Here is a 72,089-nt window from a genome sequence, read left to right on the forward strand (position 1 = left end):
GCCAGTAGCAAAGGCCCTGGTGTAATGTGGATGGCATCAACAAGCAGCAGAGGCCATGGTCGGGTTAAGATGGCCTCACAGGAAGCACCGTCCCTGGTGTTATGTGGACGGTAGAAGCCGACAACATTTGCCCTGGTGAAATGTGGATGGTATTGGCCAGCACCAAAGTCCCTGGAGTAATGTGGATGGCCTCAGCCAACAGTACAGGCCCTGTTCTGTTGAAGAGGGCCTCACAGGAAGCACTGTCCGTGATGTAAAGTGTATGGCCTCAGCTAACAACAGTGGTCCTGGTGAAATGTGGATGGTATTGGCTAGCACAACAGGCCCTGGTGTAATGTGAATGTCTTCAGCCAGTAGCACAGGCCTTTGTGTATTTTGGATCGCATAAGCCAGCAACACAAACCGTGGTGAAATGTGGATAGTATTGGTCAGCACCACACACCCTGGTCTAATGTGAATAGCCTTAGCCAACACCACTGGCCCTGGTGAAATGTGCATGATATTGGTCAGCACCACAGGCCCAGGTGTAATGTGGATGGCATCAACGAGCAGCAGAGGGCCTGGTTGGGTGAAGATGGCCTCAAGGGAAGCACTGTCCCTGGTCTAATGTGTATGGCCTGAGCTAAGCACAGTGGCCCTGGTGGAATGTGGATGGTATTGGCCAGCACCAGAGGCCCTGGTGTGGTGATGATGGAATAACAGGAAGCACTGTCCCTGGTATAATGTGGATGTCCTCATCCAACAGTACAGGCCCTGGTGTGGTGAAGATGGCCTCACAGGAAGCACTGTCCCTGATGTAAAGTGTATGGCCTCAGCCAACAACAGTGGCCCTTGTGAAATGTGGATGGTATTGGCAAGCACCACAGGCCCTGGTATGGTGCTGCCTTTGTGTATTTTGGATCGCATCAGACAGCAACACAAACCGTGGTGAAATGTGGATGGTATTGGTCAGCACCACACACCCTGGTGTAATGTGAATAGCCTTAGCCAACACCACTGGCCCTGGTGAAATGTGGATGGTATTGGACAGCACCACACACCCTGCTGTAATGTGGATGGCCTCATCCAGCACCACAGGCCCTGGTGTGGTGATGATGGCCTCACAGGAAGCACTGGTAGTGGTGTAATGTGGATGGCATCAGCCAGTATCACAGGCCCCTGTGTTTTGTGGATGTCATCAGGATGTCCTGGTGAAATGTGGATGGTTTTGGAAAACACCACAGGCCCGGGTGTAATGTGGATGTCCTCTGCCAGTAACACAGGCAGTGGTGTGGTGAAGATGGCCTCACATGAAACACTGTCCGTGGTGTAATGTGTATGGCCTCAGCCAACAACAGTGGCCCTGGTGAAATATGGATGGTATTGTTCAGCACCACACACCCTGGTGTAATGTTGATGGCATCAACGAGCAGCAGAGGCCCTGGTCGGGTGAAGATGACCTCACAGGAAACACTGTCCGTGGTGTAATGTGGATGGTAGAAGCCAACAACAGTTGCCCTGGTGATATGTGGATGGCATTGGCCAGCACCAAAGGCCCTGGTGTTATGTGTATGGCCTCAGCCAACAACAGTGGCCCTGGTGAAATATGGATCGTATTGGTCAGCACCACACACCCTGGTTTAATGTGAATGGCCTTAGCCAGTAGCACAGGCCCTTGTGAATTGTGGAACACATCAGCCAGCAACGCAGGCCCTAGTTTGGTGAAGATGGCCTCACAGGGAGCACTGGCCCTGGTGTAATGTGGATGGCATCAGCCAGTAGCACAGGCCTTTGTATATTGTGAATGGGATCAGCCACCAACACAGGCCCTGGTGAAATGTAGTTGGCCTCAGCCATGACCACAGGCCCTGGTGAAATGTAAATGTCCTCAGCCAGTAGCACAGGCCCTGTTGTAATGTGGATGGCCTCATCTAACAACTCTGTCGCTGGTGAAATATGGATGGGGTTGGTCAGCACCACACACCCTGGTGAAATGTGCATGATATCGGTCAGCACCACAGGCCCAGGTGTAATCTGGATGGCATCAACGAGCAGCAGAGGCCCTGGTGTGGTGAAGATGGCCTCACAGGAAGCACTGTCCCTTGTGTAATGTGTATCCCTTGTGTAATGTGTATGGCCTCAGCCAACAACAGTGGCCCTGGTGAAATGTGGATTATATTGGCCAGCACCACAGGCCCTGGTGTAATGTGAATATCCTCAGCCAGTAGTAAAGGCCCTTGTGTTTTGTGGAACGCATCAGCCCTGCAACACAATCCCTGGTGAAATGTGGATGGCCTCATCCAACAGTACAGGCCCTGGTGTGGTGAAGATGGCCTCACAGGAAGTGCAGGCCTTGGTGTAATGTGAATGGCCTCAGACAGCAGCCAGGCCCTGGTGAAATGTAGATGGCCTCAGCCGGCAACATGCGCTCTGGTGAAAGGTAGTCTGCCTCAGCCAGTGGCACAGGCGCTGTTGTGGTGAAGCCAGTAGTAAAGGCCCTTGTGTTTTCTGGAATGCATCAGCCGGCAACACAATCCCTGGTGAAATGTGGATGGTATCATCGAGTAGCACAGGCCCTGGTGTAATGTGGATGGTCTCATCCAACAGTACAATCCCTGGTGTGGTGAAGATCGCCTCACAGGAAGCAGTGTCCCTGGTGTAAAGTGTATGGCCTAAGCCAACAACAGTGGCCCTGGTGAAATATGGATGGTATTGGCCAGCACCACAAGCCCTGGTGTAATGTGAATGTCCTCAGCCAGAAGCACAGGCTCTTGTGTATTGTGGATCGCATCAGCCAGCAAAACAAGCCCTGGTGAAATGTGGTTGGTATCAACGAGTAACACAGGCCCTGGTGTAATGTGGATGGCCTCAGCAAGCACCACAGGCCCTGGTTTGGTGATGATGGCATCACAGGAAGCACTGGCAGTGGTGTAATGTGGATGGCCTGAGACAACAACACTGGCCCTGTTGAAATGTGGATGGTATTGGCCAGCACCAAAGGCCCTGGTGTAATGTGGATGGCATCAACGAGTAGCACAGGCCCTGGAGTAATGTTGATGGCATCATCCAGCACCACAGGCCCTGTTGTGCTGATGATGGCCTTACAGGAAGCACTGTCCCTGATGTAAAGTGTATGGCCTCAGCGTAATGTGTAATGTGGATGGTATTGGCTAGCACCACAGGCCCTTGTGTAACGTGAATGGCCTCATCCAACAACACTGGCTCTGGTGTAATGTGGATGGTATTGGCCAGCACCACAGGCCCGTTGATGCCATCCACATTAAACCAGGGCCTGTGGTGCAGGCCCAAACCATCCACATTTCACCAGGGCTTGTGTTGCTGGCTGATCTCATCCCCATTACACCAGGGCCAGTCGTGTTGGCTGAGGACATTCACATTACGCCAGGGCCTGTGGTGTTGGCCAATACCATCCACATTTAAAGAGGGCCAGTGTTGTTGGCTGAGGACATACACATTACACCAGGGACAGTGCTTCCTGTGAGGCCATCTTCACCACAACAGGGCCTGTGCTACTGGCTGAGGCAGACTACCTTTCACCAGAGCGCATGTTGCCGGCTGAGGCCAGGGCTAGTGCTCCCTCTGAGGCCAACTTCACGACAGCAGGGCCTGCGCTGCTGTCTTAGCTCATCTACATTTCACCAGAGCCTGGCTGCTGTCTGAGGCCATCCACATTACACCATGGCCTGTGCTTCCTCTGAGGACATCTTCACCACACCAAGGCCTGTACTGTTGGATGAGGCCATCCACATTACACCAGGTACAGTTCTACCTGTGTGGCAATTATCACCAAACCAGGGCCTGTGGTGCTGGATGAGGCCATCCACATTTCACCAGGGATTGTGTTGCTGGCTGATGCGTTCCACAAAACACAAGGGCCTTTATGTCTGTTGCTACCTCCACAGGACAAGACTCAGCAGTCCATCTGCATCTTAAGGATAAAGGACACTCTTTCGAGGATGCCAATGTTCACATTTTGGACAGAGAGGACAGATGGTTTGAAAGAGGAGTGAAAGAAGCCATCTATGTCCACTGTGAGCGACCATCTTTGAACAGAGGCGGGGGTTTACGACACCAACTCTCTGCCATCTATAATCCAGTTTTGAGATCCCTTCCCAGACGCCTTAACGCCCACTCACATCCTGGGCCATCTGACCTCAGGAATTCGCATGATAAGGTGGCACCAAGTTTCACAATGAACACACCCGAAACTCTGGCTGATTGGGACCCACGCCCAGTTTCCCACCTTGGCTCAGCCGATTAGAGGATCATCAGGGGGTCCTTTTGTTCCTCTGTGGGGCGTCACTCCCACTAGGTTTATATCTGGGACTCTCCACCATTTGACCTTAGAACTGAAGAAGCTTCTCGGATGAGAGGTGAAACGTCTTCAAGCAACTTAAAGAAGTCCAGACGCTTTTCTTTGCAAGCTCCTTTGACAAGGGCCTTTACTACTGGCTGAGGATATTCACATTAAACCAGGGCCTGTGGTGATGGCCAATATAATTCACATTTCACCAGGGCCACTGTTTTTGGCTGAGGCCATCCACATTTCAGGAAGCATAAGGGAAAGTTCTTCCTGTGAGGCCATCTTCACCACACCAGGGCCTCTTCTGCTCGTTGATGCCAACCACATTACACCTGGGCCTGTGGTGCTGACCAATACCATCCATATTTCACCAGCGACAGAGTTGTTAGATGAGGCCATCCACATTACACCAGGGCCTGTGCTACTGGCTGAGGACATTCACATTACACCAGGGCCTGTGGTGCTGGCCAATACCATCCACATTACACCAGAGCCAGTGTTGTTGGATGAGGCCATTCACGTTACACAAGGGTCTGTGGTGCTAGCCAATACCATCCACATTACACATTACGCTGAGGCCATACACTTTACATCAGGGACAGTGCTTCCTGTAAGGCCATCATCAGCACAACAGGGCCTGTGGTGCTGGATGATGCCATCAACATTACACCAGGGCCTGTGCTAATCGTTGATACCATCCACATTACACCAGGGCCTTTGGTGCTGGCCAATACCATCCACATTTAAACAGGGCCAGTGTTGTTGGCTCAGGCCATCCACATTACACCACTTCCAGTGCTTCCTGTGATGCCATCATCACCAAACCAGGGCCTGTGGTGCTTGCTGAGGCCATCCACATTACACCAGGGCCTGTGCTACTCGTTGATACCAACCACATTTCACCAGGGCTTGTTTTCCTGGCTGATGCGATCCACAACACACAAGAGCCTGTGCTAATGGCTGAGGACATTCACATTACACCAGGGCCTGTGGTGCTGGCCAATACCATCCATATTTCACCAGGGCCACTGTTGTTGGCTTAGGCCATACACTTTACACCAGGGACACTGCTTCCTGTGAGGCGATCTTCACCACACAACAGGGACTATACTGTTGGATGAGGCCATCCACATTACACCAGGGCCTTTGCTACTCGATGATACCATCCACATTTCACCAGAGATTGTGTTGCCGGCTGATGCGTTCCAGAAAACACAAGGGCCTTTACTACTGGCTGAGGATATTCACATTACACCAGGGCCTGTGGTGCTAGCCAATATAATCCACATTTCACCAGGGCCACTGTTGTTGGCTGAGGCCATACACATTACACAAGGGACAGTGCTTCCTGTGAGGCCATCTTCGCCACACCAGGGCCTCTGCTGCTCGTTGATGCCATCCAGATTACACCTGGGCCTGTGGTGCTGACCGATATCATGCACATTTCACCAGGGTGTGTGGTGCTGACCAACCCCATCCATATTTCACCAGCGACAGAGTTGTTAGATGAGGCCATCCACATTACAACAGGGCCTGTGCTACTGGCTGAGGACATTTACATTTCACCAGGGCCTGTGGTGATGGCCAATATAATTCACATTTCACCAGGGCCACTGTTTTTGGCTGAGGCCATCCACATTTCAGGAAGCATAAGGGACAGTTCTTCCTGTGAGGCCATCTTCACCACACCAGGGCCTCTTCTGCTCGTTGATGCCATCCACATTACACCTGGGCCTGTGGTGCTGACCAATACCATCCATATTTCACCAGCGACAGAGTTGTTAGATGAGGCCATCCACATTACACCAGGGCCTGTGCTACTGGCTGAGGACATTCACATTACACCAGGGCCTGTGGTGCTGGCCAATACCATCCACATTACACCAGGGCCTGTGGTGTTGGATGAGGCCATTCACGTTACACAAGGGTCTGTGGTGCTAGCCAATACCATCCACATTACACATTACGCTGAGGCCATACACTTTACATCAGGGACAGTGCTTCCTGTAAGGCCATCATCAGCACAACAGGGCCTGTGGTGCTGGATGATGCCATCAACATTACACCAGGGCCTGTGCTAATCGTTGATAACATCCACATTACACCAGGGCCTTTGGTGCTGGCCAATACCATCCACATTTAAACAGGGCCAGTGTTGTTGGCTCAGGCCATCCACATTACACCACTTCCAGTGCTTCCTGTGATGCCATCATCACCAAACCAGGGCCTGTGGTGCTTGCTGAGGCCATCCACATTACACCAGGGCCTGTGCTACTCGTTGATACCAACCACATTTCACCAGGGCTTGTTTTCCTGGCTGATGCGATCCACAATACACAAGAGCCTGTGCTAATGGCTGAGGACATTCACATTACACCAGGGCCTGTGGTGCTGGCCAATACCATCCATATTTCACCAGGGCCACTGTTGTTGGCTTAGGCCATACACTTTACACCAGGGACACTGCTTCCTGTGAGGCGATCTTCACCACACAACAGGGACTATACTGTTGGATGAGGCCATCCACATTACACCAGGGCCTTTGCTACTCGATGATACCATCCACATTTCACCACAGATTGTGTTGCCGGCTGATGCGTTCCAGAAAATACAAGGGCCTTTACTACTGGCTTCACCACAACAGGGCCTGTGCCACTGGCTGAGGCAGACTACCTCTCACCAAAGCGCATGTTGCCGGCTGAGGCCATCTACATTTCACCAGGGCCTGGCTGCTGTCTGAGGCCATTCACATTACACCAAGGCCTGCACTTCCTGTGAGGCCATCTTCACCACACCAGGGCCTGTACTGTTGGATGAGGCCATCCACATTTCACCAGGGATTGTGTTGCAGGGCTGATGCGTTCCACAAAACACAAGGGCCTTTACTACTGGCTGAGGATATTCACATTACACCAGGGCCTGTGGTGCTGGCCAATATAATCCACATTTCACCAGGGCCACTGTTGTTGGCTGAGGCCATACACATTACACAAGGGACAGTGCTTCCTGTGAGGCCATCTTCACCACACCAGGGCCTCTGCTGCTCGTTGATGCCATCCAGATTACACCTGGGCCTGTGGTGCTGACCGATATCATGCACATTTCACCAGGGTGTGTGGTGCTGACCAACCCCATCCATATTTCACCAGCGACAGAGTTGTTAGATGAGGCCATCCACATTACACCAGGGCCTGTGCTACTGGCTGAGGACATTTACATTTCACCAGGGCCTGTGGTCATGGCTGAGGCCAACTACATTTCATCAGGGCCTGTGGTCATGGCTGAGGACATTAACATTACACCAGGGCCTGTGGTGCTAGCCAATACCATCCACATTACACTAGTGTCACGGTTTGCCGGGGCAAGCCGTGTGGAATATGAAATAGGACCCAAAATGCGGCAGCTCTGGTGCAGGTGAGTGTTTATTTGACAACCGAAAATACAAACAGCAATGGTGTGGGTACCATGAAACAGGAAAACCTAAACTGGGTAGAACTAATAACACAAACCAGAAACGAGGATGCAGGGAGGTCCAGGGAAATACATACGGGAAGACGCAGGGAGACCGAGGGGAAACAACACAGACGAACCAGCGATTACTAAGACAGAAAATACAACTTAAATACACTCAGAACACAGGGAGATTACACACAGGTGGGAGACACAGCTGGGAGTGATTAACATGACGAGACCAGGGAGGCAAACTGAAAACACTCACATAAGACGCAGACCTTCACAATAAAACAGGAATACACGGGGGGGAACAGGGTAAACACCAATTAGAGGAGAACAGAACCAAAATCCCGAAGAGAAAACACAAAACGCTGGGTAAAAAGGACCCAGGATCATGACAACTAGGGCCAATGTTGTTGGCTGAGGCCATCGAAATTACACCAGGGACAGTGCTTCCTGTGAGGCCATCATCACCACACCAGGGCCTGTGGTGCTGGCTGATACCATCCACATTACACAAGGGCCTGTGCTGCTAGCCTTCCATATTACCCAAGGGCCTGTGTTGCTGGCTGATGCCATTCACAATACTCAAGGGCCTGTTCTACTGGCTGATGCCCTCTACATTACAGCAGGGCCTGTGGTGCTGGCAAATACCATCGACATTTTACCAAGGCCAGTGTTGTTTGCTGAGGCCATCCACATTACACCAGGGACAGTGCTTCCGGTGAGGCCATCTTCACCACACGAGGGCCTGTGCTGGTGGCCTAAGCCATTCAAATTACACCAGGGCCTCTGGTGCTGGCCAACACCATCAACATTTCACCAGGGCCACTGTTGTTGGCTTAGGCCATCAACATTACACCAGAGACTGTGATGCCGGCTTCTACCATCCACATTACACCAGGGCCTGTGCTTCCTGTGAGGCCATCTTTACCCCACCAGGGCCTTTGATGCTCGTTGATGCCATCCACATTAGGGCCTGTGATGCTGGCCGATATCATGCACATTACACCAGGGCCAGTGGTGTAAGCTAAGGCCATCCACATTACACCAGGGTGTGTGTTGCTAACCATACCATCCATATTTCACAAGGGCCAGTGTTGTTAGATTATGCCATCCACATTACACCAGGTCCTGTGCTGCTGGCTGAGGCCATCCACATTGCACCGGGGCCATGGGGTTGGATGAGGACATTAACATTACACCAGGGACTGTGTTGCTGGCTGAGGCCATTCACATTGCAGTAGGGCCTGTGCTGCTGGCTGAGGCCACCTATATTTCACGAGGGCTTGTGTTGACGACTGATGCCATCCACAATACACCAGGGCCAGTAATTTCTGTGAGGCCATCTTCACCACACCAGGCCCTGTATTGCTGGCTTAGACCATCCACATTGCACCAGGGCTAGTGCTCCCTCTGAGGCCAACTTCACGACAGCAGGGCCTGCGCTGCTGTCTGAGGTCATCTACATTTCACCAGAGCCTGTGTTGCTGGCTGATGTGATCCATATTACACAAGGGCCTGTGCTACTCGTTGATGCCATCCACATGAAACCAGGGCCTGTGGTGCTGGCCGAAACCATCCACATTTCACCAGGGCTTGTGTTGCTGGCTGATGCGATCCACAATACACAAGGGCCTGTGCTACTGGCTGATGTCATCCCCATTACGCCAGGGCCAGTGGTGTTGGCCAATACCATCCACATTTAAAGAGGGCCAGTGGTGTTGGCTGCGGAAATACACATTACACCAGGGACAGCGCTTCCTGTGAGGCCATCTTCACCTCAACAGGGCCTGTGCTACTGGCTGAGGCAGACTACATTTCACCAGGGCCTGGCTGCTGTCTGAGGCCATCCACATTACACCATGGCCTGTGCTTCCTGTGAGGCCATCTTCACCACACCAGGGCCTGTACTGTTGGATGAGGCCATCCACATTACACCAGGTACAGTTCTTCCTGTGTGGCAATCATCACCAAACCAGGGCCTGTGGTGCTGGATTAGGCCATCCACATTTCACCAGGGATTGTGTTGCTGGCTGATGCGTTCCACAAAACACAAGGGCCTTTACTACTGGCTGAGGATATTCACATTACACCAGGGCCTGTGGTGCTGGCCAATACCATCCACATTTCACCAGGGCCACTGTTGTTGGCTGAGGCCATACACATTACACAAGGGACAGTGCTTCCTGTGAGGCCATCGTCACCACACCAGGGCCTCTGCTGCTCGTTGATGCCATCCACATTACACCTGGGCCTGTGGTGCTGACCGATATCATGCACATTTCACCAGAGTGTGTGGTGCTGACCAATACCATCCATATTTCACCTGCGACAGAGTTGTTAGATGAGGCCATCCACATTACAACAGGGCCTGTGCTACTGGCTGAGGACATTTACATTTCCCCATGGCCTGTGGTCATGGCTGAGGCCAATTACATTTCATCAGGGCCTGTGGTCATGGCTGAGGACATTCACATTACACAAGGGCCTGTGGTGCTAGCCAATACCATCCACATTACACCAGGGACAATGGTGTTGGCTGAGGACATTCACATTACACCAGGGCCTGCGGTGCTGGCCAATACCATCCACATTTCACCAGGGCCAGTGTTGTTGGATGAGGCCATTCACATTACACCAGGGCCTGTGGTGCTGGCCAATGCCATCCACTTTACACCAGGGCCAGTGGTGTTGGCTGAGGACATTAACATTACACCAGGGCCTGTGGTGCTGGCTAATACCATCCACATTTCACCAGGGCCAGTGTTGTTGGATGAGGCCATCCAAATTACACCAGGGACAGTGCTTCCTGTTAGGCTATCATCACCACACCAGGGCCTTTGGTGCTGGCTGATACCATCCATATTACACAAGGGCTAGTGCTGCTAGCCTTCCACATTACCCAAGGGCCTGTATTGCTGTCCGAAACCATTCACATTTCACAAGGGCCAGTGGTGTTGCTGGCTGATGCCATTCACAATACTCAAGGGCCTCTGCTGCTGGCTGATGCCATCTACATTAAACCAGGGCCAGTGGTGCTGGCCAATACCACCAACATTTCACCAGGGCCAGTGTTGTTTGCTGAGGCCATCCACATTACACCAGGGACAGTGCTTCCTGTGAGGCCATCTTCACCACACCAGGGACTGTGCTGTTGGCTGAAACCATCCACATTACATCAGGGCCATTGGTCCTTGCCGATGTCATCCACATTTCACCAGGGCCAGTGGTGTTGGCTAAGGCCATCCACATTACACCAAGGTCTGTGGTGCTGGCCATTACCATCCACATTTCACCTGGGCCAGTGTTGGTAGATGAGGCCATCCACATTACAACAGGGCCTGTGCTACTGGCTGAGGCCATCCACATTATACCACGGCATGTGCTCCTTGTGAGGCTATCGTCAACACACCAGGGCCTGTATTGCTGGCTTAGGCCATCCACATTGCACCAGGGCTAGTGCTCCCTCTGAGGCCAACTTCACGACAGCAGGGCCTGCGCTGCTGTCTGAGGTCATCTACATTTCACAAGAGCCAGTGGTGTTGGCTGATGTGATCCACATTGGAAGGGAGACTCGGCTTCGCACCCTTCATTCACCCGTAGCTAGCCAGGCCCCTGTAACTGGTGCAGCCGAAGATAGCGTAGGCCCCGCTAGCTGTTCCCCGGCAGACCCCAAGCAGCTGGGGAAAGAGGGCGGCTGGGTGACGGTGAGGAGGAAGCATAGTCCTAAACAGAAGCCCCAGGTACACCACCAACCCGTTCATGTGTCTAACTGTTTTTCCCCACTCGGCGACACGCCCGCCGGGGGTCAAACTCTGGTAATTGGTGATTCTGTTCTCAGACATGTGAAGCTAGAGACACCGGCAACCATAGTCAATTGTCTTCCAGGGGCCAGAACAGGCGACGTTGAAGGAAATGCAAAACTGCTGGCTAAGGATAAACGTAAATTCAGTAAAATCATAATTCACGTCGGCAGTAATGACACCCGGTTACGCCAATCGGAGGTCACTAAAAGCAATATTGAATCGGTGTGCAACTTTGCCAAAACAATGTCAGATTATGTAGTTTTCTCTGGTCCCCTCCCCAATCAGACCAGGAGTGACATGTTTAGCCGCATGTTCTCCTTAAATTGCTGGCTGTCTGAGTGGTGTCCCAGAAATGATGTGGAATTCATAGATAATTGGCAAACCTTCTGGAGGAAACCTGGTCTTTTTAGGAGAGACGGCATCCATCCCACTTTGGATGGAGCAGCTCTCATTTCTAGAAATATGGACAAATTTATTAAACCTCCCAAAATATGACTATCCAGAGTTGGGACCAGGAAGCAGAGTTGTAGTCTTACACGCATCTCTGCAGCTTCTCTCCTCCTGCTAACCCCCCCCCCCATCTCCTTACACAGAGTTTCTGTCTGATTTCTCAGACTTTTTATCTGATTTAGTGCTCAGCTCAGATAAAATAATTATTGTGGGTGATTTTAGCATCCATGTAGATGCTAAAAATGACAGCCTCAACATGGCATTTAATCTGTTATTAGACTCAATTGGCTTTTCATAAAAAGGAAAAGAACCCACCCACCACCACTTTAATAATCACACTCTACATCTTGTTTTAACATATGGCATATAAACTGAACATTTAACAGTGTTTCCTGAAAACCCTCTCCTGTCTGATCATTTCCTGATAACATTTACATTTAAAATAATTGATTACACAGCAGTGGAAGGTAGACTTTATCAAAGTAGATGTCTTTCTGAAAGTGCTGTAACTAAGTTTAAGAATATAATCCAACCACTGTTATCATCTTCAATGCCCTGTACCAACATAGAGCAGAGCAGCTATCTGAATACTACTCCAACAGAGGTCGATTATCTTGTTAATAATTTCACCTCCTCACTACATACAACTCTGGATACTGTAGCTCCTGTGAAAACTAAGGTCTCAAATCAGAAGTACCTGACTCCGTGGTATAATTCTCAAACACATAGCCTAAAGCAGATGACTCGTAAGCTGGAGAGGAAATGGCGTGTCACAAATTTAGAGGATCATCATTTAGCCTCGAGAAATAGTGTGTTGCTTTATAAGAAAGTCCTCCGGAAAGCCAGAACATCTTACTATTTGTCACTGATTGAAGAAAATAAGAATAACCCCCGGTTTCTCTTCAGCACTGTAGCCAGGCTGACAAAAAGTCAGAGCTCTTTTGAGCCAACCATCCCTTTAACGTTAACTAGTAATGACTTCATGAACTTCTTCAGAAATAAAATTTTTATCATTAGAGAAAAAATTACCAATAATCATCCCACAGATGTAATATTATCTACAGCTACTCTTAGTACCATTGATGTTATATTAGACTCTTTTTCTCCAATTGATCTTTCTGAGTTAACTTCAATAATTACTTCCTTCAAACCATCAACGTGTCTTTTAGACCCCATTCCTACAAAACTGCTCAAAGAAGTCCTGCCATTAATTAATTCTTCAATCTTAAATATGATCAACCTATCTCTAATAATCGGCTATGTACCACAGGCCTTCAAGCTGGCTGTAGTTAAACCTTTACTCAAAAAGCATCTCTACACCCAGCAGTCTTAGCTAATTATAGGCCAATCTCCAACGTTCCTTTCATATCAAACATCCTTGAAAGAGTAGCTGTCAAACAGCTAACAGATCATCTGCAGAGGAATGGCTTATTTGAAGAGTTTCAGTCAGGTTTCAGAGCTCATCATAGCACAGAAACAGCTTTAGTGAAGGTTACAAATGATCTTCTTATGGCCTCTGACAGTGGACTCATCTCTGTGCTTGTCCTGCTAGACCTTAGTGCAGCATTCGATACTGTCGACCATAATATCCTATTAGAGCGATTAGAACATGCTGTAGGTATTACAGGTACTGCACTGCAGTGGTTTGTATCATATCTATCTAATAGACTCCAATTTGTACATGTAAATGGAGAGTCCTCTTCACACACTGAGGTTAATTATGGAGTTCCACAGGTTCAGTGCTAGGACCAATTCTGTTTACACTATACATGCATCCCCTAGGCAGCATCATTAAAAGACATAGCATACAATTTCACTGCCATGCAGATGACACCCAGCTCTATCTGTCCATGAAGCCAGATAACACACACCAATTAGTTAAACTGCAGGAATGTCTTAAAGACATAAAGACCTGGATGGCCGCTAACTTTCTGCTTCTTAATTCAGATAAAACTGAGGTTATTGTACTCGGCCCTGAAAAGCCTAGAAATATGGTATCTAACCAGATTCTTACTCTGGATGGCATTACCTTGGCCTCCAGTAACGCTGTGAGGAACCTTGGAGTAATTTTTGACCAGGATATGTCCTTCAACGCACGTATTAAACAAATATGTAAGACTGCGTTCTTCCATTTGCGCAACATCTCTAAAGTTAGAAATATCCTGTCTCAGAGTGACGCTGAAAAACTAGTTCATGCTTTTATTACTTCCAGGCTTGACTACTGCAATTCATTATTATCAGGATGTCCAAAAAACTCGCTGAAAAGCCTTCAGCTAATCCAAAATGCTGCAGCAACAGTCCTGACAGGGACTAGAAAGAGAGAGCATATTTCTCCTGTTTTGGCTTCCCTTCAAACCAGAATTGAATTCAAAATCCTGCTCCTCACATACAAGGTCTTGAATAATCAGGCCCCATCTTATCTTAATGACCTTGTAGTACCATATCACCCCATTAGAGCACTTAGAGCACTGATCCTGAATCCTGCCGTAGTTATGCTGCGATAGACGTAGGCTGCCGGGGATTCCCATGATGCATTGAGTTTTTCCTTTCCAGTCACCTTTCTCACTCACTATGTATTAATACAGCGGTCCCCAACCCCCGGGCCTCGGTACCGGTCCGTGAGTCGTTTGGTACCGGGCCACGAGAGTTGAGAGTTGAGGCTCAGGTGTGAAATGTATGGTTTTCAGGATTTTTATCTTTTTTTTAGCGTTATTTTGTTATCGTTTTTATCGTTAACTCGGTTTTCCTGGGTCTTTTCACGTGTGTTATGAATAAATCTTCTTTTTTACGGTACCGGTACTAGGCCGGTCCGTAAAAATATTGTCGGGCATGAACCGGTCCATGGCGCTTAGGGACCGCTGTGTTAATAGACCTCTCTGCATTGAATCATATCTGTTATTAACCTCTGGCTCTCTTCCACAGCATGTCTTTTATCCTGTCTTCCTTCTCTCACCCCAACCGGTCGCAGCAGATGGCCCCGCCCCTCCCTGAGCCTGATTCTGCTGGAGGTTTCTTCCTGTTAAAAGGGAGTTTTTCCTTCCCACTGCCACCAAAGTGCTTGCTCATAGGGGGTCATATGATTGTTGGGTTTTTCTCTGTATCTATGAAGCCCCTTGAGGCGACTTTTGTTGTGATTTGGCGCTATATAAATAAAATTGAATTGAATTGAATTACGGACTAAACCTGGGACATTTGTGGCCCCAGTGCATGTGCCCTATCTGCCTTGTTGGTGTCCTTGATTTTTAAAAGTAAAATGTCTTATTATGCTATAAATAAAGCCAGAGAGTGAAATCTGTGCTGATCCTAATACAAATACCTGAAGACAAAGTGCCTTGGTTGTTTTCGATTGTTCTTTTCATCAGACATAATAACTACTCAGATCTCCTGGACTTCTTTCTTTCTTTCTTTCTTTCTTTCTTTCTTTCTTTCTTTCTTTCTTTCTTTCTTTCTTTCTTTCTTTCTTTCTTTCTTTCTTTCTTTCTTTCTTTTCATTCCTGAAGACATGCACATCTTCAGGAACAAAGCTACAACCCAGATGACATTGTCAAAAGTGTCTTTAACTGAGCTTTGAGAAAAGGTGGACTGCTGAATGAAAGTAAGATTTAAATTTGGTTTGGAAATCAAACTCCTCGACCAATACTTAATATTCCTTTTCCATATTTTCTAACACACACACACACACACACCAACAGATATTGTGTATATATAAATGGTGAATGCTCATATCGAACATGGGCCAAGTTTCAAATAATGAGGTCAGTATATGTACAAGTAATCCCTGCTCCAAGCACAGAAGTACCACCCACCTGCTATTCAAAACTTCTGAGGAGCAGCCAATAAGACAAAGGCTGGCTCAAAGAGAGGACAGCTAAACTGGCATATTTCAAATGGAAGATAAATTGAAGGACTGCACCAAGACTCAGTATAGGATAAATAAGCATATTTTCAGCAATGAATCACACAAATTTGCTGTAGTGCACAAATTAAAGTATGGAGCTGGAAATAAACATAATTAGCTCTCTTTAAGGGACTAAAACATCTCTAGATTGTATTTTGAATAGATCATGAGTGGTCCATTTTTTTTGTCATTTGCTATAATAAAATCCCCCTCATAATGTAGTGAAGAGTTGCCAAGGCCATCTATCTGCAGCCGTGGTTTTTAAGATGCGGTACTTTTTAAAATACACACAGTGGGACACTGCCATAGACTGGTGACCTGTACAGGGTGTACCTTGCTCAGTCTGTGACAGCTGCTCCAGCCCTTCATGACCCTGAATCAGATACACCATTAAAAAGGGGGTGGATGGATTGACAGGGGATCAGAGGTATGGTGGACTGTAACTAAATAATTAAATAGAAAAAAATTAACTGTAAAAATAAATCTGTTAGGGAGCCTGGGTTCGTTGACCCAAAATTTTGAGTTTTACATTATTATGGAACTTTGATTTTGCCATTATATATCATTTCTAGTCTTTTGGTTTCTTAGAGTTCTGTCTTCTGGTTTCTGTCTCTGTGTTACATAGTTGTTCTGTCTCCCCCTGTCTGCTGTATCCCCTCGTCAAGTCCGCGTTGTCTGTGTTATGTTTCCTGTTTTACTTTGAAAGTCCATGTCTCATGTTAATGTATCTGGATTTGCTTCCCTTGTCTCGCTACCCTTATTTGTCCCAGCTGTGTTTCTCTGTTGTCTCCCATTCCCTGATGGCTCTCTCTGGGTATGTAAGCCCTGAGTTTTCTTTGGTCTTTGTTGCGATCTCCCTCATCCTATGCTGTGTGTTCTGTTTGGCTGCCTGTGTAAGTTTCTTTTGGTATTCTTGCTTTTGTTATATTTGTGTTTAGCGTTAAAGCTGTTTTGAGTTCACACTTTTACCTCCAAGTGTCTGCACATTGGGTCCACAGTTCCTGCCTGCACACAGCACATGACAAAATCATTGTGTAAAAACAAAACAAAATGCTGTCTTCTTTATTGACCATTTACCGTCAAACACATTTCAACTATAAGCTTTCATCAGTGCAAACCAAAGCCACATCCCCAGATATAGAACCATGGGAGGTTTAAACACTAATTAGTGTGAATGCTTGAAAAGTTAAATCAGAAGAGCAGGCTGTCTTTATACTGTCACCACGTCCATATAATAAACTCCACAGGCATGAAAAATGAGAATTCAGTAGACATGACATATGTGAGTGAAGTTGGCCCCCCCACCTTCTTCAAATCCAACAAAAGTGGTATCAAACGTTTGTGCTGGTTTGTGCTGCAAAAATTGTCGTTTGTGCTGCTATCATTTTAAAGATATTAATCAAAATTTCTAGAGGTCATCTGAGGTCAACCAGCCCCCCCACATTAATTAAATCAAACAAAATGGGTGTCAATCAACTGTGCTACGTTTGTGCTGGTTTGTGCAGCTTCTGTTTTAAAGATATTAATGAAAATGTAAAGGTCAACCAGCCCCCCCCCCCCCCCCCCCCAACACACACACACACACACACACACACACATTAATGGAATCGAACAAAATTGATGTCAAACATTTGTGCTACGTTTGTGCTGGTTTGTTCTGCAAAAATTTACGTTTGTGCTGCTATCATTTTAAAGATATTCAAGAAAATTTGTAGAGGTCATCAGAGGTCAACCAGCCCCCCCACATTAATGGAATCAAACAAAACTGGTGTCAATCAACTGTGCTGTGTTTGTGCTGGTTTGTGCTGCTAAAATTGTCGTTTGTGCTGCCTCTGTTTTAAAGATATTAATGAAAAATGCAAACGTCAAAAGGTCAACCAGCCCCCCCACATCACCCAAATCAAACAAAAGTTGATGTCACAGGTTTGTGCTGCAAAAAATTTTATTTGTGGTGCTATTATTTTAAAGATATTAATAAAATTCCATCCATCCATCCATTTGCTTATCCTTTTAAGGGTCGCAGGGGGTGCTGGAATCTATCCCAGCTGTCATAGGGCAAGAGGCAGGGTACATCCTGGACAGGTTGCCAGTCTGTCACAGGGCCAACACACAGGGACAGACAACCATTCGCACTCACATTCACACTTATGGGCAATTCGGATTAACCAATTAACCTATCACCACAAGCTGCATGTCTTTGGAGAGAGCCCGGAGAGAACCCACGCAAACATGGCGAGAGAACCTGCAAACTCCACACAGAAAGACCCTGGCGTGATGGTGGAATTGAACTCAGGACCTTCTTGCTGTGCGGCAACAGTGCTAACCACCGTGCTGCCGTAATAATAACATTTAAATAACATTTATGAAGAAATTAAAAGGGGCATGCCAGTAGGTGCGTATCAGTTTATAATTGCATAAGGTGTTTTGAGCCATTAAGCATGTGAGTGAAGTTGCCCAACCCCCCCCCCCCCCCACCTTCTTCAAATCCAACAAAAGTGGTATCAAACGTTTGTGCTGGTTTGTGTTGCTAAAATTGTCGTTTGTGCTGCCTCTGTTTTAAAGATATTAATGAAAATGTAAAGGTCAAAAGGTCAACCAGCCCCCCCACATTAATGGAATCGAACAAAATTGATGTCAAACGTTTGTGCTGGTTTGTGCTGCAAAAATTTACGTTTGTGCTGCCTCTGTTTTAAAGATATTAATGAAAATGTAAAGGTCAAAAGGTCAACCAGCCCCCCCACATTAATGGAATCAAACAAAACTGGTGTCAATCAACTGTGCTACGTTTGTTCTGCAAAAATTTACATTTGTGCTGCTATCATTTTAAAGAAATCCATACAAATTTCTAGAGGTCATCAGAGGTCAACCAGCCCCCCCACATTAATGGAATCAAACAAAACTGGTGTCAATCAACTGTGCTACGTTTGTGCTGGTTTGTGCTGCCTCTGTTTTAAAGATATTAATGAAAATGTAAAGGTCAAAAGGTCAACCAGCCCCCCCACATTAATGGAATCGAACAAAACTGGTGTCAATCAACTGTGCTACGTTTGTGCTGGTTTGTGCTGCCTCTGTTTTAAAGATATTAATGAAAATGTAAAGGTCAAAAGGTCAACCAGCCCCCCCACATTAATGGAATCGAACAAAACTGGTGTCAATCAACTGTGCTACGTTTGTGCTGGTTTGTGCTGCAAACATTTACGTTTGTGCCGCTATCATTTTAAAGATATTCAAGAAAATTTGTAGAGGTCATCAGAGGTCAACCAGCCCCCCCACATTAATGGAATCAAACAAAACTGGTGTCAATCAACTGTGCTACGTTTGTGCTGGTTTGTGCTGCAAAAATTTACGTTTGTGCTGCCTCTGTTTTAAAGATATTAATGAAAATGTAAAGGTCAAAAGGTCAACCAGCCCCCCCACATTAATGGAATCGAACAAAATTGATGTCAAACATTTGTGCTACGTTTGTGCTGGTTTGTGCTGCAAAAATTTACGTTTGTGCCGCTATCATTTTAAAGGTATTCAAGAAAATTTGTAGAGGTCATCAGAGGTCAACCAGCCCCCCCACATTAATGGAATCAAACAAAACTGGTGTCAATCAACTGTGCTACGTTTGTGCTGGTTTGTGCTGCAAAAATTTACGTTTGTGCTGCCTCTGTTTTAAAGATATTAATGAAAATGTAAAGGTCAAAAGGTCAACCAGCCCCCCCACATTAATGGAATCGAACAAAACTGGTGTCAATCAACTGTGCTACGTTTGTGCTGGTTTGTGCTGCCTCTGTTTTAAAGATATTAATGAAAATGTAAAGGTCAAAAGGTCAACCAGCCCCCCCACATTAATGGAATCAAACAAAACTGGTGTCAATCAACTGTGCTACGTTTGTGCTGGTTTGTGCTGCAAACATTTACGTTTGTGCTGCTATCATTTTAAAGATATTCAAGAAAATTTGTAGAGGTCATCAGAGGTCAACCAGCCCCCCCACATTAATGGAATCAAACAAAATTGATGTCAAACATTTGTGCTACGTTTGTGCTGGTTTGTGCTGCAAAAATTTACGTTTGTGCTGCCTCTGTTTTAAAGATATTAATGAAAATGTAAAGGTCAAAAGGTCAACCAGCCCCCCCACATTAATGGAATCGAACAAAACTGGTGTCAATCAACTGTGCTACGTTTGTGCTGGTTTGTGCTGCCTCTGTTTTAAAGATATTAATGAAAATGTAAAGGTCAAAAGGTCAACCAGCCCCCCCACATTAATGGAATCAAACAAAACTGGTGTCAATCAACTGTGCTACGTTTGTGCTGGTTTGTGCTGCAAACATTTACGTTTGTGCCGCTATCATTTTAAAGATATTCAAGAAAATTTGTAGAGGTCATCAGAGGTCAACCAGCCCCCCCACATTAATGGAATCAAACAAAACTGGTGTCAATCAACTGTGCTACGTTTGTGCTGGTTTGTGCTGCAAAAATTTACGTTTGTGCTGCCTCTGTTTTAAAGATATTAATGAAAATGTAAAGGTCAAAAGGTCAACCAGCCCCCCCACATTAATGGAATCGAACAAAACTGGTGTCAATCAACTGTGCTACGTTTGTGCTGGTTTGTGCTGCCTCTGTTTTAAAGATATTAATGAAAATGTAAAGGTCAAAAGGTCAACCAGCCCCCCCACATTAATGGAATCAAACAAAACTGGTGTCAATCAACTGTGCTACGTTTGTGCTGGTTTGTGCTGCAAACATTTACGTTTGTGCCGCTATCATTTTAAAGATATTCAAGAAAATTTGTAGAGGTCATCAGAGGTCAACCAGCCCCCCCACATTAATGGAATCAAACAAAACTGGTGTCAATCAACTGTGCTACGTTTGTGCTGGTTTGTGCTGCAAAAATTTACGTTTGTGCTGCCTCTGTTTTAAAGATATTAATGAAAATGTAAAGGTCAAAAGGTCAACCAGCCCCCCCACATTAATGGAATCGAACAAAACTGGTGTCAATCAACTGTGCTACGTTTGTGCTGGTTTGTGCTGCCTCTGTTTTAAAGATATTAATGAAAATGTAAAGGTCAAAAGGTCAACCAGCCCCCCCACATTAATGGAATCGAACAAAATTGATGTCAAACATTTGTGCTACGTTTGTGCTGGTTTGTGCTGCAAAAATTTACGTTTGTGCCGCTATCATTTTAAAGATATTCAAGAAAATTTGTAGAGGTCATCAGAGGTCAACCAGCCCCCCCACATTAATGGAATCGAACAAAATTGATGTCAAACATTTGTGCTACGTTTGTGCTGGTTTGTGCTGCAAAAATTTACGTTTGTGCTGCCTCTGTTTTAAAGATATTAATGAAAATGTAAAGGTCAAAAGGTCAACCAGCCCCCCCACATTAATGGAATCGAACAAAACTGGTGTCAATCAACTGTGCTACGTTTGTGCTGGTTTGTGCTGCCTCTGTTTTAAAGATATTAATGAAAATGTAAAGGTCAAAAGGTCAACCAGCCCCCCCACATTAATGGAATCGAACAAAATTGATGTCAAACATTTGTGCTACGTTTGTGCTGGTTTGTGCTGCAAAAATTTACGTTTGTGCCGCTATCATTTTAAAGATATTCAAGAAAATTTGTAGAGGTCATCAGAGGTCAACCAGCCCCCCCACATTAATGGAATCGAACAAAATTGATGTCAAACATTTGTGCTACGTTTGTGCTGGTTTGTGCTGCAAAAATTGTCGTTTGTGCTGCATCTGTTTTAAAGATATTAATTAAAATGTAAAGGTCAAAAGGTCAACCAGCCCCCCCACAGTAATGGAATCCAATAAAAGCCTTCAGTTTTCAGGTCCCTCTTCTGTGGAACCAGCTTCCAGTTTGGATTCAGGAGACAGACACTATCTCTACTTTCAAGATTAGGCTTAAAACTTTCCTTTTTGCTAAAGCATATAGTTAGGGCTGGACCAGGTGACCCTGAATCCTCCCTTAGTTATGCTGCAATAGACATAGGCTGCCGGGGGATTCCCATGATGCATTGAGTTTTTCCTTTCCAGTCACCTTTCTCACTCACTATGTATTAACAGACCTCTCTGCATTGAATTATATCTGTTATTAACCTCTGGCTCTCTTCCACAGCATGTCTTTTATCCTGTCTTCCTTCTCTCACCCCAACCGGTCGCAGCAGATGGCCGCCCCTCCCTGAGCCTGGTTCTGCCGGAGGTTTCTTCCTGTTAAAAGGGAGTTTTTCCTTCCCACTGTTGCCAAAGTGCTTGCTCATAGGGGGTCATATGATTGTTGGGTTTTTCTCTGTATCTATGAAGTGCCTTGAGGCGACTTATGTTGTGATTTGGCGCTATATAAATAAAATTGAATTGAATTGAATGTTTCATTAGAGTGGATGTGGCACACTTAATCAAAATGATTTGCCAGTGGGACTGTTTGAGAAAAAAGCCTCATCGGGTGAGGCATTTCTACGTGTGATCAATGGCACAACTTGTCAAGTCCCAATCCTTGGAAGAAGCAAAGGTCCTAATACGCAGCATTGCTATTGTGGCATTAAGTGAGACAGAAGGCTGTGACAGTTTTGGAAACCCCATTATGTCAGAAGTGTCCAAATCAAATCGGAAAAGAAAAAATTGCAGATGAGACTATGTCTGTTTCTGATGACAAGGAAGAAGAAGACATTAGATTGGATCCATGCACAGAAATAAACACCGACTTAAGGCAGTGGCTGGCAGATATTTGTGAGGGGAGCAGGTGCCATGCTGAAGATCATGGTGATCGAGACAATATGCACTATCTACCTGAGCTCGTCCCACACCCAATTAGATTGGGAGGATACCTACCACTCTGGACTGGAGAAATGGTTCCGCTATTTCAGAGCGAAAAACTCACTGCAACTTCAGCTAGTGTTGAAGCAGAGTTCAAGAACATTAAACATGGTCTGTTCAAGCATGAAAATCTCCCTATAAGGATAGATAAATTCATTGCACGTCATCTTGGTTTTATGGAAGGGAACATGCGGATCTGTTCTGCAAAACAAATACGAAAAGAAGCAGAGGTTGCCAGACAGGATGCTACAGTGAAGCGTCAGTATCCACACAAAGCCTTTGTGGAGCAGGAAGTGGATGATAACCCCTCTCAGGAGCCCAAAATTGACACAGACATAGACATACAGGAAGGGCACGAAGTACTGCAGTGCGTTTCACGTTGATATCAGGCGCCTCCTAAAAAGGGAAAAGAAAAGTTCATTTAACGCAAAGTTTTCAGGTGTCATTCTTTGGGGAGAATACATGTTTATGAAACTGCATGACATCAGACTCTACCAAATTTTGGAGACTTTTCTTTTAAGATACAACCTTTCTGTCTCTTGTGACAGAGAGTCTGTTTCTTAATCATTTGACAAAAACCCTACACAGTATTTTAAAATAGTGTTCTCCAGATCAGAGCTGTAATCTATATAGAACATGGGGTTCAAAGCAAGGAAAACTTGTGTTTATCAGTGAAACCTTTAATTTGTGTTAATTTTATCATTATCAGTACATGAAATCTTCACCTTAAGGGACTTAATGAATGGTTTCTTCTAAAAATTAGAAATGATTGAGTCATTTCACATCATATGAAAATATTAATTTTTAATACAAATTTGGCCCTACAAAAATGGAAACTCAGTAACAAAGATAATGGAGATTCTCTAAACACGAGCGAATATCACAGTAAAATTATTGATTGTGATTTACACATTGGATGTATCCTCAGTGATTTGGTACAATTATACAACATTTCATAAGAACTGAACAACTGATGAAACTAATTATAGGCCAATCTCCAACCTTCCTTTCATATCAAAAATCCTTGAAAGAGTAGTTGTCAAACAGCTAACAGATCATCTGCAGAGGAATGGTTTATTTGAAGAGTTTCAGTCAGGTTTCAGAGCTCATCACGGCACAGAAACAGCTTTAGTGAAGGTTACAAACAGTAACGCTGTGAGGAACCTTGGAGTCATTTTTGACCAGGACATGTCCTTCAATGCACATATTAAACAAATATGTAAGACTGCGTTCTTCCATTTGCGCAATATCTCTAAAATTAGAAATATCCTGTCTCAGAGTGACGCTAAAAAACTAGTTCATGCTTTTATTACTTCCAGGCTTGACTACTGTAATTCATTATTATCAGGATGTCCAAAAAACTCCCTGAAAAGCCTTCAGCTAATCCAAAATGCTGCAGCAAGAGTACTGACAGGGACTAGAAAGAGAGAGCAGATTTCTCCTGTTTTGGCTTCCCTTCATTGGCTTCCTGTTAAATCCAGAATTGAATTCAAAATCCTGCTCCTCACATACAAGGTCTTAAATAATCAGGCCCCATCTTATCTTAATGACCTTGTAGTACCATATCACCCTATTAGAGCACTTCGCTCTCGCTCTGTAGGCCTACTTGTTGTTCCTAGAGTATTTAAAAGTAGAATGGGAGGGAGAGCCTTCAGTTTTCAGGCCCCTCTTCTGTGGAACCAGCTTCCAGTTTGGATTCAGGAGACAGACACTATCTCTACTTTCAAGATTAGGCTTCAAACTTTCCTTTTTGCTAAATATAGTTAGGGCTGGACCAGGTGACCCTGAATCCTCCCTTAGTTATGCTGCAATAGACATAGGCTGCCGGGGGATTCCCATGATGCATTGAGTTTTTCCTTTCCAGTCACCTTTCTCGCTCACTATGTATTAACAGACCTCTCTGCATTGAATCATATCTGTTGTTAACCTCTGTCTCTCTTCCACAGCATGTCTTTTATCCTGTCTTCCTTCTCTCACCCCAACCGGTCGCAGCAGATGGCCGCCCCTCCCTGAGCCTGGTTCTGCCGGAGGTTTCTTCCTGTTAAAAGGGAGTTTTTCCTTCCCACTGTTGCCAAAGTGCTTGCTCATAGGGGGTCATATGATTGTTGGGTTTTTCTCTGTATCTATGAAGCGCCTTGAGGCGACTTATGTTGTGATTTGGTGCTATATAAATAAAGTTGAATTGAATTGAATTGAAAAAGTTGAATTGAATTGAATTGAATGAAACAACTTACTTATGTGACCACATATGAAGTGTTATAACTTACCACAAAAGGTGAACTGTGCCACTGACCCTTGGTAGATGTGCACATGATAAAAAAAAAAAAGCATTATAAATACTAACACAGCTATTAATAATTAAACTGGTGGGGTACATTTAAGATGTTAATGTCACAAAATAAAATAGACTGGTAGAAAGAAGTACAAGGAAATGGTAATGGGGGGAGCCATGAAAATATATCTTTTCAACATGATTCAGTGTGACAAAGCCAGGGCATGATTAAAAAACAAAACAAAAAAAAACCCCAGGTTGGCACGGTCCTGGGTCAGTGACCCAGTGTTTTGAGTTTCTTGTGCCTCTGAGTTTTTTGTATTATGTTCTTAGTTCTCTTTGTTGTCCCAGCGTATTCTTTAGTGTAGTGTCTTAGTTTGGTTTTCTTGTATTCTGTTTAGTTCTGAGTATTTGGTAGCTGCCCTCTGTGTTTCTTAGTTGCTCTGTCTCCCCTAGTCTAGTTTGCATTTGTGCTAATTCCTGTTTTACTTTGAAGGTCTGTGTCTCATGTGAGTGTATCCTACTTTGCTCCCTTGTCTCGTCAGTTCTGATTTCTCCCAGCTGTGCTCTCCTTCTGTGTCTCATTCCCCTCGTCACTTCCCATTGTATTTAAACCCTGTGTTTCTCTGAGTCAGTGCTGCGTCGTCCCTTAAGCTGTGTGTTTCTTCGTGTGCCTCTCTGCAAGGTGTGAGTTTATATTTTCCCAGTTTAATTTTGTATGCTCGTTTTCTGTGACTAGCAATTAAAGCTGTGATTTTGAGTTCATCCCCTGAGTCTGAGTCCTGCATTTTGGGTATCTATAGACTTTATCAAAGTAGATGTCTTTCTGAAAGCGCTGTAACTAAGTTTAAGAATATAATCCACCCACTGTTATCATCTTCAATGCCCTGTACCAACATAGAGCAGAGCAGCTATCTGATTGCTACCCCCAATTTCACCTCCTCACTACATACGACTCTGGATACTGTAGCTCCTGTGAAAACTAAGGTCTCTAATCAGAAGTACCTGACTCCGTGGTATAATTCTCAAACACATAGCCTAAAGCAGATGACTCGTAAGCTGGAGAGGAAATGGCGTGTCACAAATTTAGAGGATCATCATTTAGCCTGGAGAAATAGTGTGCTGCTTTATAAGAAAGTCCTCCGCAAAGCCAGAACATCTTACTATTCGTCACTGATTGAAGAAAATAAGAATAACCCCCGGTTTCTCTTCAGCACTGTAGCCAGGCTGACAAAAAGTCAGAGCTCTTTTGAGCCAACCATCCCTTTAACGTTAACTAGTAATGACTTCATGGACGTCTTCACAAATAAAATTTTTATCATTAGAGAAAAAATTACCAATAATCATCCCACAGATGTAATATTATCTACAGCTACTCTTAGTACCATTGATGTTATATTAGACTCTTTTTCTCCAATTGATCTTTCTGAGTTAACTTCAATAATTACTTCCTCCAAGCCATCGTGTCTTTTAGACCCCATTCCTACAAAACTGCTCAAAGAAGTCCTGCCATTAATTAATTCTTCAATCTTAAATATGATCAACCTATCTCTAATAATCGGCTATGTACCACAGGCCATCAAGATGGCTGTAGTTAAACCTTTACTCAAAAAGCCATCTCTAGACCCTGCAGTCTTAGCTAATTATAGGCCAATCTCCAACCTTCCTTTCATATCAAAAACCTTGAAAGAGTAGTTGTCAAACAGCTAACAGATCATCTGCAGAGGAATGGCTTATTTGAAGAGTTTCAGTCAGGTTTCAGAGTTCATCACGGCACAGAAACAGCTTTAGTGAAGGTTACAAATGATCTTCTTATGGCCTCTGACAGTGAACTCATCTCTGTGCTTGTCCTGCTAGACCTTAGTGCAGCATTCGATACTGTTGACCATAATATCCTATTAGAGCGATTAGAACATGCTGTAGGTATTACAGGTACTGCACTGCAGTGGTTTGTATCATATCTAATAGACTCCATCCTCTTCACACACTGAGATTAATTATGGAGTTCCACAGGGTTCAGTGCTGGGACCAATTCTGTTTACATTATACATGCTTCCCTTAGGCAGCATCATTAGAAGACATAGCATACATTTTCACTGCTATGCAGATGACACCCAGCTCTATCTGTCCATGAAGCCAGATAACACACACCAATTACTTAAACTGCAGGAATGTCTTAAAGACATAAAGACCTGGATGGCCGCTAACTTTCTGCTTCTTAATTCAGATAAAACTGAGGTTATTGTACTCGGCCCTGAAAAGCTTAGAAATATGGTATCTAACCAGATTCTTACTCTGAATGGCATTACCTTGGCCTCCAGTAACGCTGTGAGGAACCTTGGAGTCATTTTTGACCAGGATATCTCCTTCAACGCACATATTAAACAAATATGTAAGACTGCGTTCTTCCATTTGCGCAACATCTCTAAAATTAGAAATATCCTGTCTCAGAGTGACGCTAAAAAACTAGTTCACGCTTTTATTACTTCCAGGCTGGACTACTGTAATTCATTATTATCAGGATGTCCAAAAAACTCACTGAAAAGCCTTCAGCTAATCCAAAATGCTGCAGCAAGAGTACTGACAGGGACTAGAAAGAGAGAGCAGATTTCTCCTGTTTTGGCTTCCCTTCATTGGCTTCCTGTTAAATCCAGAATTGAATTCAAAATCCTGCTCCTCACATACAAGGTCTTAAATAATCAGGCCCCATCTTATCTTAATGACCTTGTAGTACCATATCACCCCATTAGAGCACTTCGCTCTCGCTCTGCAGGCCTACTTGTTGTTTCTAGAGTATTTAAAAGTAGAATGGGAGGGAGAGCCTTCAGTTTTCAGGCCCCTCTTCTGTGGAACCAGCTTCCAGTTTGGATTCAGGAGACAGACACTATCTCTACTTTCAAGATTAGGCTTAAACATTTCCTTTTTGCTAAAGCATATAGTTAGGGCTGGACCAGGTGACCCTGAATCCTCCCTTAGTTATGCTGCAATAGACATAGGCTGCCGGAGGATTCCCATGATGCATTGAGTTTTTCCTTTCCAGTCACCTTTCTCACTCACTATGTATTAACAGACCTCTCTGCATTGAATTATATCTGTTGTTAACCTCTGGCTCTCTTCCACAGCATGTCTTTTATCCTGTCTTCCTTCTCTCACCCCAACCGGTCGCAGCAGATGGCCCCGCCCCTCCCTGAGCCTGGTTCTGCCGGAGGTTTCTTCCTGTTAAAAGGGAGTTTTTCCTTCCCACTGTTGCCAAAATGCTTGCTCATAGGAGGTCATATGATTGTTGGGTTTTTCTCTGTATCTATGAAGCGCCTTGACGCGACTTATGTTGTGATTTGGCGCTATATAAATAAAATTGAATTGAATTGGGTCCAACTCCTGCCTGCCGCACAGCGATTCATGACACGGGTCTTTTAACCTAAAAATGTTTTAATGGCCATGAAGAAAGGACTCTTCAATAGATCTTTCAACTCACCTGTGTTTACTGTCTCCACCTGAAATTAATTGCAGTCTGAATTTTTTTTTTCTTCTGTCCTTTTGTCTTCGGTCTTCAGCCTTGGAAGGAAAAAATAAAAATATTGAAAACCTTATTAGCACACTAAATATACAAAACCTTGCTATATTTCAATTGTTTTAGATTGAAGTTGCCACTGCTAGCTAAGTCAGTTTTGAATCATGCTAATGAGAAGAAGAAAAAAAAACCTGCCGAACAATGAGGCTGCTGTTGTAAAAACGCCAACTTTCTTGCGTTGGCAAGTGGTCGTTAAAATATCATTAAGACCCTTTCTTTTTATGTAATTCTTAGTAAAACTGTTTTAATCGGTTAAAACTGACGACATAATCTATGTTTGAAAAAGAGCGCGAACAACAGCGAACCACTATTCATCACCTGGGTCTGTGCTTTTTAACACAACAGCGCATTCGAAATCGAAGTTCTTGCCTGCAACATATTAATATACTTGCTTTTTTACGGAAAAAATAAACATAACGAAGGTTCCGTTTTACTTACAAGTTTCTCCAAATGTGCTCTCCAGTTGCTCGAGAAGGGCAGCCATATTGAACAGAATTTTCTGTCAACGTCGTTCAGGTTAGAGAGAAAACCTCATGACGTAGTCGACATACACATGCGGAGCTCGGAAAAAAAACATTTACTCAAAAATCATAATTAAGAAAGCAGTATTTACTCTTAACTTCTAAGCCATGTACAATTATAACTGTTTGAATCGTTAACAGAACAAAAGTTTTAAGTTGTTTCAACTTTGAGGAATTTCAATTGTTATATCCACAAACTTTATAAGTCAGGTAGACTGTTGGGGTTTGCAGTGCAGTAAAACTTGGCAAAGGACAATACTGTGTCATGAACACCTGTGCCTTTGATGCCTTCTGTCAAAGTCTGTGCTGCGCTTACTGTGACAGTCGTACTGCTCAAAACATGTTGAATAGTTCAGAGGAGAACAAAGTATTCCAGCTTGTGAAATCCCTTGCTTCAAAGGGTGTCACTCAACATGCCTATTCATTGAGGGCAGAGGTGCTGAGCTCAATATTCTGCCCTGTTCAGTTGAAGACTGGTGTTCATCGTGTTGATGCACAGTGCCATGTGTCCACAGTAATTCAAAAAACAATGACGGAAAATCCAAGTGTTCACTTCACAAGACAGTGTTCCTCCCAGTACTGCAAACTTTACACACCAAACACAAGGCAAATACCTTTTGTTTCCATTGATCTGTCAGTCCTCTCAGCTTCTGGCATAGCTCACCTTCAGTCTGCTGTTGAACAAGGGCTCAACCTTCCAGCATCGCCATGCCTAAGACCAATCGAAAGTCCTGATGCATCTCCAACAGCATTTAAAACAGATTCATCAGGAAAGCAACTTTGCACAGGGACTGTTTGTCACAGTTTCACCCTGAGAGAGCTTGTATGGATTGACACAGACCTTGGAAAATGCTCTACAGAAACTCTGGAGCACACTTTTCACAGTCCAAAAAGGTTTTTGCTTACTGAATTCCCATCCACTCTGCTACTTCAAGGAGAGAAATTCACACTGAAAGCAGTCATTACATTTCAGGAGGGCCCAACACCAGAAACACTCGGGCATTATATGACATTCTGTAACAGGACCCCGTACATCTGGGAGATGTATGATGACCTAAGAAAGGATGTAACCATAGCATCTGAAAACACCAGCGTATGTCCGCACGCTGTGCTCTACACAAAGGAATGATGGCAAGATCTCATGAAAGAAAGTCCTTTTCTAGTTTGTGAGTTAGATGATGGAAATAGCTGTTATTTTTCAGTTATTGTATTAAACTTGTGAGGCTCAGACAGTTCAATGTATTTACCTTTTCTAACAGGAAACATATATACTACATTGTTCTCGTAGTTTTGTATTTTGTTACCAGCAAATAAAGTTTTTTCTCTAACCGAATGCATTAATTATTTTAAATGCTATATTTAACCTAGTTTTTAAATAAGTTATTGCAGTTTGATTACTAGGTTTAAGAGTGTGATCATAAGAAAAAAATATCCAATGCTGGTTAATATCTCTCAATTTCTTTACGGTAAAGAAAGTGGCTGGTTGAGCTTTAGAAACTTTTGGTAATATCTTTAAAATGAAAGCGGCACAAACGACAATTTTAGCAGCACAAACCAGCACAAACGTAGCACAAACATTTGACAACAATTTTGTTCGATTCCATTAATGTGGGGGGGCTGGTTGACCTTTTGACCTTTACATTTTCATTAATATCTTTAAAATGAAAGCGGCACAAACGACAATTTTAGCAGCACAAACGTAGCACAAACGTTTGATACCACTTTTGTTGGATTTGGGTAATGTGGGGGGGCTGGTTGACCTCTGATGACCTCTAGAAATTTTGATTAATATCTTTAAAATGATAGTAGCACAAATGAAAATTTTAGCAGCACAAACCAGCACAAACGTAGCACAAACGTTTGATACCACTTTTGTTGGATTTGAAGAAGGTGGGGGGGCCAACTTCACTCACATGACTTTTCTGTTCATTTTAAGCAGCAGAAGTGAGGCGCATGTCTGTGTGTGTGTGTGTATGGAGCCATTGGGTGCAGTCACTATAGCAACCAGGCTCACACCTGCCTGCTTAACTAGCTCTGTCTCTCACTCTGCCAAGATTCATCTTAAACACTTCTCTTTCAACTGCTGCTGTGTCCTCAGTGTTTGCTCTACAGGTATGATTTTACCCTCAAAACGTTGCCATCGTATTTCTCTTTCCAACACCTTGTCTTTCAAAGCTCAGACATTTAAAATTTTTAAACTGTATGGATCCAAGTGGAGGGATCACATTTTAGTCATTCAGTGACTCAAAGAATATGAACTTTTAATATTCATTCAGAGGTTTTCTGACTCTAAATTTTCTTTTCTCATTTCTAAGGTTTTTCTAATTTACAATTAAAACATTTTCAGCTTTTTTCCAACTTCTTCTTCTGTGTAAACGTCAGCTTTTAGCACTTCAGCACTTTTGTTTTCAGATTAAATTCTTTTTCTTTTTATCTCATTCAAACTTTTTAACTTAAAATTCAGCAATTAATTCATTTCAATGCATACATTCAGATTCAAGCATTCACACTGCACTTTCTTCAGAAAATGCACTTTCTAGTTGACAACTAGAATACATACTTACATCATGTATGGACCAATGAAGAGGAAGCCATGAATCAAGCCAAAGTTAGAAACTTAAGAAAACTTTTTTTTTCCTTTTCTTTTTTTTACCAATGTTTGTAATTAGGGTGTAGATAGGTACACAAAGCTACATCATCTGGGGCTGGAAAAGAAAAGCAGCACTGAGGTGCTGAAAGATGCAGTTCCAATAGTGGCCACTTGAGGCTGGGAATCATGGGTGTCCCATGTTAGAATGTCCAACTTTAAACATGGATAGTTTCTGTCTATGATAACTGAACTCTTTCTCAGAACTAAACTGCTTCAGTTTTGCTGAGGCTTAAAGTTTGAGTGCATGTCCTCTTTGATGAACTCTTTGGCTTCCACTAATACACTGTGGCTGAACTGAACCTCTCAACTGTGTTTGTGCTCATGGTGCCTTTTGGACAAATAGTCTGGCCTGCTAACTGCTACACTAACTGGTGTGGTGAAGATCGCCTCACAGGAAGCACTGTCCCTGATGCGACACGCCATATGTGTGTCAAGATGGCGCCGGTGTGCATGGCTGACCGTCTTCGACCCCGTCTGCGCCTCGGCGTTGTACTCCTCGTTGTTTTATCTTTGGTTTTATGTTCTCTAGGTGATTGTACACTAATAACTTATGATAGAGACACACTCCTGAATCTTCGGTTTTCCTGTTCTCAACGACTGGACAGCCTTGGGACCGCGGGTGCCGCTATCCCCCTGATGCCTGTCTCCCCCACCAATGTGACCTACTTACCTCTTCCCATGCTCCGCAGGAAACGTCTCAGGAAACGGGGTAGAAGGAGTGGTGTCCGTGTCCGCTTCAAGGCTTATATCAGAGCCATGGCTACGGATTACCCTGCTACAAGCCGTGAGCTATCTCGTTTCATCCACTATCTCAGTAGCCGCTTCGCGGCTAGATTGCTAACCCACCGTTGGATATGCTCCATCGGTCTTCAAACCTACTCTGCCTGCCCAGTGGCTTACCACTCTGCTCGATCTTGGATAACACCGCCTGGCCGTGGTGTTCAACATAACAACCTTAGCACCTTGCGATGGGCTACTACTAAGGACTTGGCTCCTCGGACTCGGATGGCCTTATTTAATGTTAGGTCTCTTTCAAATAAGGCCTTCCTCCTAAATGACTTTTTTCTCACCACGGGACTGGATGTTCTATTCCTGACGGAGACATGGGCCCTATTTCAGGAAGCCGGTTTAGAAAACTTAGAGTGAAAAACGATACTCAGGGTTGAGTAACCCCGAACTGTCCAACTCAGAATATTCGGTTTCAGAAAGGCTGATAACAAGTAGTTCAATCAACGCGGAGTTGCTCTAACCCCAAGTGAAGCGCGCGGACGAGGATACATAAAGCCCTGATAAGCGGAGCACAGAGTAAGCGAGTCACCATGGAGACGGAGGGAAAGAAGGCGCGGTCAATGTATTTTACAGCGCTTGAGGCCGAAATTCTGATGGCAGCATATGCCGATAACATGCAAATTTTGCAGAAAAAAAGGTAACACAGCCTCAGCTGCAAAAGAAAGGGAGCATGCATGGCAAAACATAGCCGACAGAGTCAATGCGTGAGTGTTAATATAAACATTGATCTAGGGATTTCCACCCATTTAACACGTTATTTTATCATATGTTATTTTATTTGTTATTTTATAAATTTTATGTTGTGATGTGATGTGAGCGCAGGTGCAACCCAACAGGCCCCAAACGTGCCTGGCAGCAAGTAAAAATGAAATATAAAAATATAGTCCAAACAGGTAAGGTGTAATTGTATTATGAGCCATAGTGCTTGGTCTGTTTGTCCCATGTAAATCAATTGCAGTTAGAGGCTACATTAATTTTCTTTCTGTAAGCACTTATTGAAATTATCTGAGCACATTACAAGTACATATTTGCTTACTCTGTATGCTCAAATGTGACCCCGTTATAGCCAACAGAAAAAAAGCGGAGGCCCGAAAAACAGGTGGGGGTCCTCCACCACCACCACTCACAGAGGCTGAGCAGTTGGCCCTCAGCCAAAACAGTGGGCGCCCTGTGGCTGAAGGCATCTCTGTGGGGACATCCTCTGAGTCAATAACCCCGCAAGACACAAGTGCCTACATAGGGGGTAAATTCAAAATAATACATGATGTGCATACATCCTTTCTTCACAGTCACCTTTGCAGTGCTGCTCATTCATTTGATAAACTCTTCACCATAATGAATTTGTTTGTAGTGAAGTTATTTTCCTACTGATTTTGCCTTCCCTCAGTCTTGGTTGTCTTTGAGAGCATAATGACAATGAAGTGTAAGCTGAGTGCTATATGTTTGTTAATTGCCATTTGGTCCCTTGTAAGTTATAAGTGACCTGTATAAACCTCATATTCTATCAGTTGATGGTGATGGTGTACTGCATCTGGTGCTGCCTCCTGTTGAGCCAGACCAACATGCAGTTGTGAGTAATACTCCACAGATTATATGAGTTTACAGTAGAACAGCAATGTTGTTTATTTCTTTACTACAGGAAAATAATGAAGAAACATTGACAGCTGTTACAGAGGAGGAAGCAACAGAGACACTTTATGAGGTTTACATCTTTTAATACTTTGTGTACAGGAAATACAGGCGACCAATAAAGCCAGTTGAACAGAAAATCTGTTTATTCGTCTTTCAACATGTTGAGGTGATGGGTCAAAAGAAATGATTGTGACATATGGTGTCTCTGACTGCGCTTCCATCTTGTATGTCTGTGGGAGGGTCAGGATGTTCATGGTTTGGATCACTGCTGATGTTTGGTTCAGAAGGACAGTGTTCTCCTCTAATTGTGGCAATGTTGTGGAGAATCACACATGCCACAATAATGTCACATGCCCTTTCTGGGGTGACCCTGAGTCTTTGCAGGCACTGGAACCGGGCCTTAAGCATTCCGATAGTCATTTCAATTCTGGCTCTTGTCCTGCAATTAGCCAGATTATATCGCTGCTGTGGGCCCGGTTCAGGGTCAGGGTAAGGGGTAAGCAAATAGGGTAAACATGGATACCCCCTATCACCAAGCAAGTAGCCAGTGAACTCTCCTAAGACAGAAGGATACACTTCAGTTCAAATGTCCCTGTAGCAATTGGTCTTTATATATTTTAAAGTATTTTCAACTCACCATGTCCAAATTTTGTGCTCAGTGTACATTCACGGAATATTTGTGAGTCATGGACAGAGCCTGGCCACTTGGCTTCCACATTTGTGATAATGTTGGCAGCATCACATATGATCTTCACAGTGCAGAGAACGCAAATTAGCATCCATTACTATAATGAAATAATTTGTTAGTTTGAAATGCTACAGGGAACTATGTACCTGTACATTGATGCTGTGGAAAGACTTCCTGTTCACATAGTCCCCTCCATTTACTGAAGGAGCAATGATTGGAATGTGAGTGCCATCTATGCAGCCAATCACGCCTGGGAACCCTGGAAATAAATATAAAATTTAAGTAGTAGTCCAAGTATCACCACATCATAAATTAAGTTTTGGTCATCCTGCTACCTGCAATTTTGTGGAATCCCTCTTTGATAAATCTTGTGGGTCTATGACCGGGGAACACCACAGACGAGTACAGGAGACGTTTCAGTGCAACTGTAACATTCCTGACTGCCCGACAGACGGTAGCCTTGGAAACGTGCTCAGCGTCATCAATATTATACAGAAAGCTCCCGTTTGCAAAAAACGAAGTGCAATACAAATAATATGTACAGAACTGAGAGCATGTCCGCGATGTGTCACATGCGTAATATATGGCCTGAGGATGTTATCCAAATAACTTATAGATTGTGCTGAGAAACGGTAACGTTCACACAGGAAATCATCAGGAAATGATAAAATGTCCGAACGCGCTCTAATCACTCTCTCCCGGCGGAGAGCTCTGCGGAGAATTTGGGCTTCACGATCTACTGGCTCTTCAAGGACGGGGCACGCCATGTCTGACACTTCCTACAGTCAGGTTTCCGACAAAGGGGCGGAGAACGTCAGGGTTAGTTGAAGTAAACCTGCTAGGGGGCAGGTTAGCTTCACGGAGTGTGTCGTCATAGTGACTCACTGAGGCTTCATCTGAACTCGCTTTGTGAAACTGAAAACCCAGAGTTTTCGTTAACTCAGGGTATACTTACTCAGTTTTTCCACTAAACCGGCTTCCTGAAATAGGGCCATGGACTTCTCCGGGTGAGTTCATCCCCTTCTCTGAGCTTCTCCCTCCTGACTGTGCCTTCTTTAGCTCACCTAGGCTAAATGGTAGAGGTGGTGGCTTAGCCTCGGTTTTTAAAAATAAACATGAAGCACGGCTGCTACCCTCCCCAACCTATTCCAGCTTTGAAGCTCAGCTATTGGAATTGACTGGCTCTCGGACTACTCTGTGTGTTGTGGTTTATCGTCCGCCTAAATACCATAAGATGTTTATCTCTGAATTTGCTGACTTTTTGGGATCCATTCTTTTTAGATATGGTTCTGTTATTATTTCTGGTGATTTTAACATTCATGTCTGCTGTATGGATGACCAATTGGCTAAAGATTTTCTTGCACTGACTGACTCTTTTAATCTTATTCAGTGGGTGAATGAGCCTACCCATGTTAAAGGCCACACCCTTGATTTGGTTTTTTTCATTTAATGTGGATATTTGCATTAAGGAAATTAGAAATACTGGACTTTCTGATCATTCCCCGGTTATCTTCGATGTTGACCTGGGCAACACTGGACAATACTTAGAGGCTCCTCTTTACCCTACGCGTACTATTAATGCTGATACTGTGGTCAACTTTTCTACGTCTTTTGTGAACTCCCCATTTATTATGCTGGATTGTTTTACTCCACACACGCTTGAGAATTTTACTAATACTCTTTTAACTACTTGTTCCTCAATTCTTAACATTGTTGCACCTATCAAAATGAAACGCCCCAGAACTTACTCACAATGTTGGTTAAATGATTCTGTTCGTGCTTTACGACGTATATGTCGGCGGGATGAGAGGAAGTGGAGGAATGATAGACTCCAGTCATCATATGATATTTTACATATTAGCCGGTCGAAGTTCCAAACTGCTGCCAGAATGGCCAAAGCGGCTTTTCTCTTTAAAATTATTACCACTAATGGTGATAATCCTCGAATTCTATTTAAAAATTTTAACTCTGTGGTGAACCCCTGCCCCTCTATGCCACTGCCGTGCTCCCCGGGTCTTTGTGAAAAATTTAGATAAAGTTTTATCTCTTAAATCTACTCTTCCTTTGGTGACTGATAGTATGTCTATTCCTGATTGTTCTGCTACTCTTTATCAATTTGAACCCGTTTCACTCACTACTCTGAAGCGTCTAATTGATAAACTGAACAATACTAATTTTGTACATGATGTTCTCCCGTCCCATATAGTCAAGGATTGTTTTAATGCAATCGGACCTTGTTTATTGTCCATATTGAACCTTTCCTTGCTTTCTGGCTATGTACCTTCAGCTCTCAAACATGCTATAATTCAACCTGTTCTAAAAAAAAGGAACCTTGATCATAGTGATTTTGCCAACTATAGGCCGATTTCTAAGCTTCCCTTTCTGGCTAAAATTCTTGAGAAGGTGGTTCTGCTTCAACTGCAGACCTACCTGGATGAGAATAATATAAATGATAAATTTCAATCGGCCTTCAAACAACATCACAGCACTGAATCAGCGCTGCTTCGTGTCTTCAATGATCTTTTACTAATGGCTGACAATGGACGCCCCTCTGTCCTAGTGCTATTGGATCTTTCATCGGCATTTGACATGGTTGACCATAACATCCTATTGGCGAGACTAGAGCACACTGTAGGCATTAAGGGCGCTGCCTTGGATTGGTTTAAATCCTACCTCTCCAATCGGCTCTCTTCGGTACATCTGGCCACATCCTCTTCTTCGGCTGTACCTGTTTGCTGTGGTGTCCCCCAGGGATCTGTGTTAGGCCCTACCCTTTTCTCATTGTACATGCTTCCTTTAAGTGCTATCTTTGAGAAATACCACATTGCTTTTCACTATTATGCGGATGATATCCAGATCTATTTTGAGTTAAACGATGATCTTGCTCTGTCTTTGAATAGCTTCCGAGAATGCATGTGTGAGGTCAAGAAATGGCTTTTGGCAAATACTCTTATCCTTAATGATAAGAAAACCGAAATTATGATTGTCAGGGGTTGACATTTGTTCAAACACAAGTAAGAGAAATGAGACACTGTAGACCGACTCTGAGAGTATTAGAAAGCGTGCGCACGGGTGTGAATGCCTCTCAGAAGACACACACTGAGCGCAGGCTGGGTTCTTTATTTATAGTGAAAGTAAGTTACATAGTACTTCCTCTTTTAACTGAAAAGGGAGAGGTCAGGCATTATCTCAGCTTATCTGACCTTGCACACATACACTGAAAATAACAATGCAGAAGTATATCATGCTTATCTGACATCACACACTGAGGTAAGGAATGCATTATGTTCTCTTTAACAATAAGCTTGGTTATGTGAAAATATATGAACACACAAAATATAAGGCATACTTGATTATATTGTATTATAGAGATTTGGTTATATTGTATAATGTAGAAAATCTCTAACAATGATTTTTGGTAGTAATGCCCTTCGTGCCAAACTTCGGGATGCCTTTGGTTTTCTCACTAGTTCTTTCTCTGACACTGTTAGGAATCTGGGTGTCTTATTTGACAGCTCATTTACACTTGATAAACAAGTGTCTGCTGTTGTCAGATCTAGTTTTTACCAGCTTCGCCTTATTTCTAAGGCCAGGCACTATATCCCGTATAAAGACCTAGAAAACCTCATCCACGCCTTTGTAACGTCAAGGCTAGATTACTGTAATTCACTTTACTGTGGTCTCCACTCTTCCCTTTTACATAGATTACAGACAGTTCAGAATGCTGCAGCACGCATTCTAACTAAAACCAAGAAGTTTGCCCACATTACTCCTGTCCTCGCTGATCTGCACTGGTTGCCTGTCAAATATCGTATTCAATTTAAAATTTTGTTGTTTACTTTTAAAATGACCAATAACACTGCACCAAGCTATCTTAAGGAACTTTTTTTTTTTTTTTTTTTTTTTTTGCTCACACCACCTGTTTTATTACAAGAAATTACAGTCCACATTTTCATTCAAAAGAAGATTAAATTAAAAAAAAAAAGTTTATTAACATGTTATTCTCAGATGTATGAAATCTTTTCAACAATGTTACAACTATAAAACTAAAAGAGTAACTTAGAATACCACAGTTTTGTTACTTAAGATTGCCAACCTACAATTCTACAGTGCTATTATGAAGTTCTCTCTCTCCAAGCATTCCTGGAGAAACTCTATCACTATAACCACTCCTCATGTCAAGTAGATCTTCCATTTTACTCTATAAGAGATCGATCAAACATTTAGCATTTTTGGCATTTTATCATATTCTCTTTAAGACAGATAAACAGAAGATGGACGGATGGATGGATGGATGGGATAAGTTTAGATCTTCAAAGATCACATCCCAATTCTCAAAGATTACATATGAACGATACACAGACAAGGCCACATTACACAGTATTTTTGGACAGTCTCTAAGTTATAGCTTTGTGACTGTTTTAGTGAGACTGACCAATAATTATTGCTTAGCATTATATTTTGCATGCAATGCAAGAGGTTCCGTTCTTATCTCTCAAACAAATATATGCAAATAGCATTCCTAAAATTTACTGTCTCAGTGAAATAAAAAGTAATGCTCTGTCTTAAATTGTTTTTTTCTGTATCTGCATGTTTTCACTGTGACCTTCATAAACGCTTTCCTGATGACTTTGAGTGGCAACAGGCTAAGCAGGTTATTCTAGTTATTCTACTGATCAGAAACACATTTAAGGTACTCCTGGGGGATCATGAAATGTTCCCAGGCCAGACAAGGTATATAATCTCTCCAGCAGGTTCTGGATCTACTTTCAGGTAAAGGGAAGCAACCAGGATGCATCCAAACCAGATGCACAACCTTTCCTTTAAACACGGAAGAGCAGCAGCTCTACTTCTAGCTCCTCACTCTATCTCTAAGGCTGAGCCCAGCCACCCTAGAGAAGAAACTCAGGCACTTGTCTGAATTCTTTGGTTATTGCCCATATCTCATGAACATATGTGAGGGTAGGAAAATAGGTGAACCAGCAAAATGAAAGTTTGTTGCTGACACCATATAAATTTGCCAGTCAATACAACATTCACTCCATATAGAGAATTATATTGTGGTTGTTTGCCGATGAGTGTGCAGTTTCACCCCTCGCTCATCACATCCATTTTCAAAATACCAAAATGGTGCTGGGCTTGTTATGGAGCTTCACAAAAATGTCTCGGTGGCTAAGTCCATCTTTTATACTGTCTATAGTTACAAACGTTGGTGGGGTCTCATATATCATATGTTGACATAAAGTAACTTCCTCATGAAACAAGAACAGCTTTCATTGCTATGCCGATGACACACAACTAAATCCACCAGCAGTCTGATATGCTTAGAGCTATGTAACAGACACCAAATGTTGATTGCCTTGAAACTCATAAAGCTCACAGATGCATCACTAGATTTGTCAGAATTTAATCCTGAATTTGATAACCTGGTTCCTCCATTAAGTCTAATGGAGTAAAGACAGGGCAGAAAATTTAAATCTGCGATATGTGTATGCCAGAGAGTTATCATTCAGCTAACACAATGCCAGAGATTCAAGACACCCATCTGAACAAATGCATTGGATGCACTTATGGTAAACTCTTTATTATGTTCTACTTCTATGTGAAAACATACATGTAACACTGTAGCGCAGAAAAAGATACATTTGGCTCCTTCCTTACTTTCCTACATTCCTAAATGGTTGTCACACCAGATGGATTTGCATGTTTTATTTGTCCTTCTGGACACAACCCTCCTATTAATTGACCTTAGGACTGGCACTAGTAGTACACCAGCATGAGGGAAAATCAGGTGATAAAGAAAGCAAAAAGCCATCAGCCATCAACCGTCCTGACCACATTTTGTCATGTGAGTTCAGGTTGCGGCTACCTTGCACCACAGTGTAGAACCAATAGATACTGAAAACCTTTCAGACAGGGGTTATTTAGATTATTTTTCTATGATTACTGGTTTTAAAACACTTGATCTTTTTTTTTTTTTTTTTTTTTTTGGCTTGTCCCGTTTGGCTCTTTTGCCATCAGAATTGTTGTCTAAAGGCAAAGAAAGATGCCCAATGGATTTACTTTACCAAACTGACCATCCCAGCCTTGCCGTAATGGTCCATTTGATTCACCTTTTATTGTTTATTTTATTTTCACTTACTGAATACGGGACAGACTTGACTGGGGGAAAGAAGGGGAGAAAGAAAGAGGGAAAGAGAAACAGCTGAGAAGAGGGACGGGGGAGAAGGGCAAAAGACAAAAACCAACAGAACGGGCAGAGAAAAAAAAATGCATATATCAATCACCTGGATCACCTGCTGAGAAAGAAAAAAGAAAGCAAGCAGAAGAGAACAAGAGTAATAGAATAAACAACATCACAATGATATATGGGAATATGACAGTAAATACTAAATGTTAAACATTATTGTGCAGCACATAAGATCAACAGAACACAGTGTGCTTTGAGGTAGGAGCCAAAAAGGGTGTAGTTTGTGGGTGTGATCACCCGTGTGTACACCTGTGAGCATGGACGCGCTTGTTTTTTGTTTTTTTTAAAAGGTTCCTTCATGTAATAATCTGCTAGAGGGTGTGGGGGGGCCACAGCCCCGTCCTCCAGGGCGTGAAGCAGGTGTGGAGGAGATCAAAACTCCAGACATCCAGAGGCCCCCAGAACACAAGAGACCAAGGAAGACCAACAGAGGGGCAGCTGCGCCACTGTCCCGGATAGAGCTGAGGAGAGTCCCAGATGAGGGCTCACTCAGCAGCCGCGGAGCAGAAACCAGGGGGAGTTGCAGTGACGCGCCCGTGAGCTCCGCCGGCAGCCAGCTGCGCCTGAGTGACCGAGCCCCAGGCCGAGAGGCCGGGGGCACCCCACCTCCGAAGTGGCCCGAGCGAGCCCCAGGCTCCAGGCCCCGATAAGCGGCCGCCAAGGAGTGAGCCGGTGTGTACCTGGAACTTTTAAACCCATATGCTCCTGCTAGGGCTTTAAGGTCATCCTCACAGTTACTGCTGGTTCAGCCCAGATCTCGACTGAAATCTAGAGGTGATCGATCGTTTGCTCTAGTTGCACAGGAGCTGTGGAACAATCTCCCGATTGGCATCCGAGCGTCTGATTCTATTCATTCTTTTAAATCACAGCTAAAAACATATCTTTTTAAACTTGCCTTTTCTACCAGTTAAATGCTGGCTTGCTTGCAGTGACCTATTGACCTATTGTATTAAATTCTCTGCTATCTTTCCATTATTGATGTCTTTTATCTTGGGGGTACAGTCTTACCTTGCTATAACCTATGTGCTGCAGTTTACTCTTATTGCTGGCTTTTATCGGTGAACATAATTCGTTACCTTTATGTATTTGATGTTAATGTGTGAACTGTTTTATTTTTTATTGTTTTATGTAAAGCACTTTGGTATGCCCAAGGCTTTTAAATGTGCTCTATAAATAAAGATTGTTGTTGATGTTGTTGTATGTAAAGTGTATGGCCTCAGCCAACCACAATGGCCCTGGTGAAATGTGGATGGTATTGGCCAGCACAACTGGCCATGTTGTAATGTGAATGTCCTCACCAGTAGACCAGGCCTTTGTGTACTGTGGATCGCATCAGCCTGCAACACAAGCCCTGGTGAAATGTGGATGGTATCAACGAGTAGCACAGGCCCTGGTATAATGTGGATGGCCTCATCCAGCAACACCACAGGCCCTGGTGAAATGAGATTGTTTTCGGCCAGCAACACAGGCCTTTGGGTAATTTGGATGGCTAGCAGCACAGGCCCTGGTCTGATGAAGATGGCCTCACAGGAATCACTGGCCCTGGTGTATTTTCGATGTCATCAGCAAGCAGCACAGGCCCTCGTGAAATATAGGTGGCCTCAGCCAGCAACACAGTCCCTGGTCTAATCTTAATGTCCTCAGCCAACACCATTGGCCCTGGTGTAACGTGGATGGTATTGGCTAGCACCACAGGCCCTGGTGTAATGTGAATGTCCTCAGCCAGTAGCACAGGCCCTGGTGTAATGTGGATGGCCTCAACTAACAACTCTGTCGCTGGTGAAATATGGATGGTATTGGTCAGCACCACACAACCTGGTGAAATGTGCATGATATCGGTCAGCACCACAGGCCCAGGTGTAATGTGGATGGCATCAACGAGCAGCAGAGGCCCTGGTGTGGTGAAGATGGCCTCACAGGAAGCACTGTCCCTTGTGTAATGTGTATGGCCTCAGCCAACAACAGTGGCCCTGGTGAAATGTGGATTATATTGGCCATCATCACAGGCCCTGGTGTAATGTGAATATCCTCAGCCAGTAGTAAAGGCCCTTGTGTTTTGTGGAACGCATCAGCCAGCAACACAATCCCTGATGAAATGTGGATGGCCTAATCCAGCACCACAGGCCCTGGTTTGGTGATGATTGCCACACTGGAAGAACTGTACCTGGTGTAATGAGGATGGCCTCATCCAACAGTACAGGCCCTAGTGTTGTGAAGATGGCCTCACAGGAAGCACAGGCCATGGTGTAATGTGGATGGCCTCAGACAGCAGCCAGGCCCTGGTGAAATGTAGATGGCCTCAGCCGGCAACATGCGCTCTGGTGAAATGTAGTCTGACTCAGCTAGTAGCACAGGCCCTGTTGTGGTGAAGATGGCCTCACAGGAAGCACTGTCCCTGGTGTAATGTGGATGGCCTCAGCAAACAACACTGGCCCTGGTGAAATGTGGATGGTATTAGCCAGCACCACAGGCCCTGGTTTAATGTTAATGTCCTCAGCCAGTAGCACAGGCCCTTGTGTATTGTGGATCACAGCAGCCAGCAACACAGGCTCTGGTGAAATGTAGATGACCTCAGACAGCAGCGCAGGCCCTGCTGTCGTGAAGTTGGCCTCAGAGGGAGCACTAGCCGTGGTGCAATGTGGATGGTCTAAGCCAGCAATACAGGCCCTGGTGTGGTGACGATAGCCTCACAGGGAGCACATGCCGTGGTATAATGTGGATGGCCTCAGCCAGTAGCACAGGTCCTGTTGTAATGTGGATGGTCTCATCGACCAACACTGGCCTAGGTGAAATGTGGATGGTAATAGCCAACACCACTGGCCCTGGTGAAATGTGGATGACATCGGCAACGACCAATGGCTCTGATGTAATGTGGATGGTTTCAGCCAACAGCACAGTCCCTGGTGTGGTGAAGATGGCCTCACAGGAAGCACTGTCCCTGGTGTAATGTGGATGGCCTCAGCAAACAACACTGGCCCTGGTGAAATGTCGGTGGTATTGGCCAACACCACAGGCCCTGGTGTAATGTAAATGGCATCAGCCGGTAGCACAGGCCCTTGAGTATTGTGAATGGCATCAGCCAGCAACACCAATGGCCCTTGTCAAATGTGGATCGTTTCGGCCAGCAACACAGGCCCTGGTGTAATGTGGATGGTATTGGCCAACACCAAAGGCCCTGGCGTAATATGAATGTCCTCAGCCAACAACACTGGCCCTGGTGTAATGAGGATGGCATCAGCCAGTAGCACAGGCCCTTGTGTATTGTGGATCGCATCAGCCAGCAACACAAGCCCTGGTGAAATGTGGATGGTTTGGGTCTGCACCACAGGCCCTGGTTTAATGTGGATGGCATCAAAAAGTAGCACAGGCCCTTGTGTAATGTGGATCACATCAGCCAGCAACACAGGCTCTGGTGAAATGTAGATGACCTCAGACAGCAGCGCAGGCCCTGCTGTCGTGAAGTTGGCCTCAGAGGGAGCACTAGCCGTGGTGCAATGTCGATGGCCTAAGCCAGCAATACAGGCCCTGGTGTGGTGACGATAGCCTCACAGGGAGCACATGCCGTGGTATAATGTGGATGGCCTCATCTACCAACACTGGCCCAGGTGAAATGTGGATGGCCTTAGCCAACACCACTGGCCCTGGTGAAATATGGATGACATCGACAAGGACCAATGGCCCTGATGTAATGTGGATGGTTTCAGCCAACAGCACAGTCACTGGTGTGGTGAATATGGCGTCACAGGAAGCAATGTCCCTGGTGTAATGTGGATGGCCTCAGCAAACAACACTAGCCCTGGTGAAATGTCGGTGGTATTGGCCAGCACCACAGGCCCTGGTGTAATGTGGAAGGCTAGCAGCACTGGCCCTTGTGTAATGTGGATGGTATCAGCCAGCACCACAGGCCCTGGTGTGGTGATGATGGAATCACAGGAAGCAATGTCCCTGGTGTAATGTGGATGGCCTCAGCAAACAACACTAACCCTGGTGAAATGTCGGTGGTATTGGCCAACACCACAGGCCCTGGTTTAATGTGGAAGGCTAGCAGCACTGGCCCTTGTGTAATGTGGATGGTATCAGCCAGCACCACACGCCATGGTGTGGTGATGATGGCCTCAGCCAAAAGCACTGTCCCTGGTGTTAGGTGTATGGCCTCAGCCAACAACGGTGGACCTGGTGAAATATGGATCGTATTGGTCAGCACCACACACCCTGGTTTAATGTGAATGGCCTTAGCCAGTAGCACAGGCCCTTGTGACCTGTGGATCACATCAGCCAGCAACGCAGGCAGTGGTGTGGTGAAGATGGCCTCATAGGGAGCACTGGCCGTGGTGTAATGTGGATGGGATCAGCCACCAACACAGGCCCTGGTGAAATGTAGTTGGCCTCAGCCATGACCACAGGCCCTGGTGAAATGTAAATGTCCTCAGCCAGTATCACAGGCCCTGTTGTAATGTGGATGGCCTGATCTAACAACACAGTCCCTGGTAAAATATGGATGGTATTGGTCATCACCACACACCCTGGTGTAATGTGAATGGCCATAGACAACACCACTTGATCTGGTGAAATGTGTATGATATCGTTCATTACTAGAGGCCCAGGTGTAATGTGAATGTCCTCAGCCAACACCACTGGCCCTGGTGTAATGTGAATGGCCTTAGCCAGTAGCACAGGCCGTTGTGAATTGTGGATCACATCAGCCAGCAACGCAGGCCCTGGTGTGGTGAAGATGGCCTCACAGGGAGCACTGTCCCTAGCCAACACTACTTGATCTGGTGAAATGTGCATGAAATGGTTCAGCACCACAGGCGCAGGTGTAATGGGAATTTCCTCAACCAACACCACTGGCCCTGGTGTAATGTGAATGGCATCAGCCAAAAGCACAGGCCCTGGTAAAATATGGATGGTATCAGCCAGCAGCACAGGCCCTGGTGTGGTGAATATGGCCTCGCAGGGAGCATTGGCCCTGTTGCAATGTGTATGGCCTCTGCCAGCAACACAGACAGTGGTGTGGTGAAGATGGCTTCACAGGGAGCACTGGCCCTGGAGTATTGTGGATGGCCTCAGCCAACAACACTAGCCCTGGTGAAATGTGGATCGCATCAGCCAGCAACACAAGCCCTGGTGAAATGTGGATGGTTTCGGACAGCACCAAAGGGCCTGGTGAAATGTGGATGGTATTGGCAAGCACCAAAGGCCCTGGTGTAATGTATATGGCCTCAGCCAAAAGTACAGGCCCTGGTGTGGTAAAGATGGCCTCACAGGAAGCACTGTCCCTGATGTAAAGTGTATGGCCTCAGCCAACAACAGTGGCCCTGGTGAAATGTCGATGGTATTGGCCAGCACAAAAAGGGCCTGCTGTAATGTAGATGGCATCAGCCAGTAGCACAGGCCCTTGAGTATTGTGAATGGCATCAACCAGCAACACAGGCCCTTGGGTAATGTGGAAGGCTAGCAGCACAGGCCCTTGTGTAATGTGGATGGTATCAGCCAGCACCACAGGCCCTGGTGTGGTGATGATGGTTTCACAGGAAGCACTGTCCCTGGTGTAATTTGGATGGCCTCATCCAACAACACTGGCCCTGGTGAAATGTGGATGGTATTGGCCAGCACCACAGGCCCTGGTGTAATGTGAATAGCCTTAGCCAACAACACTGGCCCTGGTGAAATGTGGATGGTATTGGCCAGAACCACAGGCCCTGGTGTAATGTGAATGTCCTCAGCCATGGCCACAGGCCCTGATGAAATGTAGTTGGCCTCACTCATGACCATAGGCCCTGGTGAAATGTAAATGTCTTCAGCCAGTACCACAGGCCCTGGTGTAATGTGGATGGACTCATCCAGCAACACCACAGGCCCTGGTGAAATGTGGTTGTTTTCGGCCAGCAACACAGGCCCTTGGGTAATTTGGATGGCTAGCAGCACAGGCCCTGGTCTGGTGAAGATGGCCTCACAGGAATCCCTGGCCCTGGTGTATTTTCGATGGCATCAGCAAGCAGCACAGACCCTGGTCTAGTGAAGATGGCCTCACAGAAATCACAGGCCCTCGTGAAATATAGGTGGCCTCAGCCAGCAGCACAGGCCCTACTGCAATGTGAATGGCCTCAGCCAGCAACACAGTCCCTGGTGTAATGTTAATGTCCTCATCGAACCCCATGGCCCCGGTGCAATGTGGATGGCCTCAGCCAACAACACTGGCCCTGGTGAAATGTGGATGGTATTGGCCAGAACCACAGGCCCTGGTGTAATGTGAATGTCCTCAGCCATGACCACAGGCCCTGATGAAATGTAGTTGGCCTCAGTCATGACCAAAGGCCCTGGTGTAATGTGGATGGCCTCAGCCAAAAATACAGGCCCTGGTGTGGTGAAGATGGCCTCACAGGAAGCACTGTCCCTGATGTAAAGTGTATGGCCTCATCCAACAACAGTGGCCCTGGTGAAATGTGGATGGTATTGGCCAGCACTACAGGCCATGTTGTAATGTTAATGTCCTAAGCCAGTAGCACAGGCCCATGTGTACTGTGGATCGCATCAGCCAGCAACACAAGCCCTGGAGAAATGTGGATGGTATCAACGAGTAGCACAGGCCCTGGTGTAATGTGGATGGCCTCATCTAGCAACACCACAGGCCCTGGTGAAATGTGGTTGTTTTCGGCCAGCAACACAGGCCCTTGGGTAATTTGGATGGCTAGCAGCACAGGCCCTGGTCTTGTGACGATGGCCTCACAGGAATCACTGGCCCTGGTGTATTTTTGATGGCATCAGCAAGCAGCACAGACCCTGGTCTAGTGAAGATGGCCTCACAGAAATCACTGGCCCTGGTGTATTGTGGATGGCATCAGCCATCAACACAGGCCCTCGTGAAATATAGGTGGCCTCAGCCAGCAGCACAGTCCCTGGTGCAATGTTAATGTCCTCATCCAACCCCGTGGCCCCGGTGCAATGTGGATGGCATAATCTAAATACACTGGCCCTTGTGAAATATGGATGGTATTGGTGAGCACCACACACCCTGATGTAATGTGGATGGCCTTCGCTTACAACACTGGCCCTGGTGTAATGTGCATGATATCGGCCAGCATCAAAGGCCCTAATGTGGATGGCATCAACGAGTATCAAAGGCCCTGGTGGGGTAAAGATGGCCTCACAGGAAGCACAGGCCCTGGTGTAATGTGGATGGTAGAAGCCGGAATCACAGTCTCTGGTGTAACGTGGATGGCCTAAGCCAACAACAGTGGCCCTGCTGAAATGTGGATGGTATTGGCCAGCACCAGAGGCCCTGGTGTAATTTGAATGGATTCAGCCAGCAGCAAAGGCCCTCGTGTGGTGAAGATGGCCTCACAGGAAGAACTGTCCCCTGTGTAATGTGGATGGCCTCAGCAAACAACACTGGCCTTGGTGAAATGTGGATGGTATTGGCCAACACCACTGGCCCTGGTGTAATTGGGACGGCATCAGCGAGTAGCACAGGCCCTTGTGTAATGTGGATCACATCAGCCAGCAACACAGGCTCTGGTGAAATGTAGATGACCTCAGACAGCAGTGCAGGCCCTGCTGTCGTGAAGTTGGCTTTAAAGGGAGCACTAGCCCAGGTGCAATGTGGATGGCCTAAGCCAGCAATACAGGCCCTGGTGTGGTGACGATAGCCTCACAGGGAGCACATGCCGTGGTATAATGTGGATGGCCTCATCTACCAACACTGGCCCAGGTGAAATGTGGATGGTAATGGCCAGCACCACAGACCTTGGTGTAATGTGGATGGCCTTAGCCAACACCATTGGCCCTGGTGATATGTGGATGGTTTCAGCCAACAGCACAGTCCCTGGTGTGGTGAATATGGCCTCACGGGAAGCACTGGCCCTGGTGAAATGTCGCTGGTATTGGCGAGCACCACAGGCCCTGGTGTAATGTAGATGGCATCAGCCAGTAGCACAGGCCCTTGAGTATTGTGAATGGCATCAGCCAGCAACACCACTGGCCCTTGTGTAATGTGGATCGCATCAGCCAGTATCACAGGCCCTTCTGTGTTTTGGATGTCATGTGGATTGAATCAGCAAGTAGCACAGAATCTGGTAAAAATGTGGATGGTAACGGCCAAAACCAAAGGCCCTGGTTTAATGTGCATGGAATGCACGAGTAGCACAGGCCCTGTTGAAATTTAGTTGGTCTAAGCCAGCAACACATGCCCTTGTGTAAAGTGGATGGCATTAGCCAGAAGCACAGGCCCTGATGTGGTGATGATGACCGCACAGGAAGCACTGGATCTGGTGTAATGTGGATGGCATCAGGCAGTAGCACAGACCCTGGTCTGGTGAAGATGGTCTCAGACAGAAAGCACAGGCCCCGGTGTGGTGAAGACGGCCTCACAGGGAGCACTGGCCCTTGTGAAATGTGTTTGGTATCGGCAAGCATCACAAGGCACTGGTGCAATGTGGATGGCCTCAGCTAGCACCACAGGCCCTGGTGTGGTGATGATGGCGTAACAGGAAGCACTGGCAGTGGTGTAATGTGGATGGCATCAGCCAGCAACACAAGACCTTGTGAAATGTGGATGGTTTCCGACAGCACCACATGCACTGGTGTAATATGGATGGAATGAGCCAGCAACACGGGCCCTGGTGAAATGAGGATGGTATCAGCCAGAAGCACATGCCCTTGTGTGGTGAATATGGCGTCAAAGGGAGAACTGACCCTGGTGTAATGTGGATGGCATGAGCCAGTAACGCAGGCCCTGTTGAAATGAGGATGGTATCAGCCAGAAGCACAGGCCTTTGTATATTGTGGATGGGATCAGCCACAAACACAGTCCCTGGTGAAATGTAAATGTCCTCAGCCAGTAGAACAGGTAATGTGGATGGCCTTAGCCAACACCACTGGCCCTGGTGAAATGTGCATGATATCGGTTAGCACCACAGGCCGAGGTGTAATGTGGATGGCATCAACGAGCAAAAGAGGCCCTGGTGGGGTGAAGATGGCCTCACATGAAGCACTGTCCCTGGAGTAATGTGGATGGTAGAAGCCGGCATCACAGGCCGTGATGTAATGTGAATGTCCTCAGCCAGTTGCACAGGCCCTTGTGTACTGTAGATCGCATCAGCCAGCAACACAAGGCCCTGGTGTAATGTTGATGGAAGCACTGTCCCTGTTGTAATGCGGATGGCCTTATCCGACAACAGTCGCCCTGTTGAAATATCGATGGTATTGGTCATCACCACACACACTGGTGTAATGTGAATGGCCTTAGCCAACACCACTGGCCCTGGTGAAATGCGCATGGGATCGGTCAGCACCACAGGCCCAGGTGTAATGTGGATGGTATCAACAAGCAGTAGAGGCCCTGGTGGGGGCAAGATGGCCTCACAGGAAGCACTGTCCCTGGTGTAATGTGTATGGCCTCAGCCAACACCACTGGCCCTTTTGAAATGTGCATGATATCGGTCAGCACCACACACCCTGGTGTAATGTGAATGGCCTCAGCCCATGGCAAAGGCCCTTGTTTGGTGAAGATCACCTCACAGGAAGCACTCTCCCTGGTGTAAAATGTATGGCCTCAGCCAACTACAGTGGCCCTGGTGAAATGTGGATGGTATTGGCCAGCACAACTGGCCCTGGTGTAATGTGGATGGCCACAGCCATGACCACAGGCCCTGGTGAAATGTAAATGTCCTCAGCCAGTATCAAAGGCCCTTGTGTGTTGTGGATCGCATCAGCCATCAACACAAGCCCTGGTGAAATGTGGATGGTATCGAGCAGCACAGGCCCTGGTGAAATGTAGTTGGCCTCAGCCAGTATTACATGACCTGGTGTAATGTGGATGTGATTATCCAGCAACGCAGGCCCTGGTAAAATGAGTATGGCCTCAGCCAGCACCACACACCCTGGTGTAATGTGAATGGACTTAGCCAACATGACTGGCCCTGGAGAAATGTGCATGATATCGGTCAGCACCACAGGCCGAGGTGCAATGTAGATGACATCAGCTAGTAACGCAGGTTCTGGTCAAATTTACATGGCCTCAGAAAGCAGTACAGGCCCTGGTGTGGTGAAGATGGCCTCACAGGAAGCAGTGGCCCTGATGTAATGTGGATGGCATCAGCCAGAAGCACAGGCCCTGGTCTGGTGAAGATGGTCTCAGCCAGAAGCAGAGGCCTGGTGAAATGAGGATGGTATCAGTCAGCAGCACAAGCCCTTGTGTTGAATATGGCCTCACAGGGAACAGTGGCCCTGGTTCAATGTGGATGGCCTCAGCCAGCAACGCAGGCCCTGGTGTGGTGAAGATGGCCTCACAGGGAGCACTGGCCCTGGTGCAATGTGGATGGCATCAGCCAGTAGCACAGGCCTTTGTATATTGTGGATGGGATCAAACACCAACACTGGCCGTGGTGTAATGTTGATGGAATCAGCAAGCAAAGTAGGCTCTGGTGAACTGTAGATGGCCTCAGCTGGCAACATACACCCTGGTGAAATGTAGTTGGCCTCAGCCAGTAGCACAGGCCCTGTTGTGATGTTGATGGCATGAGTCAGCACCACAGAGACTTGTGTAATGTGAATGGCCTTAGCCAACACCACTGGCCCTGGTGTAATGTGGTTGGCCTCAGCCAGTAGTACAGAAACCTTGTATATTGTGGATCACATCAGAAAGCAACACAAGCCCTTGTGTGGTGATGATGGCCTCACAGGAAGCACTGGCAGTAGTGTAATGTGGATGGCCTAAGCCAACAACACTGGCACTGGTGAAATGTGGATGGTATTGGCCAGCACCAAAGGCCCAGGTGTAATGTGAATGTCCTAAGCCAAAACCACATGCCCTGGCGTAATGTGGATGGTATCAACGAATAGCACAGGCCCCGGTGTAATGTGGATGGCATGAGCAAGCAACGCAGGCCCTGGTGTGGTGAACATGGCCTCACAGGGAGCATTAGCCCTGGTGCAATGTGGATGGCCTCAGTCAGCAACGCAGGACCTGGTGTGGTGATGCTGGCCTCACAGGAAGCACTGGCAGTGGTGTAATGTGGATGGTCTCATCCGACAACACTGGCCCTGGTGTAATGTGGATGGTATCAGCCAGTAGCACAGGCCTTTGTATATTGTGGATGGGATCAGCCAACAATACAGGCCCTGGTGAAATGTACTTGGCCTCAGCCAAGACCACACACCCTGGTGTAATGTAAATGTCCTCAGCCAGTAGCAAAGGCCCTGGTGTAAAGTGTATGGTCTAAGCCAACAACAGTGGCCCTGGTGAAATGTGGATGGTATCAGCCAGTATCACAGGCACTTATGTTTTGTTGATGTCAGCAGCCATCAACCCAAGCCCTGGGGAAATGTGGATGGTTTCGGACATCACCACAGGCCCGGGGGTAATGTGGATGGCATCAACGACTAGCACAGGCCCTGGTGTAATGTAGTTGGCTTCCGCCAGTAGCATAGGCCCTGTTGTTACGTGGATGGCATAAGCCAGCAATGCAGGCCCTTGTGAAATGTGGATGGCCTCATCTAACAACACTGTCCCTGGTGAAATATGGATGGTATTGGTCAGCACCACTGGCCCTGGTGTAATGTGAATGGCATCAGCCAGTATCACAGGCCCTGGTGTAATGTGGATGGCCTCAGCCCACAGCCTGGTGTGGTGAAGATGGCTTCAATGGAAGCACTGTCCCTGATGTGAAGTGTGTGGCCTCAGCCAAAAACAGTGGCCCTGGTGAAATGTGGATGGCATCAACGAGCAGCAGAGGCCCTGGTGTGGTGAAGATGGCCTCACAGGAACCCCTGTCCCATGTGTAATGTGTATGGCCTCAGCCAACAACAGTCGCCCTGGTGAAATATGGATGGTATTGGTCAGCACCACAAATACCCTGGTGTAATGTGAATGGCCTTAGCCAGTAGCACAGGCCCTTGTGTATTGTGGATCGCATCAGACAGCAACGCAGGCCCTGGTGAAACGAGGATGGCCTCAGCCAGCAACGCAGGCCCTGGTGTGGTGAGTATGGCTTCACAGGGAGCACTGGACCTGGTGTAATGTGGATGGCATGAGCCAGCAACGCAGAACCTGGTGAAATGAGGATGGTATCAGCCAGCAGCACACGCCCTTGTGTGTTGAATATGGCCTCACAGGGAGCACTGGCCCTGGTGTAATTTGGATGGCATCAGCCATGACCATTGGTCCTGGTGAAATGTAGTTGGCGTCAGCCATGACCACAGGTCCTGGTGAAATGTGAATGTCCTCAGCCAGTAGCACAGGCCCTTTTGTGTTTTGGATCGCATCAGCCATCAACACAAGCCCTCTTGAAATGTGGATGGCATGAGCCAGCAACGCAGGCCCTTGGGTAATGTGGAAGGCTAGCAGCACTGGCCCTTGTGTAATGTGGATGGTATGAGCCAGCACCACAGGACCTGGTGTGGTGATGATGGCCTCACAGCAAGCACTATCCCTGGTGTAACTGGATGGCCTCATCCAACAACAGTGGCCCTGGTGAAATATGGATGGTATTAGCCAGCACCACAGGCCCTGGTGTAATGTGAATGTCCTCAGCCAGAAGCAGAGGCCCTTGTATATTTCGGATCGCATCAGCCAGCAACACAAGCCCTTGTGAAATGTGGTTGGTATCAACGAGTAGCACAGGCCCTGGTGTAATGTGGATGGCCTCAGCCAGCACCACAGGCCCTGGTTTGGTGATGATGGCATCACAGGAAGCACTGCCAGTAGTGTAATGATGCCATCCACATTAGGGCCTGTGATGGGGTAAAGATGGCCTCACAGGAAGCACAGGCCCTGGTGTAATATGGATGGTAGAAGCCAACATCACAGTCTCTGGTGTCATGTGGATGGTCTAAGCCAACAACAGTGGCCCTGGTGTAATTTGAATGGCTTCAGCCAGCAGCACAGGCCCTCGTGTGGTGAAGATTGCCTCAAAGGAAGCACTGTCCCTGGTGTGATGTGGATGGCCTCGGCAAACAACACTGGCCCTGGTGAAATGTCGATGGTATTGGCCAGCACAAAAAGGGCCTGCTGTAATGTAGATGGCATCAGCCAGTAGCACAGGCCCTTGAGTATTGTGAATGGCATCAACCAGCAACACAGGCCCTTGGGTAATGTGGAAGGCTAGCAGCACAGGCCCTTGTGTAATGTGGATGGTATCAGCCAGCACCACAGGCCCTGGTGTGGTGATGATGGTTTCACAGGAAGCACTGTCCCTGGTGTAATTTGGATGGCCTCATCCAACAACACTGGCCCTGGTGAAATGTGGATGGTATTGGCCAGCACCACAGGCCCTGGTGTAATGTGAATAGCCTTAGCCAACAACACTGGCCCTGGTGAAATGTGGATGGTATTGGCCAGAACCACAGGCCCTGGTGTAATGTGAATGTCCTCAGCCATGACCACAGGCCCTGATGAAATGTAGTTGGCCTCACTCATGACCATAGGCCCTGGTGAAATGTAAATGTCTTCAGCCAGTACCACAGGCCCTGGTGTAATGTGGATGGACTCATCCAGCAACACCACAGGCCCTGGTGAAATGTGGTTGTTTTCGGCCAGCAACACAGGCCCTTGGGTAATTTGGATGGCTAGCAGCACAGGCCCTGGTCTGGTGAAGATGGCCTCACAGGAATCCCTGGCCCTGGTGTATTTTCGATGGCATCAGCAAGCAGCACAGACCCTGGTCTAGTGAAGATGGCCTCACAGAAATCACAGGCCCTCGTGAAATATAGGTGGCCTCAGCCAGCAGCACAGGCCCTACTGCAATGTGAATGGCCTCAGCCAGCAACACAGTCCCTGGTGTAATGTTAATATCCTCATCGAACCCCATGGCCCCGGTGCAATGTGGATGGCCTCAGCCAACAACACTGGCCCTGGTGAAATGTGGATGGTATTGGCCAGAACCACAGGCCCTGGTGTAATGTGAATGTCCTCAGCCATGACCACAGGCCCTGATGAAATGTAGTTGGCCTCAGTCATGACCAAAGGCCCTGGTGTAATGTGGATGGCCTCAGCCAAAAATACAGGCCCTGGTGTGGTGAAGATGGCCTCACAGGAAGCACTGTCCCTGATGTAAAGTGTATGGCCTCATCCAACAACAGTGGCCCTGGTGAAATGTGGATGGTATTGGCCAGCACTACAGGCCATGTTGTAATGTTAATGTCCTAAGCCAGTAGCACAGGCCCATGTGTACTGTGGATCGCATCAGCCAGCAACACAAGCCCTGGAGAAATGTGGATGGTATCAACGAGTAGCACAGGCCCTGGTGTAATGTGGATGGCCTCATCCAGCAACACCACAGGCCCTGGTGAAATGTGGTTGTTTTCGGCCAGCAACACAGGCCCTTGGGTAATTTGGATGGCTAGCAGCACAGGCCCTGGTCTTGTGACGATGGCCTCACAGGAATCACTGGCCCTGGTGTATTTTTGATGGCATCAGCAAGCAGCACAGACCCTGGTCTAGTGAAGATGGCCTCACAGAAATCACTGGCCCTGGTGTATTGTGGATGGCATCAGCCATCAACACAGGCCCTCGTGAAATATAGGTGGCCTCAGCCAGCAGCACAGTCCCTGGTGCAATGTTAATGTCCTCATCCAACCCCGTGGCCCCGGTGCAATGTGGATGGCATAATCTAAATACACTGGCCCTTGTGAAATGTGGATGGTATTGGTGAGCACCACACACCCTGATGTAATGTGGATGGCCTTCGCTTACAACACTGGCCCTGGTGTAATGTGCATGATATCGGCCAGCATCAAAGGCCCTAATGTGGATGGCATCAACGAGTATCAAAGGCCCTGGTGGGGTAAAGATGGCCTCACAGGAAGCACAGGCCCTGGTGTAATGTGGATGGTAGAAGCCGGAATCACAGTCTCTGGTGTAACGTGGATGGCCTAAGCCAACAACAGTGGCCCTGCTGAAATGTGGATGGTATTGGCCAGCACCAGAGGCCCTGGTGTAATTTGAATGGATTCAGCCAGCAGCAAAGGCCCTCGTGTGGTGAAGATGGCCTCACAGGAAGAACTGTCCCCTGTGTAATGTGGATGGCCTCAGCAAACAACACTGGCCTTGGTGAAATGTGGATGGTATTGGCCAACACCACTGGCCCTGGTGTAATTGGGACGGCATCAGCGAGTAGCACAGGCCCTTGTGTAATGTGGATCACATCAGCCAGCAACACAGGCTCTGGTGAAATGTAGATGACCTCAGACAGCAGTGCAGGCCCTGCTGTCGTGAAGTTGGCTTTAAAGGGAGCACTAGCCCAGGTGCAATGTGGATGGCCTAAGCCAGCAATACAGGCCCTGGTGTGGTGACGATAGCCTCACAGGGAGCACATGCCGTGGTATAATGTGGATGGCCTCATCTACCAACACTGGCCCAGGTGAAATGTGGATGGTAATGGCCAGCACCACAGACCTTGGTGTAATGTGGATGGCCTTAGCCAACACCATTGGCCCTGGTGATATGTGGATGGTTTCAGCCAACAGCACAGTCCCTGGTGTGGTGAATATGGCCTCACGGGAAGCACTGGCCCTGGTGAAATGTCGCTGGTATTGGCGAGCACCACAGGCCCTGGTGTAATGTAGATGGCATCAGCCAGTAGCACAGGCCCTTGAGTATTGTGAATGGCATCAGCCAGCAACACCACTGGCCCTTGTGTAATGTGGATCGCATCAGCCAGTATCACAGGCCCTTCTGTGTTTTGGATGTCATGTGGATTGAATCAGCAAGTAGCACAGAATCTGGTAAAAATGTGGATGGTAACGGCCAAAACCAAAGGCCCTGGTTTAATGTGCATGGAATGCACGAGTAGCACAGGCCCTGTTGAAATTTAGTTGGTCTAAGCCAGCAACACATGCCCTTGTGTAAAGTGGATGGCATTAGCCAGAAGCACAGGCCCTGATGTGGTGATGATGACCGCACAGGAAGCACTGGATCTGGTGTAATGTGGATGGCATCAGGCAGTAGCACAGACCCTGGTCTGGTGAAGATGGTCTCAGACAGAAAGCACAGGCCCCGGTGTGGTGAAGACGGCCTCACAGGGAGCACTGGCCCTTGTGAAATGTGTTTGGTATCGGCAAGCATCACAAGGCACTGGTGCAATGTGGATGGCCTCAGCTAGCACCACAGGCCCTGGTGTGGTGATGATGGCGTAACAGGAAGCACTGGCAGTGGTGTAATGTGGATGGCATCAGCCAGCAACACAAGACCTTGTGAAATGTGGATGGTTTCCGACAGCACCACATGCACTGGTGTAATATGGATGGAATGAGCCAGCAACACGGGCCCTGGTGAAATGAGGATGGTATCAGCCAGAAGCACATGCCCTTGTGTGGTGAATATGGCGTCAAAGGGAGAACTGACCCTGGTGTAATGTGGATGGCATGAGCCAGTAACGCAGGCCCTGTTGAAATGAGGATGGTATCAGCCAGAAGCACAGGCCTTTGTATATTGTGGATGGGATCAGCCACAAACACAGTCCCTGGTGAAATGTAAATGTCCTCAGCCAGTAGAACAGGTAATGTGGATGGCCTTAGCCAACACCACTGGCCCTGGTGAAATGTGCATGATATCGGTTAGCACCACAGGCCGAGGTGTAATGTGGATGGCATCAACGAGCAAAAGAGGCCCTGGTGGGGTGAAGATGGCCTCACATGAAGCACTGTCCCTGGAGTAATGTGGATGGTAGAAGCCGGCATCACAGGCCGTGATGTAATGTGAATGTCCTCAGCCAGTTGCACAGGCCCTTGTGTACTGTAGATCGCATCAGCCAGCAACACAAGGCCCTGGTGTAATGTTGATGGAAGCACTGTCCCTGTTGTAATGCGGATGGCCTTATCCGACAACAGTCGCCCTGTTGAAATATCGATGGTATTGGTCATCACCACACACACTGGTGTAATGTGAATGGCCTTAGCCAACACCACTGGCCCTGGTGAAATGCGCATGGGATCGGTCAGCACCACAGGCCCAGGTGTAATGTGGATGGTATCAACAAGCAGTAGAGGCCCTGGTGGGGGCAAGATGGCCTCACAGGAAGCACTGTCCCTGGTGTAATGTGTATGGCCTCAGCCAACACCACTGGCCCTTTTGAAATGTGCATGATATCGGTCAGCACCACACACCCTGGTGTAATGTGAATGGCCTCAGCCCATGGCAAAGGCCCTTGTTTGGTGAAGATCACCTCACAGGAAGCACTCTCCCTGGTGTAAAATGTATGGCCTCAGCCAACTACAGTGGCCCTGGTGAAATGTGGATGGTATTGGCCAGCACAACTGGCCCTGGTGTAATGTGGATGGCCACAGCCATGACCACAGGCCCTGGTGAAATGTAAATGTCCTCAGCCAGTATCAAAGGCCCTTGTGTGTTGTGGATCGCATCAGCCATCAACACAAGCCCTGGTGAAATGTGGATGGTATCGAGCAGCACAGGCCCTGGTGAAATGTAGTTGGCCTCAGCCAGTATTACATGACCTGGTGTAATGTGGATGTGATTATCCAGCAACGCAGGCCCTGGTAAAATGAGTATGGCCTCAGCCAGCACCACACACCCTGGTGTAATGTGAATGGACTTAGCCAACATGACTGGCCCTGGAGAAATGTGCATGATATCGGTCAGCACCACAGGCCGAGGTGCAATGTAGATGACATCAGCTAGTAACGCAGGTTCTGGTCAAATTTACATGGCCTCAGAAAGCAGTACAGGCCCTGGTGTGGTGAAGATGGCCTCACAGGAAGCAGTGGCCCTGATGTAATGTGGATGGCATCAGCCAGAAGCACAGGCCCTGGTCTGGTGAAGATGGTCTCAGCCAGAAGCAGAGGCCTGGTGAAATGAGGATGGTATCAGTCAGCAGCACAAGCCCTTGTGTTGAATATGGCCTCACAGGGAACAGTGGCCCTGGTTCAATGTGGATGGCCTCAGCCAGCAACGCAGGCCCTGGTGTGGTGAAGATGGCCTCACAGGGAGCACTGGCCCTGGTGCAATGTGGATGGCATCAGCCAGTAGCACAGGCCTTTGTATATTGTGGATGGGATCAAACACCAACACTGGCCGTGGTGTAATGTTGATGGAATCAGCAAGCAAAGTAGGCTCTGGTGAACTGTAGATGGCCTCAGCTGGCAACATACACCCTGGTGAAATGTAGTTGGCCTCAGCCAGTAGCACAGGCCCTGTTGTGATGTTGATGGCATGAGTCAGCACCACAGAGACTTGTGTAATGTGAATGGCCTTAGCCAACACCACTGGCCCTGGTGTAATGTGGTTGGCCTCAGCCAGTAGTACAGAAACCTTGTATATTGTGGATCACATCAGAAAGCAACACAAGCCCTTGTGTGGTGATGATGGCCTCACAGGAAGCACTGGCAGTAGTGTAATGTGGATGGCCTAAGCCAACAACACTGGCACTGGTGAAATGTGGATGGTATTGGCCAGCACCAAAGGCCCAGGTGTAATGTGAATGTCCTAAGCCAAAACCACATGCCCTGGCGTAATGTGGATGGTATCAACGAATAGCACAGGCCCCGGTGTAATGTGGATGGCATGAGCAAGCAACGCAGGCCCTGGTGTGGTGAACATGGCCTCACAGGGAGCATTAGCCCTGGTGCAATGTGGATGGCCTCAGTCAGCAACGCAGGACCTGGTGTGGTGATGCTGGCCTCACAGGAAGCACTGGCAGTGGTGTAATGTGGATGGTCTCATCCGACAACACTGGCCCTGGTGTAATGTGGATGGTATCAGCCAGTAGCACAGGCCTTTGTATATTGTGGATGGGATCAGCCAACAATACAGGCCCTGGTGAAATGTACTTGGCCTCAGCCAAGACCACACACCCTGGTGTAATGTAAATGTCCTCAGCCAGTAGCAAAGGCCCTGGTGTAAAGTGTATGGTCTAAGCCAACAACAGTGGCCCTGGTGAAATGTGGATGGTATCAGCCAGTATCACAGGCACTTATGTTTTGTTGATGTCAGCAGCCATCAACCCAAGCCCTGGGGAAATGTGGATGGTTTCGGACATCACCACAGGCCCGGGGGTAATGTGGATGGCATCAACGACTAGCACAGGCCCTGGTGTAATGTAGTTGGCTTCCGCCAGTAGCATAGGCCCTGTTGTTACGTGGATGGCATAAGCCAGCAATGCAGGCCCTTGTGAAATGTGGATGGCCTCATCTAACAACACTGTCCCTGGTGAAATATGGATGGTATTGGTCAGCACCACTGGCCCTGGTGTAATGTGAATGGCATCAGCCAGTATCACAGGCCCTGGTGTAATGTGGATGGCCTCAGCCCACAGCCTGGTGTGGTGAAGATGGCTTCAATGGAAGCACTGTCCCTGATGTGAAGTGTGTGGCCTCAGCCAAAAACAGTGGCCCTGGTGAAATGTGGATGGCATCAACGAGCAGCAGAGGCCCTGGTGTGGTGAAGATGGCCTCACAGGAACCCCTGTCCCATGTGTAATGTGTATGGCCTCAGCCAACAACAGTCGCCCTGGTGAAATATGGATGGTATTGGTCAGCACCACAAATACCCTGGTGTAATGTGAATGGCCTTAGCCAGTAGCACAGGCCCTTGTGTATTGTGGATCGCATCAGACAGCAACGCAGGCCCTGGTGAAACGAGGATGGCCTCAGCCAGCAACGCAGGCCCTGGTGTGGTGAGTATGGCTTCACAGGGAGCACTGGACCTGGTGTAATGTGGATGGCATGAGCCAGCAACGCAGAACCTGGTGAAATGAGGATGGTATCAGCCAGCAGCACACGCCCTTGTGTGTTGAATATGGCCTCACAGGGAGCACTGGCCCTGGTGTAATTTGGATGGCATCAGCCATGACCATTGGTCCTGGTGAAATGTAGTTGGCGTCAGCCATGACCACAGGTCCTGGTGAAATGTGAATGTCCTCAGCCAGTAGCACAGGCCCTTTTGTGTTTTGGATCGCATCAGCCATCAACACAAGCCCTCTTGAAATGTGGATGGCATGAGCCAGCAACGCAGGCCCTTGGGTAATGTGGAAGGCTAGCAGCACTGGCCCTTGTGTAATGTGGATGGTATGAGCCAGCACCACAGGACCTGGTGTGGTGATGATGGCCTCACAGCAAGCACTATCCCTGGTGTAACTGGATGGCCTCATCCAACAACAGTGGCCCTGGTGAAATATGGATGGTATTAGCCAGCACCACAGGCCCTGGTGTAATGTGAATGTCCTCAGCCAGAAGCAGAGGCCCTTGTATATTTCGGATCGCATCAGCCAGCAACACAAGCCCTTGTGAAATGTGGTTGGTATCAACGAGTAGCACAGGCCCTGGTGTAATGTGGATGGCCTCAGCCAGCACCACAGGCCCTGGTTTGGTGATGATGGCATCACAGGAAGCACTGCCAGTAGTGTAATGATGCCATCCACATTAGGGCCTGTGATGGGGTAAAGATGGCCTCACAGGAAGCACAGGCCCTGGTGTAATATGGATGGTAGAAGCCAACATCACAGTCTCTGGTGTCATGTGGATGGTCTAAGCCAACAACAGTGGCCCTGGTGTAATTTGAATGGCTTCAGCCAGCAGCACAGGCCCTCGTGTGGTGAAGATTGCCTCAAAGGAAGCACTGTCCCTGGTGTGATGTGGATGGCCTCGGCAAACAACACTGGCCCTGGTGAAATGTCGATGGTATTGGCCAGCACAAAAAGGGCCTGCTGTAATGTAGATGGCATCAGCCAGTAGCACAGGCCCTTGAGTATTGTGAATGGCATCAACCAGCAACACAGGCCCTTGGGTAATGTGGAAGGCTAGCAGCACAGGCCCTTGTGTAATGTGGATGGTATCAGCCAGCACCACAGGCCCTGGTGTGGTGATGATGGTTTCACAGGAAGCACTGTCCCTGGTGTAATTTGGATGGCCTCATCCAACAACACTGGCCCTGGTGAAATGTGGATGGTATTGGCCAGCACCACAGGCCCTGGTGTAATGTGAATAGCCTTAGCCAACAACACTGGCCCTGGTGAAATGTGGATGGTATTGGCCAGAACCACAGGCCCTGGTGTAATGTGAATGTCCTCAGCCATGACCACAGGCCCTGATGAAATGTAGTTGGCCTCACTCATGACCATAGGCCCTGGTGAAATGTAAATGTCTTCAGCCAGTACCACAGGCCCTGGTGTAATGTGGATGGACTCATCCAGCAACACCACAGGCCCTGGTGAAATGTGGTTGTTTTCGGCCAGCAACACAGGCCCTTGGGTAATTTGGATGGCTAGCAGCACAGGCCCTGGTCTGGTGAAGATGGCCTCACAGGAATCCCTGGCCCTGGTGTATTTTCGATGGCATCAGCAAGCAGCACAGACCCTGGTCTAGTGAAGATGGCCTCACAGAAATCACAGGCCCTCGTGAAATATAGGTGGCCTCAGCCAGCAGCACAGGCCCTACTGCAATGTGAATGGCCTCAGCCAGCAACACAGTCCCTGGTGTAATGTTAATATCCTCATCGAACCCCATGGCCCCGGTGCAATGTGGATGGCCTCAGCCAACAACACTGGCCCTGGTGAAATGTGGATGGTATTGGCCAGAACCACAGGCCCTGGTGTAATGTGAATGTCCTCAGCCATGACCACAGGCCCTGATGAAATGTAGTTGGCCTCAGTCATGACCAAAGGCCCTGGTGTAATGTGGATGGCCTCAGCCAAAAATACAGGCCCTGGTGTGGTGAAGATGGCCTCACAGGAAGCACTGTCCCTGATGTAAAGTGTATGGCCTCATCCAACAACAGTGGCCCTGGTGAAATGTGGATGGTATTGGCCAGCACTACAGGCCATGTTGTAATGTTAATGTCCTAAGCCAGTAGCACAGGCCCATGTGTACTGTGGATCGCATCAGCCAGCAACACAAGCCCTGGAGAAATGTGGATGGTATCAACGAGTAGCACAGGCCCTGGTGTAATGTGGATGGCCTCATCCAGCAACACCACAGGCCCTGGTGAAATGTGGTTGTTTTCGGCCAGCAACACAGGCCCTTGGGTAATTTGGATGGCTAGCAGCACAGGCCCTGGTCTTGTGACGATGGCCTCACAGGAATCACTGGCCCTGGTGTATTTTTGATGGCATCAGCAAGCAGCACAGACCCTGGTCTAGTGAAGATGGCCTCACAGAAATCACTGGCCCTGGTGTATTGTGGATGGCATCAGCCATCAACACAGGCCCTCGTGAAATATAGGTGGCCTCAGCCAGCAGCACAGTCCCTGGTGCAATGTTAATGTCCTCATCCAACCCCGTGGCCCCGGTGCAATGTGGATGGCATAATCTAAATACACTGGCCCTTGTGAAATGTGGATGGTATTGGTGAGCACCACACACCCTGATGTAATGTGGATGGCCTTCGCTTACAACACTGGCCCTGGTGTAATGTGCATGATATCGGCCAGCATCAAAGGCCCTAATGTGGATGGCATCAACGAGTATCAAAGGCCCTGGTGGGGTAAAGATGGCCTCACAGGAAGCACAGGCCCTGGTGTAATGTGGATGGTAGAAGCCGGAATCACAGTCTCTGGTGTAACGTGGATGGCCTAAGCCAACAACAGTGGCCCTGCTGAAATGTGGATGGTATTGGCCAGCACCAGAGGCCCTGGTGTAATTTGAATGGATTCAGCCAGCAGCAAAGGCCCTCGTGTGGTGAAGATGGCCTCACAGGAAGAACTGTCCCCTGTGTAATGTGGATGGCCTCAGCAAACAACACTGGCCTTGGTGAAATGTGGATGGTATTGGCCAACACCACTGGCCCTGGTGTAATTGGGACGGCATCAGCGAGTAGCACAGGCCCTTGTGTAATGTGGATCACATCAGCCAGCAACACAGGCTCTGGTGAAATGTAGATGACCTCAGACAGCAGTGCAGGCCCTGCTGTCGTGAAGTTGGCTTTAAAGGGAGCACTAGCCCAGGTGCAATGTGGATGGCCTAAGCCAGCAATACAGGCCCTGGTGTGGTGACGATAGCCTCACAGGGAGCACATGCCGTGGTATAATGTGGATGGCCTCATCTACCAACACTGGCCCAGGTGAAATGTGGATGGTAATGGCCAGCACCACAGACCTTGGTGTAATGTGGATGGCCTTAGCCAACACCATTGGCCCTGGTGATATGTGGATGGTTTCAGCCAACAGCACAGTCCCTGGTGTGGTGAATATGGCCTCACGGGAAGCACTGGCCCTGGTGAAATGTCGCTGGTATTGGCGAGCACCACAGGCCCTGGTGTAATGTAGATGGCATCAGCCAGTAGCACAGGCCCTTGAGTATTGTGAATGGCATCAGCCAGCAACACCACTGGCCCTTGTGTAATGTGGATCGCATCAGCCAGTATCACAGGCCCTTCTGTGTTTTGGATGTCATGTGGATTGAATCAGCAAGTAGCACAGAATCTGGTAAAAATGTGGATGGTAACGGCCAAAACCAAAGGCCCTGGTTTAATGTGCATGGAATGCACGAGTAGCACAGGCCCTGTTGAAATTTAGTTGGTCTAAGCCAGCAACACATGCCCTTGTGTAAAGTGGATGGCATTAGCCAGAAGCACAGGCCCTGATGTGGTGATGATGACCGCACAGGAAGCACTGGATCTGGTGTAATGTGGATGGCATCAGGCAGTAGCACAGACCCTGGTCTGGTGAAGATGGTCTCAGACAGAAAGCACAGGCCCCGGTGTGGTGAAGACGGCCTCACAGGGAGCACTGGCCCTTGTGAAATGTGTTTGGTATCGGCAAGCATCACAAGGCACTGGTGCAATGTGGATGGCCTCAGCTAGCACCACAGGCCCTGGTGTGGTGATGATGGCGTAACAGGAAGCACTGGCAGTGGTGTAATGTGGATGGCATCAGCCAGCAACACAAGACCTTGTGAAATGTGGATGGTTTCCGACAGCACCACATGCACTGGTGTAATATGGATGGAATGAGCCAGCAACACGGGCCCTGGTGAAATGAGGATGGTATCAGCCAGAAGCACATGCCCTTGTGTGGTGAATATGGCGTCAAAGGGAGAACTGACCCTGGTGTAATGTGGATGGCATGAGCCAGTAACGCAGGCCCTGTTGAAATGAGGATGGTATCAGCCAGAAGCACAGGCCTTTGTATATTGTGGATGGGATCAGCCACAAACACAGTCCCTGGTGAAATGTAAATGTCCTCAGCCAGTAGAACAGGTAATGTGGATGGCCTTAGCCAACACCACTGGCCCTGGTGAAATGTGCATGATATCGGTTAGCACCACAGGCCGAGGTGTAATGTGGATGGCATCAACGAGCAAAAGAGGCCCTGGTGGGGTGAAGATGGCCTCACATGAAGCACTGTCCCTGGAGTAATGTGGATGGTAGAAGCCGGCATCACAGGCCGTGATGTAATGTGAATGTCCTCAGCCAGTTGCACAGGCCCTTGTGTACTGTAGATCGCATCAGCCAGCAACACAAGGCCCTGGTGTAATGTTGATGGAAGCACTGTCCCTGTTGTAATGCGGATGGCCTTATCCGACAACAGTCGCCCTGTTGAAATATCGATGGTATTGGTCATCACCACACACACTGGTGTAATGTGAATGGCCTTAGCCAACACCACTGGCCCTGGTGAAATGCGCATGGGATCGGTCAGCACCACAGGCCCAGGTGTAATGTGGATGGTATCAACAAGCAGTAGAGGCCCTGGTGGGGGCAAGATGGCCTCACAGGAAGCACTGTCCCTGGTGTAATGTGTATGGCCTCAGCCAACACCACTGGCCCTTTTGAAATGTGCATGATATCGGTCAGCACCACACACCCTGGTGTAATGTGAATGGCCTCAGCCCATGGCAAAGGCCCTTGTTTGGTGAAGATCACCTCACAGGAAGCACTCTCCCTGGTGTAAAATGTATGGCCTCAGCCAACTACAGTGGCCCTGGTGAAATGTGGATGGTATTGGCCAGCACAACTGGCCCTGGTGTAATGTGGATGGCCACAGCCATGACCACAGGCCCTGGTGAAATGTAAATGTCCTCAGCCAGTATCAAAGGCCCTTGTGTGTTGTGGATCGCATCAGCCATCAACACAAGCCCTGGTGAAATGTGGATGGTATCGAGCAGCACAGGCCCTGGTGAAATGTAGTTGGCCTCAGCCAGTATTACATGACCTGGTGTAATGTGGATGTGATTATCCAGCAACGCAGGCCCTGGTAAAATGAGTATGGCCTCAGCCAGCACCACACACCCTGGTGTAATGTGAATGGACTTAGCCAACATGACTGGCCCTGGAGAAATGTGCATGATATCGGTCAGCACCACAGGCCGAGGTGCAATGTAGATGACATCAGCTAGTAACGCAGGTTCTGGTCAAATTTACATGGCCTCAGAAAGCAGTACAGGCCCTGGTGTGGTGAAGATGGCCTCACAGGAAGCAGTGGCCCTGATGTAATGTGGATGGCATCAGCCAGAAGCACAGGCCCTGGTCTGGTGAAGATGGTCTCAGCCAGAAGCAGAGGCCTGGTGAAATGAGGATGGTATCAGTCAGCAGCACAAGCCCTTGTGTTGAATATGGCCTCACAGGGAACAGTGGCCCTGGTTCAATGTGGATGGCCTCAGCCAGCAACGCAGGCCCTGGTGTGGTGAAGATGGCCTCACAGGGAGCACTGGCCCTGGTGCAATGTGGATGGCATCAGCCAGTAGCACAGGCCTTTGTATATTGTGGATGGGATCAAACACCAACACTGGCCGTGGTGTAATGTTGATGGAATCAGCAAGCAAAGTAGGCTCTGGTGAACTGTAGATGGCCTCAGCTGGCAACATACACCCTGGTGAAATGTAGTTGGCCTCAGCCAGTAGCACAGGCCCTGTTGTGATGTTGATGGCATGAGTCAGCACCACAGAGACTTGTGTAATGTGAATGGCCTTAGCCAACACCACTGGCCCTGGTGTAATGTGGTTGGCCTCAGCCAGTAGTACAGAAACCTTGTATATTGTGGATCACATCAGAAAGCAACACAAGCCCTTGTGTGGTGATGATGGCCTCACAGGAAGCACTGGCAGTAGTGTAATGTGGATGGCCTAAGCCAACAACACTGGCACTGGTGAAATGTGGATGGTATTGGCCAGCACCAAAGGCCCAGGTGTAATGTGAATGTCCTAAGCCAAAACCACATGCCCTGGCGTAATGTGGATGGTATCAACGAATAGCACAGGCCCCGGTGTAATGTGGATGGCATGAGCAAGCAACGCAGGCCCTGGTGTGGTGAACATGGCCTCACAGGGAGCATTAGCCCTGGTGCAATGTGGATGGCCTCAGTCAGCAACGCAGGACCTGGTGTGGTGATGCTGGCCTCACAGGAAGCACTGGCAGTGGTGTAATGTGGATGGTCTCATCCGACAACACTGGCCCTGGTGTAATGTGGATGGTATCAGCCAGTAGCACAGGCCTTTGTATATTGTGGATGGGATCAGCCAACAATACAGGCCCTGGTGAAATGTACTTGGCCTCAGCCAAGACCACACACCCTGGTGTAATGTAAATGTCCTCAGCCAGTAGCAAAGGCCCTGGTGTAAAGTGTATGGTCTAAGCCAACAACAGTGGCCCTGGTGAAATGTGGATGGTATCAGCCAGTATCACAGGCACTTATGTTTTGTTGATGTCAGCAGCCATCAACCCAAGCCCTGGGGAAATGTGGATGGTTTCGGACATCACCACAGGCCCGGGGGTAATGTGGATGGCATCAACGACTAGCACAGGCCCTGGTGTAATGTAGTTGGCTTCCGCCAGTAGCATAGGCCCTGTTGTTACGTGGATGGCATAAGCCAGCAATGCAGGCCCTTGTGAAATGTGGATGGCCTCATCTAACAACACTGTCCCTGGTGAAATATGGATGGTATTGGTCAGCACCACTGGCCCTGGTGTAATGTGAATGGCATCAGCCAGTATCACAGGCCCTGGTGTAATGTGGATGGCCTCAGCCCACAGCCTGGTGTGGTGAAGATGGCTTCAATGGAAGCACTGTCCCTGATGTGAAGTGTGTGGCCTCAGCCAAAAACAGTGGCCCTGGTGAAATGTGGATGGCATCAACGAGCAGCAGAGGCCCTGGTGTGGTGAAGATGGCCTCACAGGAACCCCTGTCCCATGTGTAATGTGTATGGCCTCAGCCAACAACAGTCGCCCTGGTGAAATATGGATGGTATTGGTCAGCACCACAAATACCCTGGTGTAATGTGAATGGCCTTAGCCAGTAGCACAGGCCCTTGTGTATTGTGGATCGCATCAGACAGCAACGCAGGCCCTGGTGAAACGAGGATGGCCTCAGCCAGCAACGCAGGCCCTGGTGTGGTGAGTATGGCTTCACAGGGAGCACTGGACCTGGTGTAATGTGGATGGCATGAGCCAGCAACGCAGAACCTGGTGAAATGAGGATGGTATCAGCCAGCAGCACACGCCCTTGTGTGTTGAATATGGCCTCACAGGGAGCACTGGCCCTGGTGTAATTTGGATGGCATCAGCCATGACCATTGGTCCTGGTGAAATGTAGTTGGCGTCAGCCATGACCACAGGTCCTGGTGAAATGTGAATGTCCTCAGCCAGTAGCACAGGCCCTTTTGTGTTTTGGATCGCATCAGCCATCAACACAAGCCCTCTTGAAATGTGGATGGCATGAGCCAGCAACGCAGGCCCTTGGGTAATGTGGAAGGCTAGCAGCACTGGCCCTTGTGTAATGTGGATGGTATGAGCCAGCACCACAGGACCTGGTGTGGTGATGATGGCCTCACAGCAAGCACTATCCCTGGTGTAACTGGATGGCCTCATCCAACAACAGTGGCCCTGGTGAAATATGGATGGTATTAGCCAGCACCACAGGCCCTGGTGTAATGTGAATGTCCTCAGCCAGAAGCAGAGGCCCTTGTATATTTCGGATCGCATCAGCCAGCAACACAAGCCCTTGTGAAATGTGGTTGGTATCAACGAGTAGCACAGGCCCTGGTGTAATGTGGATGGCCTCAGCCAGCACCACAGGCCCTGGTTTGGTGATGATGGCATCACAGGAAGCACTGCCAGTAGTGTAATGATGCCATCCACATTAGGGCCTGTGATGGGGTAAAGATGGCCTCACAGGAAGCACAGGCCCTGGTGTAATATGGATGGTAGAAGCCAACATCACAGTCTCTGGTGTCATGTGGATGGTCTAAGCCAACAACAGTGGCCCTGGTGTAATTTGAATGGCTTCAGCCAGCAGCACAGGCCCTCGTGTGGTGAAGATTGCCTCAAAGGAAGCACTGTCCCTGGTGTGATGTGGATGGCCTCGGCAAACAACACTGGCCCTGGTGAAATGTCGATGGTATTGGCCAGCACAAAAAGGGCCTGCTGTAATGTAGATGGCATCAGCCAGTAGCACAGGCCCTTGAGTATTGTGAATGGCATCAACCAGCAACACAGGCCCTTGGGTAATGTGGAAGGCTAGCAGCACAGGCCCTTGTGTAATGTGGATGGTATCAGCCAGCACCACAGGCCCTGGTGTGGTGATGATGGTTTCACAGGAAGCACTGTCCCTGGTGTAATTTGGATGGCCTCATCCAACAACACTGGCCCTGGTGAAATGTGGATGGTATTGGCCAGCACCACAGGCCCTGGTGTAATGTGAATAGCCTTAGCCAACAACACTGGCCCTGGTGAAATGTGGATGGTATTGGCCAGAACCACAGGCCCTGGTGTAATGTGAATGTCCTCAGCCATGACCACAGGCCCTGATGAAATGTAGTTGGCCTCACTCATGACCATAGGCCCTGGTGAAATGTAAATGTCTTCAGCCAGTACCACAGGCCCTGGTGTAATGTGGATGGACTCATCCAGCAACACCACAGGCCCTGGTGAAATGTGGTTGTTTTCGGCCAGCAACACAGGCCCTTGGGTAATTTGGATGGCTAGCAGCACAGGCCCTGGTCTGGTGAAGATGGCCTCACAGGAATCCCTGGCCCTGGTGTATTTTCGATGGCATCAGCAAGCAGCACAGACCCTGGTCTAGTGAAGATGGCCTCACAGAAATCACAGGCCCTCGTGAAATATAGGTGGCCTCAGCCAGCAGCACAGGCCCTACTGCAATGTGAATGGCCTCAGCCAGCAACACAGTCCCTGGTGTAATGTTAATGTCCTCATCGAACCCCATGGCCCCGGTGCAATGTGGATGGCCTCAGCCAACAACACTGGCCCTGGTGAAATGTGGATGGTATTGGCCAGAACCACAGGCCCTGGTGTAATGTGAATGTCCTCAGCCATGACCACAGGCCCTGATGAAATGTAGTTGGCCTCAGTCATGACCAAAGGCCCTGGTGTAATGTGGATGGCCTCAGCCAAAAATACAGGCCCTGGTGTGGTGAAGATGGCCTCACAGGAAGCACTGTCCCTGATGTAAAGTGTATGGCCTCATCCAACAACAGTGGCCCTGGTGAAATGTGGATGGTATTGGCCAGCACTACAGGCCATGTTGTAATGTTAATGTCCTAAGCCAGTAGCACAGGCCCATGTGTACTGTGGATCGCATCAGCCAGCAACACAAGCCCTGGAGAAATGTGGATGGTATCAACGAGTAGCACAGGCCCTGGTGTAATGTGGATGGCCTCATCCAGCAACACCACAGGCCCTGGTGAAATGTGGTTGTTTTCGGCCAGCAACACAGGCCCTTGGGTAATTTGGATGGCTAGCAGCACAGGCCCTGGTCTTGTGACGATGGCCTCACAGGAATCACTGGCCCTGGTGTATTTTTGATGGCATCAGCAAGCAGCACAGACCCTGGTCTAGTGAAGATGGCCTCACAGAAATCACTGGCCCTGGTGTATTGTGGATGGCATCAGCCATCAACACAGGCCCTCGTGAAATATAGGTGGCCTCAGCCAGCAGCACAGTCCCTGGTGCAATGTTAATGTCCTCATCCAACCCCGTGGCCCCGGTGCAATGTGGATGGCATAATCTAAATACACTGGCCCTTGTGAAATATGGATGGTATTGGTGAGCACCACACACCCTGATGTAATGTGGATGGCCTTCGCTTACAACACTGGCCCTGGTGTAATGTGCATGATATCGGCCAGCATCAAAGGTCCTAATGTGGATGGCATCAACGAGTATCAAAGGCCCTGGTGGGGTAAAGATGACCTCACAGGAAGCACTGGCCCTGGTGTAATGTGGATGGTAGAAGCCGGAATCACAGTCTCTGGTGTAACGTGGATGGCCTAAGCCAACAACAGTGGCCCTGCTGAAATGTGGATGGTATTGGCCAGCACCAGAGGCCCTGGTGTAATTTGAATGGATTCAGCCAGCAGCAAAGGCCCTCGTGTGGTGAAGATGGCCTCACAGGAAGAACTGTCCCCTGTGTAATGTGGATGGCCTCAGCAAACAACACTGGCCTTGGTGAAATGTGGATGGTATTGGCCAACACCACTGGCCCTGGTGTAATTGGGACGGCATCAGCGAGTAGCACAGGCCCTTGTGTAATGTGGATCACATCAGCCAGCAACACAGGCTCTGGTGAAATGTAGATGACCTCAGACAGCAGTGCAGGCCCTGCTGTCGTGAAGTTGGCTTTAAAGGGAGCACTAGCCCAGGTGCAATGTGGATGGCCTAAGCCAGCAATACAGGCCCTGGTGTGGTGACGATAGCCTCACAGGGAGCACATGCCGTGGTATAATGTGGATGGCCTCATCTACCAACACTGGCCCAGGTGAAATGTGGATGGTAATGGCCAGCACCACAGACCTTGGTGTAATGTGGATGGCCTTAGCCAACACCATTGGCCCTGGTGATATGTGGATGGTTTCAGCCAACAGCACAGTCCCTGGTGTGGTGAATATGGCCTCACGGGAAGCACTGGCCCTGGTGAAATGTCGCTGGTATTGGCGAGCACCACAGGCCCTGGTGTAATGTAGATGGCATCAGCCAGTAGCACAGGCCCTTGAGTATTGTGAATGGCATCAGCCAGCAACACCACTGGCCCTTGTGTAATGTGGATCGCATCAGCCAGTATCACAGGCCCTTCTGTGTTTTGGATGTCATGTGGATTGAATCAGC

At 47.6% G+C, this 72,089-nt stretch overlaps 1 pseudogene; it reads left to right on the plus strand.

The window, feature by feature from the left end:
- Positions 1 to 12,145: 12,145 nt before the first annotated feature.
- On the plus strand, positions 12,146 to 24,838 carry LOC143418323 (uncharacterized; annotated as a pseudogene).
- The last annotated feature ends 47,251 nt before the right edge of the window (positions 24,839 to 72,089 follow it).

This window comes from Maylandia zebra, linkage group LG4, assembly GCF_041146795.1.
Source record: "Maylandia zebra isolate NMK-2024a linkage group LG4, Mzebra_GT3a, whole genome shotgun sequence".
In the NCBI taxonomy this organism is placed as follows: Eukaryota; Metazoa; Chordata; class Actinopteri; order Cichliformes; family Cichlidae; genus Maylandia; species Maylandia zebra.